The sequence below is a fragment of the Cyanistes caeruleus genome, chromosome 7 (assembly GCF_971803275.1).
Source record: "Cyanistes caeruleus chromosome 7, bCyaCae1.hap1.1, whole genome shotgun sequence".
Lineage (NCBI taxonomy): Eukaryota > Metazoa > Chordata > Aves > Passeriformes > Paridae > Cyanistes > Cyanistes caeruleus.
In genome coordinates, this window is record NC_141707.1 from 5,701,467 (window position 1) to 5,770,702 (window position 69,236).

At 48.1% G+C, this 69,236-nt stretch overlaps 2 protein-coding genes and 1 long non-coding RNA gene across 6 annotated transcripts; 2 read left to right on the forward strand and 1 right to left on the reverse strand.

Moving 5' to 3' along the window:
- The first annotated feature begins 11,084 nt into the window (after positions 1–11,084).
- LOC147652153 (maestro heat-like repeat-containing protein family member 7) lies at positions 11,085–17,338 on the forward strand. 2 transcript variants are annotated; one of them, XM_086898089.1, is made up of 17 exons: positions 11,085–11,532; positions 11,726–11,867; positions 12,156–12,220; positions 12,338–12,607; positions 12,698–12,805; positions 12,881–13,029; positions 13,287–13,434; positions 13,641–13,831; positions 13,914–14,051; positions 14,320–14,434; positions 14,607–14,744; positions 14,977–15,153; positions 15,287–15,442; positions 15,602–15,703; positions 16,103–16,205; positions 16,486–16,542; positions 16,839–17,338. In XM_086898089.1, the coding sequence occupies exons 2-17, from the start codon at positions 11,750–11,752 to the stop codon at positions 16,988–16,990; spliced, it is 2,187 nt and encodes a 728-aa protein (XP_086754215.1). In that variant the 5' UTR covers positions 11,085–11,532; positions 11,726–11,749; the 3' UTR covers positions 16,991–17,338. The 2 variants fall into 2 exon arrangements, with proteins under 2 accessions (XP_086754215.1, XP_086754214.1); XM_086898088.1 differs by having other exon boundaries at positions 11,089–11,532; positions 12,695–12,805.
- Positions 17,339–18,518: 1,180 nt separating this feature from the next.
- LOC111944341 (uncharacterized) lies at positions 18,519–27,347 on the reverse strand. The gene is made up of 5 exons (XR_015289352.1): positions 27,268–27,347; positions 23,387–23,454; positions 22,039–22,105; positions 21,116–21,196; positions 18,519–19,184 (listed from the first exon to the last, which is right to left on the reverse strand). It is a non-coding gene; the product is annotated as an uncharacterized LOC111944341 (long non-coding RNA).
- On the forward strand, positions 27,102–32,786 carry LOC111931689 (maestro heat-like repeat-containing protein family member 7). 3 transcript variants are annotated; one of them, XM_086898095.1, is made up of 15 exons: positions 27,102–27,621; positions 27,882–27,940; positions 28,060–28,191; positions 28,489–28,637; positions 28,895–29,042; positions 29,251–29,438; positions 29,528–29,665; positions 29,950–30,064; positions 30,237–30,374; positions 30,607–30,783; positions 30,915–31,070; positions 31,201–31,302; positions 31,685–31,787; positions 32,068–32,124; positions 32,430–32,786. In XM_086898095.1, exons 1-15 carry the CDS (start codon positions 27,504–27,506, stop codon positions 32,630–32,632), a joined length of 1,983 nt encoding a protein of 660 aa, XP_086754221.1. In that variant the 5' UTR covers positions 27,102–27,503; the 3' UTR covers positions 32,633–32,786. The 3 variants fall into 3 exon arrangements, with proteins under 3 accessions (XP_086754221.1, XP_086754222.1, XP_086754223.1); XM_086898097.1 differs by having other exon boundaries at positions 27,137–27,621; positions 28,080–28,191; XM_086898096.1 differs by lacking the exon at positions 28,060–28,191 and having other exon boundaries at positions 27,120–27,621.
- The last annotated feature ends 36,450 nt before the right edge of the window (positions 32,787–69,236 follow it).

The following is a 69,236-nucleotide window of genomic DNA, read 5'->3' on the forward strand; positions in this document are numbered from 1 at the left end:
TTTAGCTAGCTGAGGCAGAAGAGTTCTCTGGACCTTTGGTTTTTTTCCAATTTTCTTGGATCTGTGCAAGCCTGCTCTGGACTGAACACCCAGCCAAACCCCGGGAGCTCACGCCTGTGGCCCACCGGGGCCTAGGCCTCGGCACTTTTCCAGCGCCGGAGGGACTGATAAGAACCTGAGCGAGCCGAGCTACACCACATGAAAAGGACTTTTCTTCCTAGACTTACCATCCCATCGAACAGCAAGAGGTTTTATTATTTAATATTACTCAATTTCTGTTAAATAAACAGCTTTTTCCACTTCTCTCCACGGAATTTTTTTTTTCCCTTTTCCCGGACCCGTTGGTGGGGAGGGGCATTTCCCTGTGGAGATCCCCATTTAGAGTTTTCCTTCCTGATTTGCCCTAAACTAAGACAGGCTATAACAACAGAAGGGAAACTTGTGGTACCTTCTTACCTGTTGTGAGCACTAGCACAGAAAGAACATGAGACAACACATTGGCAAGTAGATGCCCCATATAATTACTTGAAAGAAAGAATTATAGCCAGAAAATTGCAAGGTATGGTGATACAAGTAACTCACCAATGTAGTCTTTGCCTCCAAACTAATCCTAAGAATATCCCAAGACCTAAAATTGGACAAATTGGGAAAGTTTGTGGACCTGGGCAGCAATGGCAAATTGACTTGACAGAATTGCCCAGCAAAGCGGGGTATCGATACCTATTGGTGCTAACTGATACCTTTTCAGGGTGGCCAGAAACTTTCCCTGCTAGGACAGCTGAAGCTCAAGAGGTAACCAAAGCATTATTGCAAGAAGTAATACCACGTTTTGGAGCTCCAGCCACCATTTCCTCAGATAGAGGACCCCACTTCATTTCAAAAATTGGACAACAAATCAGCCACCATTTGGGAATAGATTTGGAACTGCATACTCCACATCATCCTCAATCAAGCGGCCAAGTAGAAAAAATGAACCATTTGATTAGGCAACAAATCGTGAGGTTAGGACAAGAAACAAATTTAACCTGGCCTCAAGCTCTTCCACGGGCATTGTTGAGAATCCACAGAAAACTGAAATCCAAATTGAAACTAAGTCCATTTGAAATATTGTGTGGGAGGCCATATGCTGTCCAAGAGGGAACAACACCTACTCAAGTTGGGGAAGAAACCTTGTACAGCTACATGGTGGCCTTGAATAAACAACTTCAGGAAACTGGAAAGTGTGTGGCTGGAGCCCAGAACAGGGAATTAGATGGGCCAGTGCATGATGTACAGCCTGGGGATTATGGGTATGTTAAGTCTTTTGCAGAAAAGACCCTAGAACCTCAGTGGGAAGGACCATTCCAGCTGCTCCTCACCACCTTCACTGCAATCAAGATCAAGGAACAGAAAGCCTGGATTCATCACTCCCAAGTGAAGAAAGCCCCCAAAGGAATCTGGAAAGTCACACCAGGTGAAGAAGAGTTGAAGCTGAAACTCATTCAGAACACTGAGCAAACAAACTCTTAGTCATTATGCACATAATGTGGAAAGTTGGGACTTTTGTCATTTTGGCCGCAGCTACTATTGAACAGCACCACGTAGACACAATATAACTGAGATAAACGGCTGCTACGGAAAAGCTTACAATCCTCATGCACGTAAAGCTTTGAGCATGATGCTAAAAGTCACAAAGGTGAGTTTGTGGGAAGGGAGAAATGTTCGGGGCTGTGAGTACGAATTTGTGCAAGATGGGTTTCATGAGGCTTATCACCCGCCCATGAAAATCATCCGGATGGGTCCTGAGTGTTGTGACAAATGCTTGTCCAAGTGTCCTGAGTTCAGAATGAAGATAGAAGGGGGTTCAGTGAAGAGGTATGATATTGATTTTAATATCACCCAGGTATGTGTTGGCCCTGGAAGCAAGGCCAAAACCACCCCCAAAGTGCTGAGAAAGACTGTGAGCACCCAAGTGACTCGATCTTCTCGAGTGTGACCCGGCTAGTTCAGTGATGAGGTTTCTCTTCACTCGAGTTTTGAGCCAGCATATGTTTGTGAGATTCACTGATTTTCTTCAAGAATTCAAGTCTATAGAGCGAGTAAAGAAATCACGGGGAGACTCTCTCTCTGGGTTGCATTCCACAGTTTATTTCTGTGAAGGGGAATCCAAAGGGCGAGAGACAAAGGATTTGGGGTCTGGGGGGTCTCTTTTAACAGGGTTTCTCGGAGGGAGGGAACATCAGAGAAAGAACCAATTATTTTTCTCAGTTAGTACATCTTACAAACTTTCTACAAATCAAGGTCACACACACCAAGATAAGAAATAACAGACACCAACTTCTTCAAATGCCTACAAAGGTGTAGGAGTATTCTCCACAGAGGGGCAGAGGAGGAGAGAGGGGGGGCCTGGTTTCCTGGCAACCCAGGGGGGAAAGAAAGGGAAGGGAAGGTAAGCCTGGCCTCTCAGCTTCCATAGCTCAGAGGCATTCTGGGACAGGAAAAACAAAGTTACAAACTTCCATGTTGGAAAGAAGGGTTCTCTTCTCTCAACCCCGTGCTTTCCTGGGCTAAAGAAACTTCAAGCAGCTGGAAATGCCAGCGGTGTCCTCTCTTTACTCTATCCGGCCTCTCACCGTGGGGCTGAGGAGAGAAACTTCAGTAACTGTGGTAACTTGATGCCAGGTAAACAATTAGGAAAAAGAGAAGCTGGGGGTGGCGGGGAGGATCACAAATAAAAGATGGGAAAAGATACATTTCAGGCTATCAACTACAACACCCAAGTGCCAAAAATTTCAGAAAAAGAAGAAAAACAACAAATAACACCCATGATCACAAAGATTGGACCATATGCCATTAAAAAGACAGGAGTTCAAAGGCTGCTGACAAATGCAAAATGGTCCCTGAAATGCATAGAAATGGGAATGCAAGTAAATGTCTCTGCTGTTTGGCCAGAGCGTGCCCCGTTTCTCAAAATTCTTTCATAGATTGGATCAATTGGCTTCAAAAACATATGTCTCCTAAAAGAAAAAGAGACCTCACTGGACTATTAGGAGCTAACTGGACAGGATTAGGAGTTTTGAACACTGTAGAATCAGAATTATTAACGAATAAGCTGACTACAGTAGGGAGTGAGTTAGTCAAATTACAGCAGCCTCTGCAATCGTCCTTGTTGGCGTTGGGCAAGAAGCATTGGGAGCTGACTAAAGTGTTGCCCGAATGGGAAAACACAGAAGAAGGAGACCATGAATGGATGATTAAGGCACCAGGCAGAGCTAGTAAAGACATTTCTTTGGCTCTTGGCTGCACACAGGCACTGCTGTGGATGCACTCAGTGGCTGCTGCAGTCATTAGAGAAGGAGGAGAGGGGATATTCCCTGTTGAAATTCGTCAAATTGTTTGGGACAATGCTTCCAATATGGAGAGGGAACTGCAACCCTGGTGGGTTTTAGTTAATTTCACCTATGATTTTATGGTAAGTGTGGTGACAGCCTTTGTCCTGACCATGTCTGATGTGTCAGTGAGTTTAATCTATTCAGTAGTGGCCCTAGGAGGAAATCATGAGAACTTCATACTCTGATTCTCCCTATTGTTGTTTTGCTTATTTTAGTAGGCGTTAGTTTGATTTTATCTATTGCAATGCTTGTTTAGAATTGGAAGATATTACGAAATGTGACAGCTTTGACATGACTATCAACAGCGTATGGCTTAGTCTTTATTAGCATAAGAAGCAGAGAGTGGCTGGTAACTGAGTTATGAATACATATTTGTATTCAATACTTCTGTAAATAAAAAGCCTGTATTCACCTGTACTCGGGGCCCTGTGTATTAAGGGGTGACCCTGCCCATCGGCCCAGCACTGCCAATAAACACACACTTTTTAACCGTAATCAGTTAAAGAGTCTGTCTCCGTTATAGTTGGATACTGATACTAGATCATACCCATATTTTAGTAAATCAACTCCAAGTTGCCAAGTTGAACTGATTCCTTGCAAGAATGAACAACAGGACTTGATGGTAATGCATAAAGGATTCGACAGCATGTGCCAGAGAACTTCCCTGACCATTCTAAGTCAGTGTTCAATTCAGGTTCCATCTGGTAATCAACAAGTTACTAAAGGGACCTCTGATGCTGTGCTTGTTCTCTTTCCTGCAGGGGCCTAGCAGGACATTCCAAATGCTGCCTTTCTGCCCTAAAAGGAAAAAGAGGAGCTGTGGCTGCTAAATGCAAAAAGCAAGCAGGGAACACAGCCTGTGTGGAACTAGGTCACACAAGCTTCTCAATCTGGCCTGAGGAAGCATAAGGAAGAATCCAAACAATCCGTGGAGAAAGACAACAATCTTTGCAGGTGTTGTTTAGGATCCTTGCTGTTTACTTGCAAGAAGCAGTCAAGGGGTGGTGTTACACTTGTCCAATGATAATGATGTGTAAGTTTAATGCCCAGTAAGGGTTTTACCACTCAGACATTCTCAAAGATGTCTATAAATGAAGATCAAAAATAATAAATCTCTCGATCAACCCAGCCGGAGAGTCTGTGTCATATATCTCTCCGTTTCTAATATAGTGCGACACTTCACAGCCGGGTTCAGGGCACACTCAGCTTGGCTCTTCCAAAATCCAAGGCCTTCAGGGTGCTAAGCAAGACCTTTAACTCCACAATGCTGTGGAACGGGGCCTTCAGCACAGGGACCATTCCAGCCTGATCTGCACTCGTTCTTCTGTGTCTCTGCACAAAACACGGTGCAGGAGAGAACGGCAGGAGGGGCCTGTGTGTCACAGCACTCTGGATTTGTGACCTTCAACTCCACAGAGATGCAGGTTTAGTGAAAAAGCAAAACTGTTTATTGATGGGATGCGAAGCAAAGGGATGAGTTGGAATCCTAGGAGAAAGTCCTGCCAGCCTGCTCTTGTCGTGGCCACAAGAGTAAAGGGGCTGAAAGGATCAGTTGCAAGGTCCGGGTCATGAATCCACCCCCTACCCAAATCCCTGCCCCATGTCCCTGAAATCTCTCTGTGATGTTCCCACACCACCAAGGTGTGCACACGAGGACAGAAGCTCTCTGCAGCTCACGCACGGATTGCAGCTCCCCCAGTGCCAGCCCCTCACTGCCAGCTCTCACTCACCCTCGATGAGGGCCTGCAGCTCTTCCTGCTATGCCCTCAGGTGCTTCCTGGCCGTCCCTGGGAACACAGAGCCTGTCAGGGCCCCGGCAGCACAGCTCCCTGCCAGCGGCGCTGCCAGCCCTGGGGCCACACGGCCTCCCGCCCCGGCAGGGCTCAGCCCCAGCCCTTGCCGCATCCTGACTCAGCCCAAGGGCACGGCTGCCAGAGGCCGGCAGCAGCCCCGAGGGCAGCCGGGGCTCCAGGGCGCCGGGCCCGGGTGCCGCTGCCGGGACAGCAGCAGCCGGGGCCGGGGCCGAGCTGCGGCGGGGCGGGGATGGAGCCCGGGCCCGTGGCTCACCCATGAAGCTGACGGCGTTCAACAGTGGGACAATCTCTTCAGTCCTTCACAAGCAACACGGCTGCAGGCCTCTAATAAATCCATGGGCCTGACAGTTTGTTACTTTTCTCAAGGCTTGCAAGCTGGGAAGAAACAGGACGCCTTTCCTGTTCTCAGATAGTGTGTAATCTACTTTCTTCCAGGCTTCCCAGCAATCTTCTGCACTTTCAGCCTTGCTTCTTTCTCACACTTACCCCTCTACCTTTGTATTTCCTTCTACTGTTTCCATTCCTGTTTTCACAGTGACAGCTCTCCACCTTTAGCTTTACACAACTTCATGTGTTTGGCTCAGGTGTCGGTGAATGAGACATCATGAGATACAGGAGGTTTCCCCATGTTGGGATTGATTTTCCTGGGGTTTGCAGGCTGTTCAAAGCATCGCTGCGCACTACATCTTCCCGGACTTTGTGTCATCTCCCAACTAAACAATCTCTTAGTTCAGTTGGGGTCACTCTCAGAAAAGGTCTTAACACATTAAGAATCCTTTCTGCAGAGGCTGGGATCATTTCATCTGCACGTTTGTGTTTTGTTGGTAAGTAGTCAATTTTTGTAGCAGCAGCAGATATTCTTAGCTGAGTATGGAGGGGTTGAGGTGGGTCCGCCTGTTTTAAGAATATGCAGTTCTGCTGGTCATTGAAAGGGTTTTGTCAGGACGGTCTGGCCTGTGGTGCAGAAGGGCACTCACATGCCAGAATCCAAAACTTTCCATAGCACCTGTATGGGTTCTATCAGGAAAATTAATCCACGAACACCAGAGGTTTATGTCCAAAAAGGAGACAGAGGAGTCCTTTTTCTTTATTCGAATAAAGGGAGAGGCCATGGGGCATTCCCCTGGGGTCTCTCAAATTTTTAGAGGGCGCAGCCTCCTTTTTATCCTAATTCCCGGTCGCTTGTCCCTTCTCTCTTTCCCCATAGGCTGAGGTACTTGAGAGGTACAGGCTTCCCGGAATGCCTGATACCTGGGGTACCTTCCCTCCCCCACCCCCAATGCATAATCCCTTCTTAACTTTTATGGAATTCATAGTGTTCTTTCAGTGCCTGTTTGATCTTCTACCGGAATCCATCCCATTGTTTCTGTCGTCTCTCACTGATAGCTACATCTTATCAACTGACCCACAGCTTGTTTGTAAAGACAAGCTCATCATTCCTCTCAGTTCTGACCAAGGTAAAGTTCACAGCCCTTCCAGTGCTGTGCTATGCATTGGTACCTGGGTGGGTGTTGAGAACAGACCAGTGTTTTGGCAACTGCCTGGCAGTGCTGTCCCTCTGACATTCCTTCCCACATCAAAGGGGATGGGAGTGGGCAAGATCCTGGGAGAGGACACAACCAAGCCAACTGACCCAAAGTAGCCAAAGGGATATTCCATACCTTATGACAACAGCACAGAGAGGTAATCTAAGAGAGAGAGGAGGAAAGGGGGGGCATTTTTGAGTTTTCAGTGTTTGCCTTCTGGAGGAACCATTATGTGTGCTGAAGCCTTTCTTTTCAGAAAATGTCCAAACATCAGATGGGAAGTAGAGAGTGACTTTTTTCTCTTCAGCCCATGCAAGCACAGATCTCTGCTTAGTTCTTTATTTTACTGTAATAAAACTGCCTTATCTCACCCTGCTGGCTGTTCTCTCTCTTATCCTCTTCCCTGTCCCAGTGGGAAAGACAGAGACAGAGCGACAGTGGACACCTGGCACCCAGCCAGGGTCGACCCACTGCAGTCGTTTAGGCACCCAAATGTGGGGCGATATAAAGTTGGTGAAATGGACTGTTGTGAATTCATGTTGTAAATATTGGCTTTTCACAATTATTCTGATAAATATATTATATGCTTTCACTATATTCTTTTCTCTCCTAGCAAGTTATAGGCTTAGATAGGAATTCTGAATGGTAAGGATATGTCTCATCTGGAGAAGGCAAGATAACTCAAACAGGCAAGACAATGGGAGGATCAAGCTGTGGAAAACAGGCGATTATCAGCAGCAGGAAATGGAGAGCAAACTGTTACCAAAAAGCCAGTACCAGGACGTTGGCAAGGGGGAAAGATATGAAGCCCATCTGCTCTCTGAGGAAGTATAAGGGGCCTGGACCCTTATCAACAAGTGACCATCTGCAGCAGAAAGGAAACCAAAAACTCCAAAATAATGCTGACCAGCTAGAATAATGATGACCAGAAAAAATTATGCTGACCAGCAGAAAATAAAATTGAAAAAAAACATGATCCAAGAAGGTGGAACCAGGGAGGGGACATGCTTGAATATGCACTAACCTCTCACAGCAAGGATGGGATAAAAAGGGTACTCCTGAGATGCCAGGTGTGCTCTTGGCAGCGTGCCAAGGCACCCGGCCGTATCTCTTTGCTTTACTTTCTGTCTCTTATTGTCTTTACTAAACATTTTTAAAATTTTACAGGAGTGAACTTCGTTTTTCACAGACTATAGCAGGAAGCTGGAGGGGCCAGGATGGAACAGCAGAGGAGTGCAGGCCCGGGGTGGCAAACAGTTTAGCAATGAGCCTGAAGCTGTGGCAGGAGCAGCATGAGGCTGGGCAGACCCAGAGATGTTGAGCTAGAAGTGTACTAAAAATCCAGAGCAGCAGCAGAAACAGCAGGGTCTGGGCAGCCCTGGAAGGAGAAAAAAAAGGTGGAGGGGGGGTTTGTTTTTGGGTGTTCCCTGGCTGTCACCTGTGTAATGCCCTGGCAACAGCAGCAGCTGCTGGGCTCCCACAAGCAGCCTTGAAACGCTCCCTTACAGAGGTGGTCCGGGTCCCTGTTTTCCCCTCAGGCACCCAAGCACATGGTGAGGATCCCTCCCAGAATGATTGGGTATTGAAAGGACCCAGTTACATGGCCACACCTGGGAGCAGAGGCTCACCCACATTAAAGAGACACAGAGATGGAAAAGTTCTGCAGTAGCAGTGGATCCTCTGGGCAGCAGCAGTCCAACACCAAAACCTCAACCATCTGCCCTTTGAGCCGTGTCCCCCAGCTAAGAGACAGCCATAACCCCACTGCCTGTCCCTCCTCCCCCAGGCACGACTCCCAAAAGCTCCTTTCCCTTGGCTGACTCCTTAGTGTGGGATGTAGGAGGTCTCGGCCACGTCTTTTGTTTCTTCATGACCTGTATTTGTGGCCCGGACAGCCGCTGCCTTCACAGAGTCTTCCTTTCAGATGGGAAACAATTCCCTAAAGCATCGAAACCAAAAGAAGGGCCTCTACTTTGCTGTACTGAAACAAAATCAAATGCTAAAAATTAGCTAAAATACAGAATAAAAAAAAAATAAATTCTTAGCTTATAATGGCTCAGCTCCTTATCAAATTCAGGGATCCCTAAATTTCTAGCTAAATACAATCTCACTCATTTTCAACATGTAAACAAGACAGCCAGTCCTGTCCTGCTGGCTCCCAGCAGCGCCTTGCAGCAGTCCTGCATCCACATCAGGATGCTGGCCCGCACAGGGCTGTCCTGGAAACTAAGGCAGCTGACTTGACGTTTGTGCAGGTACCCAGAGGCCAAGCCCAGCGGTGTTCCCTCAGGATACAGCAGTCCTGAGTGATCTCCCCTGACGTCACCCGCTCCTTGTGGCACCAGTTGCTTTCCTGTGCAATGTTCTAGCTGCCCCAAGAGTAAAGAGGGAGCTGGAGAAAGAGCTTGCCAGGCTGCTCTCCATCCTTTCCCAGCAATCCTGCTTAAGGGGAGAAGTCCAAGCTGAGCTCAAATGTGTAAATGGAAGAGCCGTGCACAGGAAGGGTCAGTGGGAAGGATGATCCAGGAACCATTGGCCTGGCAGCCTGAGCTTGCTACCGCGGAAGGCCGTGGAGCAGATCCTGCTGAGTGCCATGCCATGGCATGTGCAGGGAAACAGGGGCTCTGCTGGAGGGTGGGAAAGCTCTGTGGAGGGATGGGAACAGCTGGGGGTCCTGGTGGGGTGTTGAGGAGTTCTGTGAGCATGTTTTGGGGGGTGTTGGTATTGGTGGGTGTGTTGGGGAAGGAGTTGCCTGGAAGTGAGAGGTCTAGGCTGGAATTTGAGTCAGTTTAACAGCATCATCTGTGGTTTAGCACAGCCTTGCTTATGGAGGACATAAGGAATATGTGTGACTTTTCCTGTTAGTGGTCCTGGTTCTCATGCAAAAAAGAGGGGAGAGCTGAAATTTATTGGCCACCTAGATATCTGTACCAGGGGGAGGATTAGCCTTTTTGCAATCGACTCAATTGTTTGGACTACTTTTGTAATACTGAGTGGACTTTGTTTCCTTGAGAGCTTTAATCCTTCAGAGAATTAGGATATTATCATCCCTCCTGTCCTAGTTTAGGGCAAATCAGGAAGGAAAACTCCAAATGGGGATCTCTACAGGGAAATGCCCCTCCCCACCAACGGGTCCGGGAAAAGGGAAAAAAAAAATTCCGTGGAGAGAAGTGGAAAAAGCTGTTTATTTAACAGAAATTGAGTAATATTAAATAATAAAACCTCTTGCTGTTCGATGGGATGGTAAGTCTAGGAAGAAAAGTCTTATTTCATGTGGTGCAGCTCGGCTCGCTCAGGTTCTTATCAGTCCCTCTGGCGCTGGAAAAGTGCCGAGGCCCAGGCCCCGTTGGGCCACAGGCGTGAGCTCCCGGGGTTTGGCTGGGTGTTCAGTCCAGAGCAGGCTTGCACAGATCCAAGAAAATTGGAAAAAAACAAAGGTCCAGGGAACTCCTCTGCTTCAGCTAGCTAAAACTAACTAAAAGCCAGAGAGAAGCTCTGTCCCGCTGTCTGTCCGTGCTGCAGACACCACAGTCCAGGAGCGGGGTGTGTGGGAGTGATGTTTTCCTTAACACACTGCGCACTTCTTTTTCTCCCTCTCTTGCTTTCAAAGACAGTCTTAAAGGTGCAGGACTTAATATATAACATAAACCAGATGATTGGGGATACCAGTATCATAAAGTCACCCCAGGACACCTCCATAGAAAAGTAAAGTTCAGAATCCAAAGAATGGAAGTCTGCCAGATCCTTCTGTGCGTTCCCAACAAAGATGTTTTTTGAGCTGCATGAAATGATTTCAATGGGAAAATAAATCCAATTAATGTAATTAATCTGACCAAGACTAAGTGTGGCCAGCAGTTGTTCCAGATGCTCCTGCCAAGACCCCTGCAGGAAGGAGCCCAGCCCCCAATGCACGTGGGCTTTGGCTTTGGCCCTCTGGCACAGAAACCCCCCAGGGGCACAGATCTCTGGGGCAGGAGAAGGGCACCAGCACTGCCAGGGCTCGGCTGGGGTGGCAGGTCTGCCTCGGTGGGGACTCTGCCACACCTGCTGATTTCAGTGCTGCCAGGCCCCTGTACAGATTCTGTGCAAGGCCCCGTGCCCTTCCTGCTGCGCCTGCGTCGGCAGCCCTGGGGGCTCCTTCTGCTGCCCTGAGCCTGCAGAGCAGGGCAGTGTTTGCTGATGGTTTGAGGTGTTCCTAAAGATCCTGTCAGGCTGTCTTAGACACTTTGGGCAAGGGATTCCTTCCAACCTGGGCCACTTTGGGGGGGATGGGGGCGGAACCGGGGCAGGTGGCAGTGTGTGCAAGGGCCCTTTGTGACACGGTGCAGAATGGTAACCGTGGAATGGAAAGGGACAGGGTGTCCAAGGGCCCTTTGTGACACATGGTGACATAGGGGCTGTCCCAGTGAGGTGACAGGGCCATGCCCCAGTGCTCAGTGCACGCGACGGGACAGGACGCGCCAGAGCGGTGCTGTGAGGAGCCCCCACACAGCGCACTCGTTTGTGTCTAACCCGGAGATTTTCCAAGGCGTTTCTTCTACAGGTGACCTCGTGGCAAGACTGCGGGCCTTGGTGGCCCGTGGCTTTCCCGAGGGTTTTCTTTTGCAGGTCCCCACGGGGCAAGACTGCGGGCCTTGGTGGCCCGTGGCTTTCCCAAGGCTTTTCTTTTGCAGGTGCCTGCGGGGCAAGACTGCGGGCCTTGCTGGCCCGTGGCCTTCCCAAGACTTTTCTTTTGCAGGTACCTTCAAGGCCAGACTCCAGTACTTGGTGACCTGGAGATCTTCTGAGGCATCTCCCATCCTTCTGACCTCTGTCCTCAGGGTGAGACTGTGGGACCTGGTGACCACAGTCATTTACAAGGAGCCTCAAGTCATTGTGGCCGGAGCCCTCGAGACCAGACTGCAGGACTTGCTGTCCTGTAGCCTTCCTGAGGCTTTTCTCTCACAGGTGCCTTCAAGGCTAAACTGCACAGTTTGTTTTCTCAGTTTGATTACCCAAGGCATCTCTCTTTAAGGTGCCTTTGAGGCAGGATTCCATCATGGCAGGCAGATTCCTCAACCTGTTCAAGGTGTTCCGACGGAACAGAAACACAGACCGTGGAGCTGCCCCAGCAGAACAGCCGGAAGAGCTGGAGCAGTTCCAACCACTGCAGGATGGTGAGTGGCAGAGCTGGACCCCAGGGCTGATGGCTGCAGACAGCAAGATCCCATCCCATCCCATCCCATCCCATCCCATCCCATCCCATCCCATCCCATCCCATCCCATCCCATCCCCTGTGGACATGCCCAAGGACAGGAGAGAAGAGGGGCTGGGGCTGACCCCCGCCAGTGACCGTGCTCCATCCCCTGAGCCACCCCAGGGCTGTCCCTGCCTGGGGAGTGCAAGGCTGGGCTGTGTTCTCCGGCCACTCCCGCAGTCCCTCAGCTCTGGCTGCTCTTTTCCAGATGCAGCCATGGACAAGAGACAAGAGCAGGAGCCTGCCCAGGGCCGCTTCCACAAAACGCTGAAGGTACCTGCAGCCATCCCCACCTGGGCTGGGCCTGCTGTCACTGCTCAGCCCAGCTCTGCACTTGCAGCACTCCATGGAACATGCCTCTCTTCCCTGTCCTTTCTTCATTCTGCACAGAGGTTCCACCAGTTCCTGCCAATTCGGCATAGAAAGATCAGCCCCCTAGGAACTGAGAGCACAGCTGAGCCTGACTCTGGGCTGGAGGAGCTCCAGGCAGAGCCTGATGTCAGCCCAGATTCAGCTGAGCCCTCAGAAGTTTCTGAGACTGAAGTGAAGAATGACAGGGCAGAGGCTGACATGGCAGAGACTGAGGACGTGGCCATTCCAGATGATGACACCAGAGAGACTCAGGGCATCGCAAATGCTGACAGGACACCCACTCCCACTGTAAGCCAAGAGCTCATATGGGATTATTTCAAGGAAGCTCGTGTTTCTTCTGACATTGATGACAAGAGAGCTGCTTCTTCTGACCAGCAGGTAGCCAGCCAGGGGCCAGAACTGGAGGTCTCCCAGGATCCTGTGCCCCTTCAAGCCACATCCACAGGGCCCCCTCAGCCTTTGAGGCCGGCAGAGTGTGATGGGACGGTAAGCACTTCTTGGGGGAAGCTGGGGAAGTTGCTCCTTGGACAGCGCTCCAAGTCTTCCCCATGCCTCCTCCAGGTGCCAGCTATTGTGAGGAACATTTACCAGAGTCTGGTGTCCCATGTCCTTGTGGATGTCAGTCAGCAAACTGACCTTGTGAGGCTGGCTGAGGAAGACCCTATTGATGTGGTGCTGACCCTCCTGCGCTGTGCCCCATCGTGTGACAGGTATGGGGCCCACGTGCCTTGAGAGCTCAGGGCTCAGCGGCCTTTAGGGCCCATCGCCCTGCACAGCCTGTCCAATGGGCTCTGCCCAACAGGCAGAGAGGTCCAGGAGCCTCGGGCCCCTCTGTTTCCTGAGGCTGCTGCCAGTGCTCCCTCCCTGCCCCTCAGGGCACTGGGGCTCTGTCACCTGGGACCCCACAGCTACACAGGGCATGGCTCTGTGACTGAGACACCCCTGACACAGAGCTCTGATCCCACAGAGCTGCTGCAGTGATGTGGAGAGCCATAGGCTCATCAGGACCAGCAATGGAGAAAGTGGTGCCAATACTGCTCTGTGTGATGGAGAACTGGCCACTTTGCAGCATCTGCATCTCTGATGAGGACAACAAGGACATTTTTCCCTTGAGTGTGAGTTTATGGACATGGCCTTTGATCACCTGCAGCTTGCTTCCCCAGGAGCTCTCTGTCCTCTCCTTGCCTCAGGCTGGGCTGAAACCTGGGCTAGGGGCAGGCTCAGGGGGCACCGGGCCCACTGCTCCCTCTGCATCTCCCCTCGGGCCCTGCCCCATGGACGCCTTAGCACTGAGCGCTGTCTTGGTGTGATTCTTTTGCAGGCAACTCTGGTGTTCAGGATGATTATCCACATGCCTCAGTGCCATGAGGCGATGGTCATTTATACCCCTCGCCTTTTTGTGGCACTGCTGTTCCAAGTTGTCATCACCACTCAGCTGATGCCACCAGAGGAATTTGACAGCTTCTGGAGAGCATGCCAGGAGGAACACCACCTTCCCAGCAACCCCAACAGGTGCCAGTCCTCCTGTCCTTCCCATGCCCTTGTGGCTGACACCAGTGCACCCAGTGTGACCTGGGCTTTGCTCTGCACACAGCTTTGCAGTGCAGGCCATGAAGGCTCTGCTCTGCCGACTGGGGTGCTCCAAAGAGGTGATGGCTATGGAGCGCAAGGGTGGCTGGGACACGCTCCTCTGTGCTGACACCCAGCACAATGCCGTGCGTCTGCTGGCCAGGTAAGAGCCCCTTCCCCCCACTGCCTCTGAAATGTGTGCCCTGTGCCCCTCATAGTCCCCATGGTCATGGCCAGAAGGCCTCATCACTGAGGGATGGCTGAGCAGACTGGAAAAGGCTGATAGAGGAGGGTGCCCAAAAGAAGCCACCTCCCAAAGCACCCATGATCCCTCCAAGGATGCTGGGGAAAGGCCAGATCTTTGTGAGTCATTCATGGCAGAGATTTGCTCCTCCACACCTCAAGTCTTGGTGCTGTTTTCTCCCTGACAGGGAGATGCGCCATGGATTGATCCCCTTGTGTACCCGCATTGCAATCCACCTGCTCAAGGCACTCGCCAGGGATAAGCCACCCTGGGATTTGCCCTTCCTGGCATTCCTTGTGGAGGTGAGCACTATGGCCAGCACTACCTCGCTGAGCTGCCTGCCAGCCCTGTCCCCTTGCATAGCCACAGCTGCCTGGGACGGTGCCCGCGCCCTGTGCTGCTGCCTGGGCCCAGCCCTGCGCAGTTCCAGGCTCCTGCCAGCTGGCTCCCCTGTCACTGCCCTGTGCCTTTCAGGTCCTCGAGTACTTAGATTTGACTACATACGGTGAGGATGTCCTTGAGATCGTGTCAAGGCACCTGCAGAGCGAGTGCAGGGAGAGGCGTCGCCTGGCGCTCAGATGCCTCAAGGTGCTCAGCAAGGATCCCTCGATGGTGAGAACGGGGCAGTGGCTGAAGCTGTGCTGGGCAAAGCAGCCCCTTGGGCTGGCTGGGCTTCAGGAGCTGAGGCAGCTGCTCCCAGCTCTCCTGCCTCACCGGCCTCAGTGCTTTGGGACAGGCCTTTGGCCTCTGGGCCCGGCAGCAGCAGGGTGGGGTTGCAGTGCCAGGGCGGTCTTGGCGCTGCAGCCGTTCAGGGCTTCCCAGTACAGCCTTGTGTTCCAAACAGGCCATAAGGATGTGCAGCCTGTCTCAACGCCTTCAGGACCTGCTGGGTGATGTAGATGTAGATGTGGTTGGCATGACCCTCCGTGTGTTCATCAATATGCTCAAGAACAAAGACATCGTGGTATGCAGCACCACTGCTCCAAAGCTGGCTCAGGCACTCATGCTGCTCTTTGATCACGTAAGGCTCTGTGCCCCCAGCCATGGGCATTGGCTGCTGCCCAGAAACTTTGTGTCTTACAGATTTCTGGGCCTTTGTCCAGTCGAGCCTGGAGGAATTGGTATTAAGGTCTTTTTAATTTCTTTTCCTCCAGGACCAGAGCCACATGCAGTTGCTCTCCCTTGACCTCTTCTTCATGACAATGAATTTGGTAGTGGATGAGGGAAAGAAGCCTCTGGAGAAGATTTTGAACCAGAGCCTGTTTCCACTCTTCATCCACTGCCATGATGAGAACTGGCGTGTGGCAAAGGTGAGGTTTGCTGTGATGCCGGTTCATCCCTGGGAGGGGCATCGGCTTCCTCCTGTCGTGGAACCTCCCAGGCTGCAGCTTCCTCTGGGCCCTGTCAGCCAGACAAGAGTGCTGTGCCCTTGGCTGCAGTGCCATCTCTGCATCTCTGCTGCTCTCCAGGCCTCTCAGCAAACGCTGCTCCGTGTGGCCGACTTCCTCAAGAGGAGGAATCTCAAGCAGCTGGTGATGAAGGAGCAGCTGTGGGAGTTTGCTGAGTGTCTGGTAAGAACGGCCTGGAGAAGCCCAAATTTGAGAGACTCCCTGCCCCCAGTGCTCAGTGTGTGGGGCTGGCAGCTGTGGCTCAGTGCTGCACCCATGGGAGCCAGCCTGTGCCCCACACACCGCTCCCTTCCCTGGGCTGCACGGCTTCTTCTCCAGGCTCCTGTGTCCCCGAGCCGGGTGCCGATGGAGCCCCAGCCCTGTGGGGCTGCGGGCCTGGGGGGCAGCGCAGCTCCCCGGGCAGCAGCCGGCCCTCTGCCCCCCTCCAGAGCCCGGCGCCAGTGGGGCTGCTGCCCGGTGCCTCAGGGCTGGGCGGGCACGGGAGGCCCGGGCTGGCCGCAGGCAGCGCCCGGCCGAGAGGCAGAGCCCGCACCGACCCTTCCCTCCTGCCGCTCTCTGCAGCTGGCACAGGACGAGAGCCGAGCGGCCGAGCACCTGAGCCGGGCACTGCCGTATCTGGACAGCCCACGGGAGTCCCTGCGAGTGGCAGCCATCAGGTTCATCGGTGAGCCACGGGCCCGGGCTCCCTCCCCGCCCCGCCGCAGCTCGGCCCCGGCCCCGGCTGCTGCTGTCCCGGCAGCGGCACCCGGGCCCGGCGCCCTGGAGCCCCGGCTGCCCTCGGGGCTGCTGCCGGCCTCTGGCAGCCGTGCCCTTGGGCTGAGTCAGGATGCGGCAAGGGCTGGGGCTGAGCCCTGCCGGGGCGGAAGGCCGTGTGGCCCCAGGGCTGGCAGCGCCGCTGGCAGGGAGCTGTGCCGCCAGGGCCCTGACAGGCTCTGTGTTCCCAGGGATGGCCAGGAAGCACCTGAGGGGGGCGCAGGAAGAGCTGCAGGCCCTCATCGAGGGTGAGTGAGAGCTGGCAGTGAGGGGCTGGCACTGGGGGAACTGCAATCCTTGCCCCGGCTGCAGAGAGCTTCTCTCCTTGTGTGCACACCTTGGTGGTGTGGGAATATCACAGAGAGATTTCAGGGACATGGGGGGCAGATTTGGGTAGGGTGACCAGGACCTTGCAGCTGATCCTGTTGGCCTCTTCACTCTCATGGCCACAGCAAGAGCAGGCTGGCATGGCTCTGGCAGGACTTTCTCCTAGGATTCCCACAGATCCAGGCTCTGATCGTGGCTCTGTTCCCCTCTCTTCCAGCATTTCAAGCTCTGAGAAGAGATGACAACCCTTCTCAGAGAAACCAAGTACTCCAACAGATATTAACTGAACAAGCTGCAGAGGTACGCTCGTCTGCTGGCTTAGGAATTCAGTCTTCATGGAAGACGCCACGGAAGATGAGACTACTCTGAAACCAGAAGAGACCAGCTGGAGCTCCAGGCACAGCTGACAACTGGCACAGCTGAGCCTGTGGGAAGCTCGCATGGCTTCAGCCCTTTTCCCCTGCCTGTAGATAGTTCTGTCCCTGCAGCCCTCAGAAACTGCCCATCCCTTCTTTTTCCCTTCAGTTTCCCTTCCTTTTGAATACCTCCCTCCCTGTGGCCCTCAAACACTTTCCATCCCTTCTTTTTCCTTCCTCCTCCCTCCCTTTTCACATCTCCATCCCCCAGCCCTCAGACCTTGCCCATCCCCTTTTTTGCCCCTCTGCTCATCCCTTTGCTTCGCATCCCATCAATAAACAGTTTTGCTTTTTCACTAAACCTGCATCTCTGTGGAGTTGAACGGTCACAAATCCAGAGCGCTGTGACACACAGGCCCCTCCTGCCGTTCTCTCCTGCACTGTGTTTTGTGCAGAGACGCAGAGGAAGGAGCGCAGATCAGGCTGGAAAGGTCCCTGTTCTGAAGGCCCAGTTCCACAGCATTGTGGAGTTAAAGGTCTTGCTGAGCACCTTGAAGGCCTTGGATTTTGGAAGAGCCAAGCTGGGTATGCCCAGAACCCGGCTGTGAGGGATTCTGTGGCAAGCATGCACAGAGGGCAAAGGAGCTTGGAATGCCTGAGGCTTTCTAGAACAGCTTCCTGAAAGCACAGCAATGCTCCATCCCTGCACAGGATCAGGAAGAGGGCAGAACTGTTAGAGCCAGCAGAGAGATGGGGACTTCAGAGGGCTCTTCTTTAGAATGCTGTTTATTCTATCGACTAGATTACAGCAGGGGGTCGTGGGTCAGCCTACAGCTGCTGGCTACAGGCAAGCCCTGAGTCCTGAAGCCCACTTAGTTCTGCTTACAGTGCATTATATCTCTTTCTTTTGCTGTGTGTATCATTGCATAACAACCAATCAGCATCATACACAATACCTTTACATGTACATATATCCTATCAAAACTGCTGAAATTACCATATATGTTAGTGACTACCTAATCATTTGAGTTAGTAATTAGATGGTAAACTCTGAAAGTTGTTTTGCAGTGGAAAATTCTTTTTGCTTTGGTAAAAAATGTCTTTCTGTCTGCCTATGCTTTTTCACTTGGTAGAAAACATGCTTTGTTTGAAGGCCACTTAAAGCTGTTGGACTTCAGCCATAAAACCTCCTTCTAACTGACTAAACCTTTGTTCTAAACCTTCCAGCTCGACTAAACCTTTGTTCTCTCGGTGGTTGCAGCTATAAGTGGCCCTACAAATGTCTTTTTATATATCCATGCTTGCTTTCATTTCTATAGAACCTTCTGGTAAGCATTCATATCTGTGAAAGTTTTCTGTTAAATTCTCATCCTTCCTAACATCTCCCCTGGCCTGATGAACAACACAGATGCTAGAAATTGTCTGATTCATCATTTGTGCACACATTGAAGTATACATGTGTCACAATCTGCTCACACAGGCGGGCGTCGTGAGAGGTTCCTTTGATCTCAGAGTGCAAAAAGGACACCAAGGGATTTCAGTTTAAATCACAACAGCAGTAATGCATCTTTATTTTGGTGCCAGCATCATGGGTTATGCAATAGATGAGAAGGAGAGAAAGAGAGAGAGAGAGAGGAATAAAGAGGCAAAGTAAAGAGAGAATACGGGGGGGGAGGTATCGCTACCAATGGACAAGATGGGGTCGCCAGTGTCTTCTTCCGTTGGGAACTCTCTCTCCAAAAGCAACTTAGAAAAGTCACCTTTAGAGTCTCAAGTTCCAAGGTGAGGGCAGTTGGCCAAAAGGTGGGGAGATGTATAGGCTATTGTGGTGTGACCCGTTGCTGTGGGAAGCAGGTGTGAGGTACTGAACAGGCCCCGCTCCTCACAAGTCCCTGCTCAGCAGCAGGAACGAAGGCAGTGTACCGTGGCAGCACAGCAAACACTTGCAAACAATCACTCTTGTGCTGTAGGTCGAGCACCCCTTCAAACAATGGCTTAGCAAGCATCCACCTCAACCAGGCCAGAACCCCTGCACAAAGTCCCCTGGGCTCCTCAGGGTCTCAGTCTCTGTTCTTGCCGTGCTCGTGAGGCAAATGAGGGAAACTTCAGACCGTCTCTTACACCACCCCGTGACTCGCGATCAGCGTCAAGAGGGCTCCTTTGTAGTGTGGTTACGAAGTCTTCAGGTCTCCTCAAAGGTTGGTACCCTGGAAAAGAGAGACAGAAAATCAGACAGAAAAAGAAAAGTAGGAAAAAGATAAGGGCAAGAAAAAAGGAAAGACAAAAGTAAAGAATCAATTTTCAATTAAAATATACATTCAACTTCTTATTACAAAGAATAAGTAATTTCAATTAATCAAATAAAACCCATATAAACAATTTCAGGCAATTTCTTTATCACAAGGGCCGATTTCCTATTTTTACTTTTCCAAAATTTCAATTAAATCCTGCTGAAGCAACAGTTGCTTTACCTGAGTGAGGTTCATCCCAATAGAGGTAGGCAATAAATGGTGGATCAGTGTGTAAATGGACTGTAAAAGGTGGTAAGAAATAACTGGGACTATATAAGAAAAATCACCTCCTGCAATCTTAGTAAAATTACAAACACAAAAATTTGAATGATTTTTTTGTATTCACTACTAAGATTTCTAGAAGTACACTATCACAAGCAGTTCTCAAACATGCACATCCACGTCCTATATGCACAAGTAGTTTCAGAAGTCTCAGTACGATGGATTTCAGAGTTGCAGATATTTTGTTCCATGTCCAAACAAACATCTTGAGCTCTGGTTGCATTACTTTCACAGATAAACCCTTGTTGTTCCCGGAAAATGCAGTTTCCAAATTAACAGTGAATTAATTATTAATGAAGTTTCCAAACCAACAGTTTGCCACTTCTCACCAATTTGATGAGCCCATTCCTTGTGCTCCAAAGGATAGAGAGCAGCTCCATCATGATTCAGCCCTAATGCAATGACAGGGAATATTGAAAGCGCTGAAGCATTCCGTATAGTCAGTACAAAGGCTGTGGCTGTGTTTGTGCTGGGGTCACAGGTAAAATTTACTTGGTTAAGAGACCATGCCAGATTAAACAATATTTGTTGTTGGCCAGTTTTTCTGATTATACATGGCCCGATTTCAAAATTTCTCAGGCTCAGTATAATCAGAGGTTGGGTGGTGGTAGGTGTAGGTGTCACAACATTGACATCAAGTTCTCCCCAGTATTTGGTATTGTTTTTCCCACACACGATTTGATGGGAAAATTGTACATCAGTCAGCTTTAGCCAACAATTCTGATTTTGAATTTCACAAAACAGAACATGGCCATGAGGTCCTGTGCCATAACTGTATACAGGTTCAATGAGGATTCAGCAATTAATTTTCAGGTTATTGTCACATCATCACCTTGCATTCCCATAAAGGGAGGGAAAACATTATGTTTGTCATCCAGCACTGGGGGGTGCTTACACCATGGTATGTGATTACTGCACTCAGTGCCACTGCATTGATTTTGAGTCTATGAATTAGACCTTTCAGACCTGACTGATGTGTCAGGTCATTTTGCCAATTACATGTTACAGAGGTTGATTTGGTTCAAGTGAAATGATACCAACAGTCAGTCAGTAGATTGGTTTTTACAAAGCTTTGTAATTTCCACCTTGTTGGTACAGAGGTCCAGGGTATAGTAACTAATATTTTTCTGATGACAACACGGTATGAGGGGGAATTATTTGTTCCATGACCACTCTGCTGTGGCGCAGAGTTCTGCCATGATGTTGGGGTGCAAATTGCTTGTCACATCTGATTCTAGAAAATTTCCAACGATTGCAACGGTGGAAGCTGTCTCATAAGGAGACTTTTCCACTTTTCTGCATCCTACCTTAATTTCTTCACCAATTGTTCCAGTTATCACTCTGGGCCAATCTTTTCGGTCCCAACCCCAGTCATTTTGACGGTATGTACCTCAAGAGTCGTGTAGTACTACGGTCACTAGGTTTGGGTGACGGCTTCTGGGGTAGGATCCTAGAACACATCAGGTGTACCTGATGGTAGCTTCAGACCACGGCCACTCAGCCGAGTTTTGGCCATGGTGTTGTGGTAAGATGCAGACAAGTATCTTACCATAGTAAGTACTTACTATTTAATACTAGTATTATCATGGTTTATCTGGTCTTCATGGCCCTCGGTGTTCTTCTGTGGAAAGTGAACACAACAGAGTCTGCCCCCAAAAGGCAGAAACTTAAAATGATGGAATTACCCAGCATGTGTTGATCCAATGCTTTTTTCCCAGAGTGTCGGAGGCCACCCATGCATATTTATTTGGAGAGGTTTTTAGTACTAGTGGTACTTGCCCTACACTAGGAAGGTCCACCAGGGCAGGTTGTCCAGGGTAGTGTGCTGGATCCTTTGGGTCACTTGGTCCTCATAGAGTGGGAATTATGCTTGGGGCTTTTGGACAAAAGGCAGTGATTTTGGGACACCTGTTTAATCCCCATCTGTCATTTATATTTTTTACAGCTTCCCTTAGCCAAAGAGCCCAACTTCCCTCCTGTGGTTTAAGGAGCCACTTCAGGAAACCATTGGTCCTGGTCCTAACTACAATCCTGTTAGCTTGAGAGCAGCAAGGGGTGTGAAAAGTCCATTTTATTCTTTCACCTTTTGCCCAATCCTGTTCAATTTTGGCAGTGAAGTGGGACCCGTTATCAGATTGACTTTCTTGTGGTTTTGGGAAAATTCCAAACCACCCTTGCTATGCTTTGACAGTATTATCTCCTGTAGTTCTTTTCAAAGCTTGGGCTTGGATAATCTCCACTCCTACCAGCACAAAGTGTTTACCACCTGACTTCTTCAAGGGACCAATATAATCCACCTGCCACGCATCCCATAAGCCTTTACCCTTTCTTAAGTGCATAGGTCATCTTCTCAAGGATGGCTTTGCAGTCATCTGTGACATTGCTTGCAGGCTGATATGCAAGTTTTACACATTTCCCTGGTGACAGGACAGCTGTCAGCAAGAGCTTCTTTGTAAAAATCTTCGGCACCTGGGTGCCGTCTTTTTACCTGCAGCCATTCCAAAAGGTGCTCCCAGTCCTCTGAAATTTGTTCTTCTCTCAGGCTGAAACATAAACTTTGAAGAATTTCAGATATTAGAAAAGCTAAAGCCTTAATTAAAATTAATCCTCGCTAAATCAAATTAAAATAGAGAGGCCCTACTAGAATGAGGAGCTAATCATTAGCCAATAACTAATTGTCTGTCAACCTTGTGTTTGTTCAGCTGGGCTTGTAATGAGAAACGCAGAATCTTGTGAGGAACTTCAAGAACATAAGATAATTGGAAACCAGAAACTAATTGGAAACACAAAACTAGGAGCCTGGCCAGGGGCTGATTTGTCACTTTGGACTGAAAAGGCAGAAAGGTCACAATGAAGAAGAGATATATTCCTTCCTCCTTTTGTGACCACTTCCCATAATAAGACCACTGACCTATTTCAAGGAACAAACTGCACATGCTTAATTGCTTCTTTCTTGACTGGCATAGGAAGCGGGGAGTGAGTGGTAACTGGGTTATGAATACGTATTTGTATTTAATATCTTGGTAAATAAAAGTCTGTATTCACCTGCATTCGGGGCTGTGTGTATTAATGGTCACCCTGCCCATCGGCCCAGCACTGCCAATAAACTGCCAATAAACACACACTCTGTAACCCTAATCAGTTAAAGAGTCTTTGTCTGTCTCAGCTGGATACTGATACTAGATCATATCCATATTTTGGTAAATCATTTTGGTGACTGCTGCAGGACTCTGCTCTCTCTAACCCAGGGGCCAGCAGGGGTCCAGGCCCACCCAGAATTTTCTGGGAAGAGGGAGGCTCCTGTGTCCTCATTGACAACCTGGAGAAAGACCAGGAACTGCCAGAACTATGGACAAAAGATACGTTTAAAAATTGAAACAGCTACCTTTGAGGTGGTGTACAGCATATGCAGGGTTAAAAGGCTGTTGATAAATAGATAAAATTGATAAATAAATAAAAGAGACATCTTTACATGCAATGAATGCCTCTGTGGTTTTGTTTGTATGTTTCCACAGAATAATTTGTTTCAAGAGTGTGAGCTCTTCAGTTTTGAGCAGGAGGAGCAGCGTAAGCTGACGGCGGTTTGTGTTTTAAGCAGTGCCAGGAGCGCACTGCGAGTTAATAGTTTGTGTCTTGAGGTGAAACGGTAGTCACAACAGGATTGCTGGTTTGCTGTGTTTTGGGAGCTGTGGAGGCTGTGAAAAACAATTTAGAGAACCCAGATGAAAGCATTAAACCTTAGTTAGTGCCTTGTTGTAAACCACTTCAGTTGTTATGGTGTCTATCCCAAGTTCAAGTTGTAAGCTTTCTTCTTGTTATGTATTAGTTGTACTTACCCTCGTTGTCATATCCCTGTCCCGTCGGGAGATCGCCACCACTGCTCCCCAGACTGGCATCCTCGGCCCTGAGGAGGAGGATGACATAAGGGCCTATATGTAAATGAGGGAGACCAGAGACACACAGGACACACACAGACCGATAAGAACCCGAAACAGCGAGCCGCACTAAATAGAAGAAATCAAGACAGCACCACCGAACGAGGAAGACGCAGAGGGGTCCCCTGACTTCTTCCTAAAAACTGAAATGACCAAAGGGAACTCGGCCAGGGTGACATCCTAGACTCCAAGCCAAAGAAGACGAGCATTCCTGCAGACTCCTGTGAGGACAGAAGCTCCGACTCTGCCGTGTGGCAAAGTCAACCTCCTCCTCCTGCGTGTGGAATCTGGGAGCAGTGGCAGTGTGTGCGACCCCTCGGGCCCGCACCCAAGCTGATTCTTGGAATAAAAGCATTAAAAGAGGACCTCTAGTCCTGCCCAATTTATTTCAGTACCTAGGCAGGTGCTGAGAACAGAGCAGTGTTTTGGCAACTGCCTGGCAGTGCTGTCCCTCTGACATTCCTTCTCCCATCAAAGGGGATTGGAGAGGGCAAGATCCTAGGAGAGGACACAACCAAGCCAAATGACCCAAATTAGCCAAAGGGATATTCCATACCTTATGACAACAGCTCAGAGAGGTAATCTGAGGGAGAGAAGAGGAAGTGGGGGGCATTTGTGAGTTTCCACTGTTTGCCTTTTGGAGGAACTGTTACACATGCGGAAGCCTTTCTTTTCAGAAAATGTCCAAACATCAGATGGGAAGTAGAGAGTGACTTTTTTCTCTTCAGCCCATGCAAGCACAGATCTCTGCTTAGTTCTTTATTTTACTGTAATAAAACTGCCTTATCTCACCCTGCTGGCTGTTCTCTGTCTTATTCTCTTCCCCGTCCCAGTGGGAAAGACAGTGACAGAGCGACAGTGGACACCTGGCACCCAGCCACGGTCGACCCACTGCAGTCGTTTAGGCACCCAAATGTGGGGCGATATAAAGTTGGTGAAATGGACTATAGCAGGAACCTGGAGGGACCAGGATGGAACTGCAGAGGAGTGCAGGCCCGGGGTGGCAAACAGTTTAGCAATGAGCCTGAAGCTGTGGCAGGAGCAGCATGAGGCTGGGCAGACCCAGAGATGTTGAGTTAAAAGTGTACTAAAAATCCAGAGCAGCAGCAGAAACAGCAGGGTCTGGGCAGCCCTGGAAGGAGAAAAAAAAGGTGGAGGGGGGGTTTGTTTTTGGGTGTTCCCTGGCTGTCACCTGTGTAATGCCCTGGCAACAGCAGCAGCTGCTGGGCTCCCACAAGCAGCCTTGAAACGCTCCCTTACAGAGGTGGTCGGGGTCCCTGTTTTCCCCTCAGGCACCCAAGCACATGGTGAGGATCCCTCCCAGAGTGATTGGGTATTGAAAGGACCCAGTTACATGGCCACACCTGGGAGCAGAGGCTCACCCACATTAAAGAGACACAGAGATGGAAAAGTTCTGCAGTAGCAGTGGATCCTCTGGGCAGCAGCAGTCCAACACCAAAACCTCAACCATCTGCCCTTTGAGCCGTGTCCCCCAGCTAAGAGACAGCCATAACCCCACTGCCTGTCCCTCCTCCCCCAGGCACGACTCCCAAAAGCTCCTTTCCCTTGGCTGACTCCTTAGTGTGGGATGTAGGAGGCCTCGGCCACGTCTTTTGTTTCTTCATGACCTGTATTTGTGGCCCGGACAGCCGCTGCCTTCACAGAGTCTTCCTTTCAGATGGGAAACAATTCCCTAAAGAATCCAAACCAAAAGAAGGGCCTCTACTTTGCTGTATTGAAACAAAATTAAAAGCTAAAAATTAGCTAAAATACAGAATAAAAAAAATAATTCTTAGCTTATAATGGCTCAGCTCCTTATCAAATTCAGTGATCCCTAAATTTCTAGCTAAATACAATCTCACTCATTTTCAACATGTAAACAAGACAGCCAGTCCTGTCCTGCTGGCTCCCAGCAGCGCCTTGCAGCAGTCCTGCATCCACATCAGGATGCTGGCCCACACAGGGCTGTCCTGGAAACTAAGGCGGCTGACTTGACGTTTGTGCAGGTACCCAGAGGCCAAGCCCAGCGGTGTTCCCTCAGGATACAGCAGTCCTGAGTGATCTCCCCTGACGTCACCCGCTCCTTGTGGCACCAGTTGCTTTCCTGTGCAATGTTCTAGCTGCTCCAAGAGTAAAGAGGGAGCTGGAGAAAGAGCTTGCCAGGCTGCTCTCCATCCTTTCCCAGCAATCCTGCTTAAGGGGAGAAGTCCAAGCTGAGCTCAAATGTGTAAATGGAAGAGCCGTGCACAGGAAGGGTCAGTGGGAAGGATGATCCAGGAACCATTGGCCCGGCAGCCTGAGCTTGCTACCGTGGAAGGCCTTGGAGCAGATCCTGCTGAGTGCCATGCCACGGCATGTGCAGGGAACCAGGGGCTCTGCTGGAGGGTGGGAAAGCTCTGTGGAGGGATGGGAACAGCTGGGGGTCCTGGTGGGGTGTTGAGGAGTTCTGTGAGCATGTTTTGGGGGGTGTTGGTATTGGTGGGTGTGTTGGGGAAGGAGTTGCCTGGAAGTGAGAGGTCTAGGCTGGAATTTGAGTCAGTTTAACAGCATCATCCGTGGTTTAGCACAGCCTTGCTTATAGAGGACATAAGGAATATGTGTGACTTTTCCTGTTAGTGGTCCTGGTTCTCATGCAAAAAAGAAGAGGGGAGAGCTGAAATTTATTGGCCACCTAGATATCTGTACCAGGGGGAGGATTAGCCTTTTTGCAATCAACTCAATTGTTTGGACTACTTTTGTAATACTGAGTGGACTTTGTTTCCTTGAGAGCTTTAATCCTTCAGAGAATTAGGATATTATCATCCCTCCATAGAAAAGCAAAGGTTTGCAAACCAAAGAATGGCCTTTTTTTAGCCTCTGTGCAGTGTTATATTTTGTAATGTGACTCTCAAAGGATGATGTTAAGGCAAAGGACTTGCTGCTTTGAGATGGGAAGCAAACTTGCACATCTTTCACATTCTCCGGCCACTCCAATTAATTGGTGAAGTCTGCCAGATCCTTCTGTGCCTTCCCAACAAAGATGTTTTTTGAGGTGCATGAAATGACTTCAATGGGAAAATAATTCCAATTAATGTAATTAATCTGACCAAGACTAAGAGTTGCCAGCAGTTGTTCCAAATGTTCCTGCCAAGACCCCTGCAGGAAGGAGCCCAGCCCCCAATGCACGTGGGCTTTGGCTTTGGCCTTCTGGCACAGAAACCCCCCAGGGGCACAGGTCTCTGGGGCAGGAGAAGGGCACCAGCACTGCCAGGGCTCGGCTGGGGTGGCAGGTCTGCCTCGGTGGGGACTCTGCCACACCTGCTGATTTCAGTGCTGCCAGGCCCCTGTACAGATTCTGTGCAAGGCCCCGTGCCCTTCCTGCTGCGCCTGCGTCGGCAGCCCTGGGGGCTCCTTCTGCTGCCCTGAGCCTGCAGAGCAGGGCAGCGTTTGCTGATGGTTTGAGGTGTTCCTAAAGATCCTGTCAGGCTGTCTCAGACACTTTGGGCAAGGGATTCCTTCCAACCTGGGCCACTTTGGGGGGATGGGGGCGGAACCGGGGCAGGTGGCAGTGTGTGCAAGGGCCCTTTGTGACACAGTGCAGAAAGGTAACCGTGGAATGGAAAGGGACAGGATGTCCAAGGGCCCTTTGTGACACATGGTGACATAGGGGCTGTCCCAGTGAGGTGACAGGGCCATGCCCCAGTGCTCAGTGCATGCGACGGGACAGGACGCGCCGGAGCGGTGCTGTGAGGAGCCCCTGCGGAGTGCACTCGTTCCTTGCTGACCCGGAGTTTTTTCTTTACCTTATTGGTGCAGGTTACCTCGAGGCCAGACCACAGGGCTTGGTGACCTGTGGCCTCCTCAGGAGTTTTTTTCTGCAGGTGTCCTCGAGGGCAGGCCTGGGACTTGGTGACTTGGAGTTTTTCTGAGGCATCTCTTTCCTGTGGCCGGTGCCCTTGAGGCCAGACTGTCAGACTTGTCAACTGAGAGCTCTTCCAAGGCCTCTCTCTTGCAGGTGCCCTCAACGCCAGATTTTGGGATGGCAGAGAAACGTCAAGGGAACTCCAACCTGTTCAGGGCGAAGAAGAACAAAGCTTCTTCACCTGCCCCAGCAAAGAAGCCTAATGCAGCGCCACAGTTCCAGCCACCACAAGATGGTGAGTGGCAGAGCTGGGCCACAGGGCTGATGGCTGCAGCCAGCTAGATCCCATGCCATGCCATGCCATCCCATCCCCTGTGGACATGCCCAAGGACAGGACGGAATAGGGGCCAAGGCTGTCCCCCAACAGTGGCCGTGCACCATCCCCTGAGCCACCCCAGGGCTGTCCCTGCCTGGGGAGTGCAGGGCTGGGCTGTGTTCTCCGGCCTCTCCCGCAGCCCCTTGGCTCTGGCTGCACTCAGTCTTTGCCAAATGCAGGAAAGAAGCGGAAGCAAGAGCAGGACTCCGACAACGGATGCTTCCGCAGAACACTGAAGGTACCTGCAGCCATCCCCACCTGGGCTGGGCCTGCTGTCACTGCTCAGCCCAGCTCTGCACATGGAGCACTCTGTGGAACATGCCTCTCTTCCCTGCTTTTCTGTCAATGTTTCCAAAGTTCATGGGTGGTTGTTGTAGAAAGAACAAAGACACCAAGGACGCAGACAAACGTGATTCCAGGCTAAGAGATGCTGGCATACCATCAGTTGAATGTGCAGAAATGACTAATTACATAGTGAAGGCTGACCAGGTAACAAATGAGGCCAATTCAGACACCTGAATGACTGCACTGATACTATCCCCACTTTAACTGTCATTTATGCTCACAATTTATAATTCACATATACACATATTTCTTATCAAAAGTAATAAGCAGCCAGTGCACATGGCTGGAGGCCTCCCAGGATCATACGGCCCATCCAGGCATGTCTGCTTGCCCACCTCAGCCTTTTCCCAGAGTTGGGGGGAAGGGAAGCACTTCTTGGGGGAAGCTGGGTAATCTCCTCCCTCAGAGAGCACTCCCAAGTTTTCCCCATGCCTCATCCAGGTGCCAGCCATGGTGAGGATCATGCATGAGAGACTTGCGTCCCCTGTGACTGCCGATGTCAGGCTATTAATGAACATTCTGAGGATAGCTGATGAACACCCTGCTGGTACAGTGCTGACCCTCCTGCGCTGTGCTCCAACATGTGACAGGTATGGGGCCCACGTGCCTTGAGAGCTCAGGGCTCAGCGGCCTTTAGGGCCCATCGCCCTGCACAGCCTGTCCAATGGGCTCTGCCCAACAGGCAGAGAGGTCCAGGAGCCTCGGGCCCCTCTGTTTCCTGAGGCTGCTGCCAGTGCTCCCTCCCTGCCCCTCAGGGCACTGGGGCTCTGTCACCTGGGACCCCACAGCTACACAGGGCATGGCTCTGTGACTGAGACACCCCTAACAAACAGCTCTGATCCCACAGAGCTGCCACAATGATGTGGAGAACTATAGCTTCGTCAAGTCCCACAGTAGAGAAGGTCCTGCCAACACTGCTCTGTGTGATGGAGGATTGGCCTCTGCACAGCATGTTCACCTCTGATGGAGACGACACGGGTGTCTTTGCCCTGGCTGTGAGTTTCTGGGACTGGCCTTTGCTCTCCCCTAGGTCACCTCTCCAGCAGCTCTTCATCCTCTCCTTGCCTCAGGCACTGGGCTGAAACCTGGGCTAGGGGCAGGCTCAGGGGGCACCGGGCCCGCTGCTCCCCCTGCATCTCCCCTCGGGCCCTGCCCCATGGACGCCTTAGCACTGAGCGCTGTCTTGGTGTGATTGTTTTGCAGGCAACTCTGGTGGTCTGGGTGATTATCCAGGTGCCCAAGTGCCACGAGGCAATGCACATTTATGCCTCCCACCTGCTTGTGGCTCTGATAGTTCAGATTTTTGACAGCACAGTGCATAGTAATGAGGAGGTTGACAACTTTTGGACACAATGCCAGGAAGAACATGACCTTCACACAAACCCCAGCAGGTGCTCCCTCCCAATCCTTCTGTCCCTCCCATGTCCCCAGGGCAGGAGCCAGAGATCACAGCATGACCTGGGCTTTGCTCTGCACACAGGTTTGCAGTGCAGACCATGAAGGCCCTGTTCTGCCGACTGCGGTGTGAAAATGTGGTCATGGAAATGGGACGCAAGTGTGGCTGGGATACGCTGGTCTGTGCTGACACCCAGCACTATGCTGTGGGTCTGCTGGCCAGGTGAGAGCCCCTTCCCCCTACTGCCCTCAGCATTTGTGCCCTGTGCCTGGGGTGCCTCACATGGTCCCTGTGGTCCTGGACCAGATGGCCTTGTCACTGAGGGATGGCTGAGAAGACTGGAAAAGGCTGAGAGAGGAGGGTGCCCAGAAGAAGCCACCTCCCAAAGTGCCCACGGTTGCTCCAGGGTGGTGGGAAAAGACCTTTGTGTGATCTTTGTGTGCCAGTCCTGGGAGAAGTTTGCCCCTTCCGCTTCATGGTCTTAGTGCCCTTTTCCTCCTGCCCAGGGAGATGCACCGTGACTTGATCCCCTTGTGTTCCCGCATGGCATGCCATCTGCTTGGGCTGCTCAGCACATCTGGGCATCGCTGCGATCTGCATTTCCTGGCATTCCTTGTGGAGGTGAGCCCCATGGCCAGCACTACCTCGCTGAGCTGCCTGCCAGCCCTGTCCCCTTGCATAGCCACAGCTGCCTGGGACGGTGCCCGCGCCCTGTGCTGCTGCCTGGGCCCACCCCTGTGCAGTTCCAGGCTCCTGCCAGCTGGCTCCTCTGTCACTGCCCTGTGCCTTTCAGGTCCTGGATTGCCTGGATTTGAGTGAATGTAGTGACAGTGTTCTGGAGATAATGTCAAGGTACCTGCGGAATGAGTGCAGGGAGAGGTGTCGCCTGGCGCTCAAAGGCCTCGTGGTGCTCATCAGGGATCCCTCCACGGTGAGAATGGGGCAGCGGCTGAAGCTGTGCTGGGCAAAGCAGCCCCTTGGGCTGGCTGGGCTTCAGGAGCTGAGGCAGCTGCTCCCAGCTCTCCTGCCTCACCTGCCTCAGTGCTTTGGGACAGGCCTTTGGCCTCTGGGCCTGGCAGCAGCAGGGTGGGGTTGCAGTGCCAGGGCGGTTTTGGCGCTGCAGCCATTCAGGGCTTCCCAACACAGCCTTGTGTTCCAAACAGGCAAGAAGAATAGGAATCCTGTCTCAACGGCTTGTGTATGTGCTGGGTGATGCAGATGGAGAGGTGGTCAGGATGTCCCTCTGTGTCTTCACAAATGTTCTCCAGCACAAGGATATCCTGATATCCAGCACCACCGCCCCAAATCTGGCTGAAGCACTCCTGCTTCTTTTTGACCATGTAAGGCTTTGTGCCCCCAGCCACGGGCATTGGCTGCTGGCCAGAAACTTTGTGCCCTGTGGATTTTAAGCTTTTGCACAGGTGGGCTGGAGAAGTTGGTGCTGAGGTATTTTCCACTTCCTTTCCTCCAGGACAACAGCCATGTGCAGTTGCTTTCTATTCAGCTTTTTCAAAAGATGATGGACTTGGTAGTAGATGAGGGAAAAAAGCCCCTGAGGAGAACTGCGAGCCAGAGCCTGCTCCCACTCTTCTTGCACTGCCATGAGGAGAACCAGCACGTGGCAAAGGTGAGGAGGAGGCTCGGCTTCCTCCTGCCCTCGAACCTCCCAGGCTGCGGCCTCTTCCAGACCTTGGCACAGGGATGTGAGTCCTGTGCTCTATGCTGTGATGACATCTTCCACCTTTCCTGCTCTCCAGGCCTCTCAGGAAACATTGCTTTGTGCAACTGGGTTCCTTAAGAAGAGGAGTCTGAAGAAGTTGGTTAAGAGTGAGAAGCTGTCAAAGTTTGGCAAATGCCTGGTAAGGACAGCCTGGAGAAGCTCCCTGCCCCCAGGGCTCAGTGTGTGGGGCTGGCAGCTGTGGCCCAGTGCTGCACCCATGGGAGCCAGCCTGTGCCCCACACACCGCTCCCTTCCCTGGGCTGCACGGCTTCTTCTCCAGGCTCCTGTGGCCCCGAGCCGGGTGCCGATGGAGCCCCAGCCCTGTGGGGCTGCGGGCCTGGGGGGCAGCGCGGCTCCCCGGGCAGCAGCCGGCCCTCTGCCCCCCTCCAGAGCCCGGCGCCAGTGGCTGCTGCCCGGTGCCTCAGGGCTGGGCGGGCACGGGAGGCCCGGGCTGGCCGCAGGCAGCGTCCGGCCGAGGGGCAGAGCCCGCACCGACCCTTCCCTCCTGCCGCTCTCTGCAGCTGTCAGACGACAGGAGCCAAGCGGCCGAGCACCTGCGCCGGGCCTTGCCATACCTGCAAAGTCCACAGGAGTCCCTGCGAGAGGCAGCCGTCAGGTTCATCGGTGAGCCACGGGCCCGGGCTGGCTCCCCGCCCCGCCGCAGCTCGGCCCCGGCCCCGGCTGCTGCTGTCCCGGCAGCGGCACCCGGGCCCGGCGCCCTGGAGCCCCGGCTGCCCTCGGGGCTGCTGCCGGCCTCTGGCAGCCGTGCCCTTGGGCTGAGTCAGGATGCGGCAAGGGCTGGGGCTGAGCCCTGCCGGGGCGGGAGGCCGTGTGGCCCCAGGGCTGGCAGCGCCGCTGGCAGGGAGCTGTGCTGCCAGGGCCCTGACAGGCTCTGTGTTCCCAGGGATGGCCGGGCGGTACCTGAAGGGGCAGCCAGGAGAGCTTCACGTTCTCAGTGAGGGTGAGTGAGGGCAGTGGGATGTCAGAGGGGGCTGGTGGGGGGAACTGCAATCCCTGTCCCAGCTGCGGATGGTTTCGCTCTCTGTGTGGACGAGGGGTGGTGTGGGCAGAGCACAGAGCGATTTCAGAGACGTGGGCGGGGGGATTTGTGCCCAGCTGATGAAAGGCTGTGCCTTTCGGCTGATGCCGTTGGCCTCTCCTCTGTTGTGGTTATGGCGAGAGCTGGGAGGGGTGTCCTTAGCAGAACAATCACCGGGTGTCCTCGCAGGTCTGCGTACTGACTGTAGTAGTTCATCTCTCTTGCAGCCCTTGAAGCCATGAGCAAAGATGACAGCCCATCCTCCACTAACCTGGAAATTCAAGCCATTTTTGGACAAAGATCTGCAGAGCTAAAGTCATCTACTGGAATCAGAGAACTGTCTGAAGAACAGTACCCGGAGGCAGTGAAGAGAACACCACGACTCAGTGTCACTGGACCTCCAGGCACGGCTGATGCTGAGCACAGCTGAGCCTGTGGGAAGCTCCCATAGCTCCTGCCTCCTCCCTCCCTTTTGACAGCTCCCTCCCTCCAGCCCTCAGATCCTACCCATCCCCTTTTTTTTTTCCCCCATCTCATCCCTTCACTTTCCCTTCCATTAATAAACCTTTTGGTTTCTCCCCCTACCTGCATCTCTGTGGAGCTGAAGGGTCACAAATCCAGAGCGCTGTGACGCACAGGCCCCTCCTGCCGTTCTCTCCTGCACCGTGTTTTGTGCAGAGACGCAGAAGAACGAGTGCAGATCAGGCTGGAAAGGTCCCTGTGCTGAAGGCCCCGTTCCACAGCATTGTGGAGTTAAAGGTCTTGCTTAGCAACCTGAAGGCCTTGGATTTTGGAAGAGCCAAAGAACTCTTTTGGGTATGCCCAGAACCCGGCTGTGAGGGATTCTGTGGCAAGCATGCACAGAGGGCAAAGGAGCTTGGAATGCCTGAGGCTTTCTAGAACAGCTTCCTGAAAGCACAGCAATGCTCCATCCCTGCACAGGATCAGGAAGAGGGCAGAACCAGAGACCATCTGGGCTTAACAGGGAGCTTTGGGTGTGCCTAAGAGCAAATGAAGCAGCAGCACAGTGGCTGAGACCCACATGTGTCACTGTGCCTCTGTCCAGAGCACTGTCAGGCAGTGCCGGGATCCCGGGTTTGGTTCTGGGCCCCGCAGCTGAGGAATCGCAGCCCCTGCCTCCGAGCCAGCCAGAAAGCCAGCCAAGTGAGACCAGAGGAAGGGCACCTTTCCAGTCTCTCTTGGGCATGGCTGCAAAAGTGTCCCTGCTTCTTCTTCTTCCACCTGTGTTTGGAGTGTGCTGATGGCAGAGCCAGCCAGGTTGGGCTCTGTCTTCCAAAGCCAGTTGAGAGCAGGCATGAAAAGTACTGTGCACACGGTGGAAAGTTCTGGAAGGTGCTGGCTGGCAAGAGTGTCCTGCGGGATCAGGACTCTGGTCTCCAGCCAGGAGCAGCCTGGTTTTGCTGCTGTGACCACAGGCAGGAGTTGAGGCAGGTGAAGAGGCAGCAGGCAACTTGTGTTGGTAGAGAGCCTGGGGCTGCACATCTGAACCTCCACCTGGAAGCACACTTGGGGGGATACAAGCTAGAACTGGAGTGCCTGTTCTGAAAGGACCAGAAGTAATTCAGCCTTAACAGGGTTTCTTAAGAGTATATTGGTGTTCCCCAGAAAGAGTACACATTTGGGGAAATGCTTTTGGAGGAAAGGGATTTGCTTCTCAAGGAAAGTGCTTCCCAAGGAGCTCACAGTGAGGTAGGTGCAAGTCTCCTCCTATGGACATGATTTTCTGAGCCTGAGTGAGTTTTCAGCCTGTCAGTGGCTGATCTGTTTCCCAAGGGAAAGTCTTTTGGAAAACTTTTCTTTCTAAAGGACTGTTTTTTATAAATAGGTTTTGGTTTTCAAAACAATGTTGTACAGATGTTCTAGATGTGTTTTTCTCTTGTTCCATCAATAGAACAAGAGAGATGTTGTTCCTTTTACCAATCAGGTTAACCTGTACCGGAACACCTTAGAAAAGGAGCTGAAAACCCTGAAATAAAGGCTTTCTGCCTCCTTAGGGTGAAACCTCTGCTGTTGTGATCGAATCCATGCTTCTATTTTGTGTCCTCTAGCGACATCCCCCTTTGGCTCTCTCTGGTCCTTTGAGTCCTGAGGCCTGTTGCACTTGGCAGAGGGGCAGGGAAGGGAGAAGGCTGTGAAGAACAGGTTTGACATCTACCTGGACCTGTGGAGATTGAATCATCATAGAATCAAGAAATAGTTTGTGTTTGATGGGATGTTAAGTACAATCTGCTTCCACTACCAGCCATTAGCTGGATTACCTTCCACTAGATAATGTTGGTTCCATCCTGGTCTTGAACACTTCCAGGAACAGGGCAGACACAAATTTTCTAGTCAACATGTGTTGTGGCCCTATCATCCTCACAGGGTAGAATTTCTTCCTGATACCCAGCATTAGTGTACTCTTTTACTTAAAAGTCGTTCTCCCTTGTCCTGTCAATATATGCTCAATATATAAATTCAAACTTGAGTCTCAATTTGTGAATCTGAAAGATGAATGATCTTCAGAACTTTTTGCAAAGGACTAAAGAAGCTGAAATTTTTCTTGACTGACAAGGAAACCTTGTTGTGTTTCACTAAATGGTATCCTTCAAATTGTCTTATTGGAGAGGTGATGCCTGTGACTGCAAAATGTGAGGAAAGGTAACAGAATTGCTCTTGTAAAGTTTATTTATTACCACCTCTTTCCTTTTCAAAACAACAAGTGGTGAAGGTTGCGGGGAGGAGAAGTAGACTAAGTTTAGTTTCTCTGAAGTTGATGAACTGTAGATCCTCATGATGGGGCAGAGATCTGAACATCACAGAGATTGCTGCTGTATGTTCTTCCTGGCAAGCAACAGAATAAAGGAAAGGAAGCTTAGGGAACAGCTCTATTTCTCTTGGAAGGCTTCTTGAGGTAACTTGAAGGTAACTTGAAGATGTGAGATCTGCAGCCTTGCTAAGTTTGGTGTAGTTTAGTGATTAATGAGTATGTTGACTTTTAAAACAAAACTCCAGACTATGGGATTTGAGTATTTATCTGAAGAGCTCAGTGAATGCTTGTTTGGCTTTGCCAAATGCCAAAGGAACAACCAGATCTAATCAGTGAAAGCAAGCTAGAGGTTTAATATAATTGAGTGTTGTTCCAGTATCAAGAAAAGTATCTTTGGGTGATAATGGAACACACCCTTGTATCTCTAAAATTATTGTTCATAAGATCATAAGAGGAAATCATAAGATCTGATTTCCTCAAGTACTCGCTTATATTGGATGTTTCCAAGTATAGTTTCAACAGATGTTTATGCATGTGCTTGTGGAAGTGAGAATGTACATTCCCTACACAATTTTCCCTTCCTGGTAATGATTAAAAGTTTTTTGATTGTTGCAGTCAGCAGTTTTATAGTTAAGACTCTGCTTTTGGTCTGTTTAATATACAAGCAGGAGAAGGTTTTGTGGTGGCTCTTTGTCCCACGAGCAGTGATTTTTGTGTGGACTGAGACACTTGTTAGCAGTCTCTCGTGCTAAATATCTCTGTAGACAAGCTGTCAGGGAGTATTGCTCTTCTTTCTTGGACTCCTCCTTTCCTGTGAACATGCTGAGTGATCATGTAAAAAAGCCAAGATAGCAAGATTAGAATCTTAGAAGAAGAAATTTAATGGTGGTAAAGAGTTAATAGATTCCAGCTGGATGCTGCTGAAGGAGGAAAGTCATGATGCAGCTTGTAAACCTGAAAAGGCAAAGCAAGAGGGTCTGTGTGCTCCTAGGAAAGGAGAGAATTTAATCTGTCCTGTTCAAAATCCTGTCTGTTTCCTCAAACAGCTCTTTTTTGGAGCACTTATGTTTAGCTCAGTGAAGAACAGGTACTCAGGTATTTGTCTGGAGATGAGTTTGCAATGGGGACCTGACTTCCTCTTTTTTTCCCCTGTGCAAGATCTTAAGGGCAGGCAGATCTTTGGGTCCTCATCTGTCCTTCAGCCTAGGCTATCCCACCACAAGAAGAGATGTTGATTTAAAACAAAACCATGCGCAGCTTGAGGAAGCAGAGGGAGATCTGGGTTCAAATGCGAAATGAAAACATGCTGTAGAGTAGAAAAAGACTGAACAGCAAATCAGGAGATTATAGTGTGGCTGTGGGGATGCAGTTAATTTTTAGAAACAAGACCTAGGCTTGGTTCCCTAGCAGAGGGAAATGTCATTTGCTCAGATTCTTCCTGTTCCTGTGCAGATAGGAAGGCAGAGTCCTGTGAGAATTTTTATTATGCTTTGTGAGATTCATGTTAGCAGAATGAATATTCACCATTTCTGGACTTCTTTGGAGAGCAGCTTCACAGCTTGTCTTGTCCAGAGTTAGTGTGTTGAACATTTGTTTTTCCTGAGACATGGGAAATATTTCTGCTGTCAAATTTGCATGCCTTTCACTTCTGTTTTCAGAGAACCCTTAATATTTACTTGGAAATTTTATTGTCCCTGTGTTGGTGGAAACCCTCCCTTTTTTATTCTCATGAACTTAAAAGTCTTTCCATTTTTCTGAAGATATTTCAATACATTGCAAGAGCCAAGAGGATGTTTGAGAGATCTTAGCCATTTTTTCCTGTGAATAACTGATTCAGATGGAGCATCAGGGATTTAATTTCCAGACAAGCTGCAAAATGCAAGTTTTCATTTCTTCTGTGCTATTAGCTGAAGCTGGAAATACTCTGCAGTGATAGCAGAAATTATTGTGACTGTCTGGGGGAGGAATGTAAGTCTTTGTGTTTTAGAAATGTGTTTGTTTTAAATCTTTTGGCCTTAGCAAAAAGCTGAACAAGAACAATGTGTTTCTGTAGTTTCTTAGGGTTTTCTCGCCTTGGGGGCAAGAGATCTCTCTTTAAAAGCCATTTCCCACTCAGTTTATCTCTTCAGAGTTCCATACAGCTCCCACTCTAGTCAGTCACAAGTCTTCTGACTTCACAGCAAGTTGATTTTAACAATGTGGACGAAATTAGGAGAACTGGCTTGCATCTCCAAACAAGGCCCTGTAGCAAATAACATAGATGTTTTTTCTCCATCTCCTCCAAAGATGAGCAGGAATATTGACTCTGAAATGTTAAGATTCAATATTGGCATTTTTTGTCATGAGAAATGACAGATGAGGGTTTTTTTTTCTCCATAGAAGGGCATAAATTGTTGCAATTTTTTTATAGATATATTTTTTATTGTAATATTTTTTTAATAAGCAACTTCACTGCTTAACTTTTACTAGGAAAAATAACATTCCAGAGTGAGTGGGATGTCCTCCTTATGAAACACTTCTGGGAAAGATGTGGGGCTCTGGTCAAGTTGTGAGAGAAATTTTTTCCCCTCTTAGAAAATTCTTACTGTAACTTGCACTTAATCAGTTTTCAGGTCTTGGTATCTGAAGAGCTTTTAATGAAGTATTCTTCACTAGAACATGACTCTTTCAGGCATTTGCAAAAATGGAGTCCCAAGAAAAGCCATTTAGAAAGAATTTCACAGGAATCCTAGAATGTTTTGGGTTGGAAGAGGCATTAAAGCCCATCTCTTTCCACCCCCTGCCATGGGCAGGGGCACCTTCCACTCGACCAGGTTGCTCCAAGCTCCATCCAGCCTGGCCTTGGACACTTCCAGGGATCCAGGGGCAGCCACAGCTTCTCTGGGCAACCTGTGCCAGGGCCTCAACACCCTCACAAGGAAGGATTTCTTCCAGTATCCCATCTAACCCTGCCCTCTGTCAGTGGAAAGCCATTCCCTGTGTCCTGTCACTCCATGCTTTTGTAAACACTCCAAAGAGGAGGCCTGAGAGTGGCCCCAGGCCTTGCCACGTGCCTGCAGGCAGAACAAGGCTTCTGTGTGCCTTGATGCCTTCAGAAAGTGAGGCAGAGCAGATGGGAATTTACAAAAGAGTGGGAAGTACATTAATTAGTCTTTGCTTCCCAGTTTCTTCAAAAATCTTTGCAAAATAGCGACAGTGAGTCATCCTGAAGCCTGGTCATTTTTCCTCTGGTTAAGAGTTCCCAGACTTTTGTAGGATGTATCCTGTTGGAAGCATGGATTTACTCCACACTTTTTTACAGGCATCTAAGCTATCATAAATAAATAAAAGTCAGGAAACCTTAGCTAAAAGCCTTTTAAAAATAAAATTAAAACAGTCAAGGTAAGTATAAGGGGTCGTGTACTGATTTATGTATAGATATAAACCAAATCCTGTTCCTTCTAGGCAGGATTTAAGTCATATTTTTGCAGTGCTTCTCCCACAGAAGCACATGGAAAACCTTCCAGTGACTTCAGAGAGGACAAGGATCCCATCTCAGATGTAGCCCAACCTCTAGAGAGCACATCTGTCCAGTGACAGATCAACTGTGATAAGGAATTTTGCAGGCTCTGTTAGGAAGCCACTGAGAACAAGACTGCCTAAATCATGGGAAACAGCAGAGGGGGAAAGAAAAATAAACAAATATGGACTGGTTTAACCTCAAGTTCAAATTTATTTCTGTTTTTCAGTGTATTTTACATGAAAAAGAAGGCAGTGATGCTTTTTCCTCTATATCTAAGCTTCATGCTGTCTCTAGGCACATAGTACAGAACTTAGATTCTAGTAAATGAGTAGATTTACCACTTAAAACACCAAATTATTATGTGGGGCAGGCTGAGCTCAAGAAATGCCAGCATATCTGGTCTGATCAACTTAACAGCACGCCACAGGAGCACTTTCTTCTGGTTGTGTTGTATCCCACACAATGGCAAATGATGTTTTTCCCTGTAGTAGCTGCCTTGGGCAGAAGTCATGCAGTGGGAGGGTAGACTCAAAAAACAGAGTTTTGACTCTAAAAGAGGTCTTATTCAGAATTACTGGAGGACTTCCCTTGTATATCACAGATACAGCTGGAAAACCCAAAACAACTCTTTGCTTCTTGTCCCTGTGGACTTTGTTACATAATTTGTCATCCTTCAACATTCATGTTTGAAACCTATTGTGGTTTTAGCTGTTTGTGTTCTGTGTTTGTTGGTGGAGCTGTTATCAGCCCTTGCCTCCATTGTGTGTGTGTTGTCACTTATGAGTGGTCAGTCAGCTCTACAGCAGCAAAACCAGGAGCAGTAATTTGGGGAAGTTCAAGTTATTGCACTGAAAGCACTTTCATTTTAATGTTTTGGCCTGAATTTCTTATTCAGGTAGTCCAAATTAACTAAATTAACGAAATTAACCAAATTAACTAATTAACTAAAACTCCAAATTAACTAAAATGTAATAATAGTTGCAGACAAAGGCAAAGAGATTTGGACTTTGAGGACAACCTATGATATTTAGTTATATTAACATTAGATATTAACAACATGAGTGGGATTGGGGGACAGAGTCAGAAAAGGAAATTGTAAGAATTCCCATCATTTGGAGCACTTCTCCCACATGTGATATGTGATGTTTTTGTGTGCCTAAGCACTCTGGATCCTCTGAGATGATTGGGGAGATGGATTTAGCTCAAAGATCCTGGGGAAGGAGCTTAGAATTAGAAGATAAGACACTATGGACTCAGAGATTTCTTGGCAAGTTCATTAACTCACCAAAGGCTTGTCTTAGCCTTAAGTTTAGGTTTGAGACTGGGTTTAGATCTGGATCCTTTGATTCTGTTGTTTGGGTTTTTTTGTTGGTGTTGTTGTTTTTTCATTATTTTTTTTTTTAATTAGGTCTTGAGCACCTTGGCAGTTTTGCAGCCCTCCCAGGTGCACTTTGTGGCCAAAACAGAAACCCTCAGAGTCTGGCAGCTCAGGGATCTCTTAAACACTTTCAAGGGGTCTCTCAAACACTTTGTTGTGTTTGTAACACTGAAGGACCGTGACAGGCAATGTCCTGTTGAAAGCCCTGTGTCTTGCACGATCACCTGTGGCATCTTTGTGTCTGTCAGCCCAGTGGCACACTGAGGAGTGAATCAGTGAGGAGAAAAGCTGTCAGAGATTCTGCTGGACAATTTGTCCCCGTGGCAAGCCAGAACAGCTCCTTGAACTGCTTTGGAGCTTGACTCATGCCAGGAGGGGACCTTTCTTTCAGCAGTTTCCCGACTGCCTTCTGGGCTCATTTGTTTTTCTTACAGGGGTGGTTTGTGCTGCGGGGACTGCAAGGAGAGAGCATTCATCTGTCCTCTGACACATCCCTGCCTTGCCCCCCTCCTGCTCCTGGAGAGCACAGCTGGCACAAACCCCTCCTTGAAGAGGTTAACCAAATGGATCAGATTCATCACGGGATGGGGCTGGTAGGAAATGCAGTGGTGTGCAGTGCCAAAGCCATGATGTGTGTGCTCTTTCCATTGGGAGCACTGACTCATAAAACGGAATAAAAAGCCACTACATTTCTGCATGATGAAAAAAACGGGCCCCAGTCTAGTCCCCCTTCTGCATTCACACAGTCTCTGTCCAGTGAACACTTTCCCTGTTAGAGCTTGGGAAACCTGGCTTCCCTCGGCAGGAATTAAATTCGTTTCAGCTGAAATGAATTGCGTGTCACCTTGGATGGGCCTTCTCCTCACTCCTAGCCAGGGCCAAGCACTCGTCTTGTGACTTTCTAAATACAATCCAGATTATTTATTTGCTGTTATTTTAATTCAGCTGAGAAGAGTCTGGCCATGTCTCCTTCAGGCTGTGCTGTCAACTGGGTGCTGATCAGCTATTCATGCTTGGTAGAAAATAGAGAAAGAAGCCCTCTCCACGCCATGGTTCTCACTTCTAATTCCTGTTTCAAGCATGGAGTGTGAGAGACCAGCAGGAAAAGCAGATCAGATAATCAGAGGCAAGGAAGCTTTGGAGGGGGTGGGAATATTCTCACTATCCAGCACGAGGTGCAATGGTTAAACACTGGATTTTATTGCATGATGTGTTACAAAGTGATTGTGATGTGGTGTTAGACCTCGTGCAGTCTTCTTTATAAGTGGATAAAGTTTAGGCAAAAAAACCCTTGAACCTCTAATTGTTGCAGCTATGAACTGAGATACACAGCTAAGTTGCAGTTTATATTACTGTCACCGTTGAGCCATAGTCTCAAACTATCTGAGATTTCTGCAAATGCCTCTTTACGTTGCCTAAAATAGGAACAAATGCAATATAATTCAAAATTTGTGTGCCTTTGGTTGCAGCAGCATAATAAACATAGAAGTTAAAGAGACTCTGTCAAGTCTGGATTTGGATCAAAGATCCTTGTGGGTCCCTTCCAACTCAAGATATTCTATGATTAAGAAAGAAAAGGTATCTTGCTTTGCACTGAGCTTCATACACAGCTCAAGGAATCACTGCTGCTTGTCCACACCCTCACAGCTGCTAATTGTGTGAGTTGTGCCTTAGCCAAAACCTGCTCCTCATTTTTTGTGCACCCCAGGCTTGGATGCTTAGCTCCTGTGGTTTTGCTGGGAGGGAGGGGGGAGGAGGTCAGCTGTTGAGAGACAGTAACCTGGCTTCTATCAAGTTGAATCCATTCCCCTTTGTTCTGACACCCCAGGCCCTTGAAAATAGTCTCCACCTTTCCTTCAGGTTCCTTCAGGTACTGTTATGTCACAATTGTGTGTCTAATTGAGTGTCTTATCTAGGTGGTGTAAAAGATGGTACTGTTGTTGTGGCAGGACTTATCCTTTCAAGCAATACCTTCCATGATTTATTTTTTTAGGGGGAATCCAGAGGGATGTATAAGCAAGATTACAGTTACTTGGTGGCTACTCTCTCAATGTCCTGCTTGGGCCACTAAACTCAATTTTTGTGAGCTTAAGGCATCCTAGTGAAAACGTTCCTGTTGCTTGGATTTGGCCTGGCTTTCTTTAACCAGTGGGTTTTTCACGTGCTCTGGGAATGCATGCTTGCTTTTCAGTTCAGTGCTGGCTAGATGAAGTTGTCAGTGTGTGTGAATTTCTGGAGGCAGGGTGGTTTCCTGCTCAGAGTGGGAACAAAGTTAAAGGCCAGGAGTTCTGCTTAAATCCTTTTGTTATTAGCAGAATGTATTGTGGCCTTTGGCATCCCCTAATTCTGCTTCTCTACAAACTGATAGATGATTATGGTAATTATGGTAATTAGGGTACCTGCCATTTGTGGGAATGTGGAGGATCCAGGAGAAGAATGCAGCCTTTTCAAAACTTCAGACCAATACATCTGTTGAGCACTAATGGTTTGTTGAATTTATTGAGCACTTTGGGACTGCTGGATGAAAGACCTTATATAAATGGCACTTAATTATAGTTATTGCTGGAGAAGGGCTTGCACGAAAGCAGCAGTTATCTCGGAATCTGGGAAACAAAGGTCTGGAGCTCACTGCCAACATCTGCTACCACTTAAAACTTACATGAGACACTAATTTGGAGAGAGAGATTCTGCAGCCCCTGAGTGTGGCAATCCTTTGGTGAGCCTCTATATAGCCTGAATGTGTTCTGTCCACCTGAACCCCTTGGGAAGGGACTCTGCCCTGGATTGTCACAGGGATCATGGGACATTCCAGTTACAAATCTGCTTTAAACACTGTTTCCTTCCTCACAGAATTGAACAGAAACAGGCAGTGATGTTTTTTACTCATGACCTCAGGTGTCCTCACAAACATGGGCAGGACTGTGCTGTAGAGTACCAAGCAAAGTTTTCCAAGGCAGGTAAGGAAGCTTTCTATTTCTAGGAGCTCTTTCAAGCTCTTGGGACTCAGCATGTGGAAAAATCCATTAATGTGTGGGGTTTGGCTCTGGCTGTTTTGCTTCTGGATCAGTGGGAAGCTCCACCCCTCCATTTGAGGAGAAACTGGGGACCTTGCAACACCAATCTACTGTGAGTCATCTACCCAGTGGCTTCAGAGGAGAGAGGAGTAAAACCTTCTACCCCCCACAAGCTGATTGCCAAGGAGTGCTGCCATGTCCTAGCAATTTCATGGATATTATGATGAATTCACTGACAAGCTTCCTGGAGACTTTCTGTGCTGCAGCAACAGCGGAGGGAACAGGGCAGGGCAAAGACATTTATTTAATGCTTCTATTTCTGTTCCTGTTCTGGGCCAATAAACTGAACTGGCTTTTGACCAGCAGGTTTGCTCACAGTCATTAGGAGCAGGTAATGGTGACTGGTGAAGTTCTGTGTGTTGACTGAACTGAATTCTTCCCATAACAGCAAAAATTGATCACTTAGCCATTTTGGGAGCTAGAAACAAAGCCTGTGATTCAGTATAAGCACTGTTTTCTTTATCCTATTTTTTAAATATAATCCAGGGAGCTTCCAAATCTTGTTTTGATGTCTGTTTTTAGCTTTTTATATTGTCTGCTCCCAAAAGCTTTAGAAAGAGGCCAGAACATCATCTCAGATGTGTGAGCAGTCCTTCTAGGGCACACAATATCCAGCCTGAGGTTTAGTTTTATGTCAGATTGAGGAGGAGTTTCTTTTTGGAGATCTCCCATGTCACACAGACTTCCTTGTCACTAGGGGATGGGAAGAGAGGGCTCAAGTTCCACCTGCTTCATTCATGCCACCTTGGTCATAATGGTCTTTTAACTCCATTTTATATATAAATACTTCATTATTCAGCAAACCCTTTTGTTAGAGGTTGGGAGGAAAGGTTCTTTTTCTAAGATCCTTTTTCTTTAGCAGCTTAACTACAAATGGAGGCAAAAAATGGGAATCAGTGAATGAATACTTTTACTCTTCTTTTGATCTTCCCTGCTCTTAGGACATTTTTGTAGCTCTTTCCATCCCACAGAGATGAATGTTTCCTTCAGCATCTGCCCTGCCATGAATCCATCCCTACAAAGGCCTGTGGTTGCTCAGCACACTTGCATTAATAATCATTTGGCTGAGAGCTGTGCTCTGTGCTCAGAACAGCTGGGATTGCTCTTGCACTTCCTTTCCCAGAGTACTAGGAAGGAAGATTGCCTCCATAGCAGCCCTGCATAGCTCAGGAGAGAGTGGAGAATGGAAGGCCAAAGATCAGTTGGTTCTCAGATAATTTCGTGGTGGCAAGAGCTGTAATTTCCACGGTGGTTGGTTCTGGTTTTGATCATGAGTCCATGGCCTTCCCACTTGCATGCTGGACTGGGAGAGTGGAAATATTAATTCGAGCATGGAAGGTTTGTCCCTTTGCCAGTGGCTGAGGAGAATGGAGAGCTGGTGTTTGTACATGGATGTGAATTCTGGTTTTGCAAGGACCTTTATAAAGCAGCAGATACATATTTCCTTCTAAAGGCATGAAAATCCTTTTCACTCAGGATTTGTCTATGCTTTCATAGACTTTGAGATCATGCTCAGATCATGCTCAGTAGCTCATATTCACAATCCAAACTGTTTGGTTTCACTGCTTCATGTTCTGCTCTGCAAAGTTATTGATGCTTAATGGGTTAACTCCGTTAGTAATAAGGAAACTGATATTTTTCTTCCTAGTCTTGAAGTTTCCCCTTAGGAGCAATTCAAGCTGACTGCCTCATGCTTTTGACAGTGCCTTTGACACTTCCCTAACAAGGTCTTAAGTATTGTTGGTCCCTACTGCTTTAGAAACGTTAAGTCAGAACCTCAAAGACTGAAAAATAAAATCAAAATTACTTTTTTCCACATCTTCTAAATCTTTTAAGGCTTGTTAGTTCCTCTTCCCTAGGCCTTCCTGAACTGTAGCTGCTGAAGTGCTTTTTCTCACAAAACTGTTCCCAGAGCAGCATTTTGAACAACGTATTGGGTAATCTGAGAGTTGACAACACTGATTGTGCAGAGTGTTATTGGCTTGTTCCCTGTGCCGATTTGAGACATGTCAGTGGGGCTGGATATTGCTGAGAGTCTGATTAAAATTTTGATGTGCTCATCCTCAGGTTGTCTGTGCAAGAGGGAAGTACTTGGGCTGGATTTGAGGCAGATGGATTAAAATCTAGGCTCTCTGTGGAGCACATGGAGCATCTTCCTTGCTTATGCGTTCCCTAGCAGAGGAACCGAGGTCAGCACAAGCTGGAAAAGTTCATTCCCAGTGTTAGACAGAGCATGTACAGATACAAGAGCCCCAGATATAAGGCAGTGAGAAATCCTGTGCTGCTGCATCTCAGTTTGCCCTCCAGTATTTTTAGTTGTTGATCTCTCAGGCACAGCTACTGCTGAATTTGCTCCTTGGGACCATTCAACATATCCATATTGGGGATTTTATTTGGAACTGGAGAAAAAACACAATCCTAGTGCATTTTACGCCCTCTTGGATCAAGGGCTGGATGAATTTTATATCTTCCCCTGCAGTAGTTTCAGGAAATGTTTCGTTCCTGGTGATGCTCCATCAGAGCTGCTTTGAGGAGATGCTCTGGCTGATGTGCAGCTCCAGCCTCAGAGCCTGCTCCAGAAACATTCCAGCCAAATGCCTGGCCAATGAGTCCCTGCTTCCCAGCACCAACAACTGGCTCCTTGCAAGGTGGGGAACTGCTGGGGGAGGGAAGCATTTCATGAATCACAACTCCCACGCCTTTGCATACCCACAAATTCCCAGCCAAAATACTTCTACCCTTATTCACACCAGATCCCACCTTTACTCCAGAATCTTTTCCATCTGTCCTGCAGGCTGCTGTGCAAAAGGGAGGTGAGAGAATCCAGGGCTTCTCTGAAAGGGCAGAGAGCTGACTTGAAGCAATAAATGTGTGTGCCTGCATCCAGTGGCCCCTGTTCTCCCCTGTTCCTGCTGCCATTGCCATCACCAACAGGAAGAGGATGGATTTACCAGTCCATCTGCTGTAGGAGTATCTTTCAGCTGGACAAGAAGCAGCCTCAGTTTCTAAGTCTTGAGAAGCTTTCTCAGCTCTGAGAGCCTGCAGAGGGACTCTGCTCATTTTTCATGGGATGTTTATTTGATAGTAGGTCAAGGATCATATTTTTTTCTGGGTCTTTAGCTAGTGGCCGGGATTTCCTGCAGTGTGGACTGTTTTGAGCACCTAAAAGCACGTGCTGACTGGTTTAGGACACTCTAAAATGGCTTGGTTTGGAGGACCTGGGTGAGAGTATCAGGCAACACCCAAAACTTTTGTGCTTTTGGGATATTAGCAGTGCCTGGAAAGGAAAAGATAGCGATTTTCTTTCTGGTGTGGAATGGTGAAAGCAAACCACCCTGTTGCTGGAACATTAATCATGAAGGTACAGGTATCGATTGCCCTTTCTAACATATGTTGAGGTGCTAAGTGGTGTTCTTCTCTTCCTCTTTCTTTTCCCATGTCCATGAAATAAGGATGGTGACTGGCCTGTTTATCTTCCTAGATGTAATGCAAAGATATTTATCCCATACTCTTTTTGAGTTGGTGTTTGGATACCAGTGAAATGGATAGGCATGAAGAGGCCAAATCCCACTAGCCTTATCTTGTCCTCAAGGAGATTTCCAGGGCTGGATCTACTCCATAAAAGAAGTATTTCAATATGAACAGAGTCCTTTGAGCTGGTTGAGGACGCTGAAGGTTGGCAGGAGTGGCTGTAGCTGGCTCATGGTTCGAGGAGGAAATGCCAGGCAGGAGTTTGTCACTGTGTAACTGATATTCCTAGCTCCACCCTGCTCCCCGTCCTCCAGCTAAAGCTTTCCATGGAAAATTTAGCTGCCATTGGCTCTGGTTGAGGCTCCAGGCATTGAGGCAGCTTTCATTTGTGCTGTTCAGGTCTTCAAAAAAACACAGCAGGGACTAAACCCCCAGTGAGGTCACAGTCTGGGTAGTGACTGATGGATGAAAAGTTGGCCTTGTCCCCCAAAATGGTGATTATTACTGTCTTTATAGTCATGTCTGGGGTGTTCAGGTTACAGAGAGGGGGTGACTCAGCTCTATCAACATCTCATCTGCCTTACAACATTGTCTGTGTCTTCATTAACCACCTAAGGACCTTGGGCAGACAGGGAATGGTGCTCAGTGCCTCTCATCATTCATCTGGGCTGAATCTTGGCCATGGTGGGAGGCAGGTTCTCCCCAGCTCAGTGATACAGCACTCTCCAGTTAGGCTGGCACTAATGATTGGGAACATTGGTTTTGGAAGGAAATTCGGCAATGGACAACAGAGTCAAGTTGCTTATTTTGTTCACAACTGAGCTGCAGAGAATTTCAGGATACGGTTCTGACTTTTTCTTAAGCATTTTGCTTTCCTCACAGCTTTGTCTAATGTGATAAGATTTCAAAGAGTTGGTTCAGCCAGAAGTAGGTCTTCAAGCATCTGCAGGTTCACACCAGGTATCTGTGTCAGAGCTAGAAATAAACCCCATGTCTCCAAAGACTTGATCTCTCACTGCAAGGGAGTTAGAGGTGCTTTTCCCTTGTGTTATATGAAAAAAAGGTTAGGCTGGAGTCTCTGCCTTGGTAGACGCTGTTTTTCCTTTTCCAGGGAATGAGGGGAAGGGATTCATTCCTTCCAGTGGCAGTGAGAATTGCCTTTGTGTTCAAGTCCATAAACTGCAGGAGATGAAGCTGAACATTATGTAAAGATTAGAAATGTAGCTTTGCCCAGGAACTAAAGATGCAGGGAAAAGAGTCAGGGCCTTGGCAGCAGCCTGGAGCATACACCAAGTTCTTTATGTTGGGTGTGGGATTAAAGCCTCTTTTTATGGCCATTGCAGGGAAATCTTTGAGCCAGTCTTCCAGTGATTGTTGGAATTTTCCTGGGAAATGGGGAATGGGTGCCATAGGGGAATGCTGCAGCATTTTTGTAAACCAAACCAGCTGCTTATTAGCCTTAAAACTCCCTCCCCTCCCCAATCTGGATGTGCTCCACTGCTCCAAGAAAAGTCAAGCACTTGAATTAGAAAGACTGAGGCACTCTGTTGTTCTATGGGTTTTTTATGGCTGGGAGAAAGAGACACTTTTTTTTTTTTTTTTTTTTTTTTCCCCTCTTCACTGTGTTAGGGTGGGGAAAAATTTTTTTAACAAGAATGAAAAAAAGATGAGCTGTAACTTTTTCTGTTTGGAATCTGAGGGGGTAAAAAAATCACACCTCTAAAAAAAAAAAGAGAGAAGAATTTTATTGGACCTGTTGAGGACACAAAACTTGTCTTATATTTCAGTTCAGCTTCAACAGCTGAGCTTGGAAAAGAAAATTAGTAGAAGAAAGAAACATTGTTTTATATAAAAACCACTTCAAGTTCTAAACTTGGAACTTTTCCCTTGAAAAATGTTACAGCAAAACATTTTGTGAAATTTGAAACTTAAAACTCATATGGAGTCACTCTTTCCTATGAATGTATTCATTTTCAACGAGGTCTCTATTTGTTCCAGTGCTCTAGTGAAATATTCCTAAATAATGTATGCCCCTTAAAAGTGTTTCTTCCCTGCATTCAAACCAACTGTTGTTCAAAGAACCTTTTCTATGGAGGGAGAAGATGTATCAAGGTATATTTGCAATAAAGAGAACCTGAAGTTCAAAGATACATTCAGTCATTTTGATCAGCTGTGTGGTGCTGGAAAATGGAGAGATTATTTTTGAAAGGCACAGAGTGATAGAAAAAGGGGGAATGGTTTAAAACTCAAAGAGAGAATGTTTAGATCAGGTATTGGGAAGAAATTCTTCCCTGTGAGGATGGGCAGGCCCTGGCACAGGTTGCCCAGAGAAGCTGGGGCTGCCCCTGGATCCCTGGAAGTGTTCCAGACCAGGCTGGACAGGGTTTGGAGCAGCCCGGGACAGTGGAAGGTGCCCCTGCCCATGGCAGGGAGTGGAACAAGATGGGCTTTGAAGTTGCTTCCAACCCAAACCATTCTGGGATTTTGTGACACCCATGCACTCAGGGCTTCACCTGCAGTGGCTGCACGTGACATTTTGAGTCCACGCAGTTGTTTTGGTGTCTCTGTCTGTGGGAAGCACAGCCGTGAGGAGGACGTTTGGCACTGTGCCTCCTGCATGACGTTGTGCGCTGCAATTCCTGGATGGCTGCTATGTGCACAGGGAAGAATTTGATCCTGTACAAGCAGGACAGCCACGTGCAGTTGTAGGCAATTCCGTGTTCCTTTTCCCAGGGAATGTATGCTGCTCAGCTGACACACGCAACCCTCTTGGTTTTGCTTGCCAGCATTTTCCATCTGACATGTTTGCACGAAGGCTGCACCAAGTATGAACTGTATTAACCATTTAGTATTTTACCCCCCTCTGATACTCCTATTTTATCCTTCTCTGTTCCGGTCTACTATTTTATCTAAAACACTTGGAGTAAAAGTGGGGAGGGGGCTTGTTTTTACTTGCCATAGGTTGAGGACAGTTTAAAGCTGTAAAAACACAGGCAGAGAGACTCTGAAAGGGAGTGATGGAAATAGGGGGACTGTGGTTCTTGAAGTTTTAGACCAACCAGGCTGCTGTCTGCTGTCTGACTTCTCCCAGCTCTTACACTGGTCATTGAGGTAGCTGTGTCTATCACTGGAATTGAAAATTCTGCTGAGGCTGAATGAGCTCTTGAGTTGGGAAGCCCAGTTTGCTGCCACGAGCAACCATGTGTGTGGTGTGTCCTCATGAATTCACCTTGGATGCCCTGGCTTTCCGTCTCTGTAAGATAGAGCGTGACAAGGCTTTTGCTTCCACCAGGGCAGCCACATTCCCCCTCACTTTTACAGGCACTTTGCAGCTCAGACCAAGCCTGATTTGCATTAGGCAGCACGGGCTGATGAGCTCAAACACATGCAGGGATAATGCCAAGCAATAACTCTGGCCATATTCCTGGACTGTACTAGAAGTCACTCTTCTTCTGTACTGAGGCTGTTCCAGTAACTAGCTGGCAGTTCCTAAAGAAATATGTCACCATGAAAGATGCCATTAAACCTAGCCCATTTGTCTCCTGATGGAGACATTCCTTGTCTGACTTCCTCATGAATCATGGGGAGAGGGAAAACTTGCTTGCCAGGCCTCCTACTCATTTTTATCCTGAGAATATTAATCCAGGGTTCTTCTCCAGAAGCCTCTACGTAACCAAGCCAAGAGAGAGCAGGAGGGACAGCAGGAGATGGTCCAAAGCCCTACAGCTTTCATCCTGGTTTGCACCACAAAGTTTGCACAGTGGCTTTGGAAGACCAGAGACAGTCAGACCACCAAACTGAGCAGCGTGTCCACGAGTTTCAGTGCATCAAACTGAAAAAGGGTGGGTTTAGATCAGATATTGAGGGGGAAATCGTTCCCTGTGAGGGTGGTGAGGCCCTGGCACTTCTGGTTGCCCAGAGAAGCTGTGGCTGCCCCATCCCTTGAAAAGTCCAAGGCCAGGTTGGACCAGGCCAGAGCTTGAATCCAGTTCTCAGGGAGGGGGATACAATTTTCCACTGTTTTAGGCTGAAGTGCTTTTAGCAACACTGTTACTTTAAAGGCTGATGTCTTCCTCTCCTTTTTGTGCTCTAGAGCCTCAACCACAAACCTTGTTTTAATTTAAATTTTAAACAGCAGACAGACACACATGCAATGAAGAATTATGGGCTGTCACTGCCAAGGATGCCATCAAATGGCTGAGTGAAAGGGAACATTTACAAACTAATAAAAGCTGTTATTAAGGGGATTATTAATGAAAGGCCTTCGAGCAAAATAAGTCCCTCTCTCTCCAAGTGCATGAGGTTATTTTTTCGTAGCCTCCTCCTTATTTTTCTTTTTACTAAGCTTCTTGGGAAGCTAAATACCAAAAGAAATTATTGAAGAAACTGTCACATCATATGGGTCCTTATTTTGGGACCTGGTTTCGCAAGAGCTTGTGTCATGTGTCTGTCCAGCACTGCTCTTTTGCACAGATGTAGTGAACTTCACAGGCTGTTCTAATTAACACCAGATCTAATGAGGAGCTGTGAGTGGGAGCTCGGGGTGGGGGGGGGAGGAGAAAAATAATTCATACTGTTATTACTTGGTTTTGGTTAGTTGGGGGAAATAGTTGTAGGGCTGGAAAATATGACTTGGCACTTAAGGTTTCCTGTGGCAAATGGGTTGAAGAGTGGGGATTCAGGGGAACTGGTATGTTTTCCTGGGTTTTGGATCATGTAGGTAAAGGCTTGTCAGTCATGTCATGGTAGGTGTTAAGGCACTGCTGAACTGGGCACTGGCCTGACAAGGTGACAGCAGAGGTTACTTGCTTTGCTTCGTTTTGCTGCTGGGAGGTCACTGATTCCTGGTACTGTGTCCCTCCCCAGCAGCTCCAGCTCCTAATCCAAAGTAAGTATTGCTGTTTCCTGGTGTGTGTAACATCAGCAGGTTGGAAACACCTGAGCTGTGCCAGAGCAGGCTCTCCATAGGCTACTCTGGATATATCGGTGCCTGAGGAGCAGATGTCCTCTCTCCTGTGCCATCTTTCCTTGGAAAGAGGTGGGAGGACAGGTCTCCTAAGTCACTGGATGTCTGCACCCCCAGCAGCGTGGACAGCAGGCACAGGGAGGAGAATCTCCTGCTCTGCTCTCCTGAGACCCCACCTGGAATACAGTGTCTAGTTCTGGTGCCTCCAGTGCATGAAGGACATGGAACCGTTGCAGCAAGTCCAGAGGAGGCCACAGAGCTGATAAGGGAACTGGAGCACCTCCCCTACAGAGTCAGGCTGAGGAAGTTGGGGCTGTTTAGCCTGGAGAAGGTTAATATATGGAAGAAATTCTTCCCTGTAAGGCCCTGGCACAGGTTGCCCAGAGAAGCTGTGGATGTCCCATCCCTGGAAGTGTCCAAGGCCAGGTTGAATGGGACTTGGAGCAACCAGGTCTGGCAGAAGGTGCCCTTGCCCATGGCAGGGGGTGGAATGAGATGAACTGGGATGAGATGATGCTCCCTCATAATGCTGTGCAAGGGAAGTGAATTTCTGAGCTGCACACAGGCTTTTCAGGGAAACCAGGGCTTTTCTGGGAAGCCCAAAGCAGTCTAGCAGATGTTTATGGATGGAGGCACCCGCAAGAGAAAGGCAGGGATTGATCAGCGTGGAGAAGAGGGAGGGCAGGGTCACAGTGCCTGGATGGAGGAGACGGCCTGTGCTCCATTTCTGGAAGGGACCAGGCTTGCTCCTGCAGCTCTGGTCTGACTTGGGCCATGAGTTCAGACAGCTGGTAGAAAATGGATGATGCAGAAGAAGCATCCTTGGAGTTGGAAGCAGTAAAAGACTTGGCTTCTTCCACGACAAATGTTTCCGTGAATCAGGATGGAAAAAAACTTCAGCTGGATTCGTTGTGTGCAGCTGGGAGAGGGGACTCTGCCAGTTCCTCCCTCCTTGCTGTCACTGTGAAAGAAAGTTGGGAATGTCTTTAAAGGGATTTCACATGATGCAAGTGCATCTTTCCTGAGGTTTGGGAGGCAGAGGTCTTGCTGGTGTCTTGTCTTCCTTGCATCCAATGTGGATTGTCCCCAAGGGCCACATGCCCCTAGCTCTCAGCCTTTGCAGTCCAGCTGCAGTTAAAATCCTCTGGCCTAAGGAAATCAAGGAGCTGAGGTGCTGCTCTGCTGAATGAAGCACCTATCTCATGTGTGGACAGCTCAGTGGGAGCCTGGGAAAGGGAATAAATTGGATTTGCTCTCTGTTAATGCTCACCAATCTCTTCCTGCCATCTGTGTAACCTGTAGCAATGCACAGTCCTCTCGGCACTTCTGAGTGCCCTGTGACACCTGAGAGGTGCAGCTCCTACAAATCCCTGGGAAATACACCCCCAAGTGTGGAGGAGTTGGCATTCACAGGAGCACAGTGCTCCCCAGTGAGCAGCCAGCAGTAACTGAATATGAAACTGAGATCCCCATCAAGTCCTCCTGTTCAGGAGCTGCCTCAGCTCAGAAGAGTGACTTTCCATGCTGTTATAACTCCTGCACCTGGAGGAGCTGGGACGCAACCTCAGGGCTGCTTCTAGGCAAGGAGGCCAGTGTTAAAGGATTTGGAGCAAGGTGGGCTTTAAGATGCCTCCCAAGCCAAACCAGTCCATGACATTATGATCTTCACCTCATGAGGCTTTTGACTGGCGCAGGGGTACCAGGGTGACAAGTGTCATGTGTGTGACACAGAGCAAGATGCGGACAGAGAGATCTGTGAGTAGCTGGCGTGACATGAGTAGCATTTGGGAATGGTTTCCTGGTTGCTTGCTCTTGGAAAAACTCTGTTGGCTTAACTGGAGAAATTGCTGCCTTGTGGGCTGAGTAGGAGGGGAGGATCATCCATGCAGACTGCATCCTCTGGGCAGTGGGAAGGAGCAATATTCCCAACAAATATCTCTCCCTTCTCTCTTGACAATGTAAGATGATCAGGGCAGCTGTGCTTTACAGTTTCTGGTCTAAGCCCACGCCACATTTCTTTCAAAAGCTTTCCTGTGTTGGGTGCTTGTGGTCCTGCCTGTAAAACAGTGCTTCCTGAGAGCCTTCCTGATAGTCCTCTCTGGTTTCTTTACTTGGAGGCTGGAGCTCTGATGTTTGGCTTCTAGATTTGCACTTGCTCTCTCCCCCTGCTTTCTGAACACCCTCTGTGGTAGCCTGAGGTGTGCTCGAGCCTCTCCCAGCTGTTGGTGTGACTGATGTCCCTCAAACATATTGAATTCAGTGCACCACAGGTCTATGGGTTCCCCTTGCATATGGGCCTGGTTCTGCCACCTCAGGTGACACCATGACCAGGCAATATCCATGGATTTGCTCTGTGCAAGGACAGCAATATCACAGAATCCCAGAATCATCAGGGTTGGAAGGGGCCTTAAAGCTCATCTCACCTCGATCCAATCATCATCTCAATCCACCCCCTGCCATGGGCAGGGACACCTTCCACTAGACCAGGTTGCTCCAAGTTCTGTCCAACCTGGCTGTGAACACTTTGGGGGAAAGTCAGTCTTAATGTGAAAATCTCACTTTTGGTCAGAATATACATTTTCCACTGGAGCCAAGACAGATGGAACACTTTGCCCATTCGTGCAGCAGTGTCTCACTCCTGGCTGCATGCAGTTGGTTTGGAAGAATAGGTTTATTTAGGGTAGAGGCTATTTAAAACATCTGCTTTCCCATGTATCCTGAAACACTGCAGGATTTGAAAATGGAGAACATGTATCATGCTTGTCCCAGCTACTATGAAACATCGGCTCCACAGTTTAAATTGTGGGCTTTTAATGATGGTGTATCTGTATTATTCAGTCCTGTGTAATGCACTTTTGGTTGTGGTGCTGTGTTCTCTTTTCCTGCGTTGGACCTGGGCCACCTAACCATATTGCAGTGTGTGGTTAAACATCAAATGCATCAGAATAAGCAAAATAATCACTTCCAGACTAAACACATTTCAGATTTGTTTAGAATATTGAACAAGTTTCATCACTGGGAGAGGTCTCTTCTGTGACATCAAGCTACATCAGTATGTCTTTGCTGATGCCAATTTATTTTTCCCGTGTTCTTAGACTAAAAGCATAAAGTTCTCTGAAAATCCTCCTTTGACAGTGGTAACTCTTGGCTGAGGGTCAGTCTGGGCATGTCTGAGCATTAATATCTATGTCTTCCATGGCCTCTGTTGAGCAAAAAGTTATAGACAGTTATCCTCCTCTTTCATGTGGGAAAACTGGATCATGAACAGACAATAATCCTCATCTGTTTAGCTTGGATGAGTTGGGAGAAGCTGGTGACAGCCCTGGAGGAAAGCAGAGTTTTGGCATTGGTTGAGTTTGCTACAAGACCCTTACTTTATTTAACAAAACTGCCTTCTGGTGCCCAGGGCACTACAGCCCTCCTGCCTCCATCTATCCCTTATTTTTTTGGGGCTGATTTGTCTGTCTTCTTGCTGGCTACACTTGTGCGGTTGTGGAAAGAGTTTGTAATGCATCTGTGCTCCTCAAGGATTCTCTGGCTCCCTGTTTCTCTGGAGGGAAGGGTGTAATTAAATAGTCTCCCACTGAATTCCAGTGGGTAATCACACACAGACCCTTGTCCCAAAGCAGCCCTGGCTCAGGCACCGATGACTCCTCTGGGTACTACTGCAGGAAGAGCCAACAGGCTCCTTCCTGGCCTTGAAAAACAGTGGGAATGCTGAGTAAGAGTGGGATAAATAATAAGGCTGGGTCCTGGGCCAGATAAAAAATAAAAAAAATTAAAAAAAAATAATAAAAAAGGTGGCTGCAGTCAGTAGGTGTTGTCCAAAGTTAACACTGAGCTTTCACACTGCCACAGTGAACTGTGGATGCTCTGGAATAGTCAGCTTCCCAATGGGAAGCTTTCCTTTGAGTTTAACAAGGCATTTAAGCACATGCCTCAGGGCAAAGAGGAGATTTTGGCTCCAGCGACAGTAGAGATGTAGACATGAATCTGATCATCTGACTGGAGTCAGCTAGAGATAAGATTTAAAAAACTAGTTCCTAATCGAGCTCTTCCCCACCCAGAGACAGTTTTTATCTTAGACTTCTGAAGTTCTTTACAAATGAACCCTGTCTTCCCCTTACAAAATATTTCATCCTGGGTAACAATGTAGTAAATCATTTCAACCTGCTCTTGGAATATTTATGCATGCAGCAATTATTTTTGCACACTCAAATTGTAATTTTTTTCCCTCTTCTACCTAAATAGTAGATGACACGTTACCACACAGGGATTTTTTTTCCAAATCATTGGAGTACAAGACTGATGATGGAGAGTTTGTAACAAATTGTTGTGTTGATAAACAAATGAATTAGTTTCCCAAAGTAACTGCAGCCATTAAAAAGTCCTCATATGTGTTTGGCTTTTCTAAACACATTCTTATCAGTATGTTTAGTTAGAAAAATATTTTTTATCTACCAAGAAATGTCTATGCTAGTTTTTTTTCAGAATGTGAAGTTTTGAACCTTGAAAAAACAAGACGAAGATTTTAATTCAGATGCTGCTTTCTTTAGTTTTAATGTCATTTAGAACAAGGCATTCAGAGATGAGGCTGGATGAGTCCTGTCATAAATATGAAGTTATAGGAGCATGTAAATACAGTATTGTGTTGGTTTGAAAAGACAGGTGTCTGCTAAGGAAAGCAGAAACCACCCTGGAAATGGAAAAATGTAAACCACACCCCCCACACACACTCCAAATTATTATAATCTTGAAATCAAGGGGCTCTCAGGCAAAGATATGGGAATAGGAACAACAGTTCTTTAATAGGAAAATTAAAATACAGAAGAACCCACCCAGTGTCAGAATACAACTTGACACCCTGTCGGTAGGTGTTCCATTAAATGGTGGCTGCAGTCCTCCTGGAGATGTGATTCTGCTGAAGTAATGGTCCTGTAGAAGGGTGGAGTTTTCCTCTGAAGGTCCTGTGGTGGTGTAGATGGGTCTGGTTTCTCTCCTCTGGGATTTCAGCAGAGAAAGGCTGACCACAGTGCTCCAAGTCTCAGATTATATCCAGGCAGGAATGCTTGGCTCCTCCCCCTGGGTGGAGCATCCCACAATGGGATGATGTCATTTTATCAGTCATGCAGTGAGACTCAATGGCCCATGAACAGAAGATATCCCCCTGGAGGGAGGATGGGTTGTGGAAGAGGTAAAGAACACTGCCCCACCTGGTTTTAACAGCTGGCCCATTAACAGAAGATATCCCCCAGTTATAAGGGATAGGTCATGAAAGAGATACAGAAAACTGCTCTACCTGATTTTAACAGATGGTAATAGAATGCATACTTTTGGTTACATCTTGCACTGCAACCCCAGACAAGTATGGAAATCCTCAACCAAAAACTTTCTGAAGTCTCATTTTAATGTAATAATCCAGGCTTACTCCACTAAACTATGTGTTTATTGCATAGCTTTAGGGAAATATGCCTAATTGTGAATGTTAATTGTATGCACTTTTCAACATGCAATTGCTTCACAACCATTATGAGCATCGAACAAATCAACTGCAGAGAAGTATCTGTTAAATGTGCAATGTTGACTCAACATTGTGTCCTGACCTTTTGCTTTCTGAAGTATCAGGGAGCAAAGAAACAAAGTAAACCCTGTGCATGGGCCTGACACTGCAGTGCATCACTTGTGCTTGGCTTATGTGGCATCAGTTCCTTAATTAGCAAGTGGAATAAATAATAAAAAATAAGAAAGAATAAAACCTGAGGCACCACTTAGAATGTGTTGTCCCAGGATGAAAAGCTTCTCCCTGATTCTCTTTTCGTGTGTCCCTATTCCTGCTAAACCCCAGCAGACAGAATAATTCAGCATGTGGTGTATCAATGACCTGTCCTAATTATCATTTACCTCCTCACAGCTTAATTAAGCTGCTAATTAATGTGGCTTTCACTTTTCCCACATGTCAGGGTCACAGCAGCTTCGTCTGTAACGGATTTACCCCTCTGTAACTATCTCCAAAAGAATTCCCTGAAGTGATTCAAGAAGCCACTTGAAATAGTTCCATGAAGAGAATGGGATAGCTATAACATTTATTTATAACATTTATTTCTTCCTGTTTGCCAGGCCAAAAGGAGCTGGAAAAGAAAGGAAGAATGCAAACAGGTATTCAGGAGTGTTGCTTTTCATGTCAGGACATTCTCTGCCACTAGCCCACCAGGACAGCTGCTGACACTTCACTGGGGATGTTCCAGAGCCATCTGGACACATTCCTGTGCTCTGAAATGACCCACTATGGTCCGTTTCAGCCTGAACCATCCTGGGATTCTGTGAAACTGAAGCCAGCCAAGGACTGGAGAAGAGTTCCCATTCCTTTGAAATTCCATCACCTTAGTCCTGGCTTGAGGGATTGCTGGACTGCAACAGGTAAGGGTGACCAGAGCTACCTGCAAAGCTGCTGTGGGATAATGCCTTTTATTTGAGCTGGAAACTGTTGGATCTGTTCCCAGCAGCAGCCACAGGGATGGCCTGGAGGAAGCAGCTGAAAGCAAACAAACATTGGGTTTTTACTGTTTCTGAGAACTGTCTGGGTCACCTCCTTATCTGTGATTTGTATTTCTCAGTAATAGGCTGCTCAGCTCTCCGGATGAGAGGACTCACCGCCTTGGAATTACAGCTGGGAAATGCTTTTGGAAAAACAGAAGATGTGCTGGAGGAAGATAGTGTTGTCTCTCTGGCCTGGCAGGTTTGTATAGGTTTGGGGCTTCTTTTTCCATTAAGCTGAGAAATTGATTATATTGTTTGGAGGGAGGTATTCCTTGGAAAACTCATGATTTACTCACACGCCATGTCCATGATGTTCTGTTGCTATGACCTCAAAAGAAACAAACAGCTTCCTTGTCAAAAAGCCTCCAGCTCTCTTGAGCAGGCTGTGCCCCAAGAGGTCTGACTGTCTCCCTCCTCCTGTGGGTGTCTCCTGCTTCCTTTGTGATTTCTCCTTAGGTATTTGTTTCCTGTCCTTTATAAATGGTCTGTGGATCTCAGAGTCAGTCCACAGCTTCCAAAGTAACCGTGTGTTTATAGTATTCTGGGAGGAAAAAGATTTTAGCTTGGGAGTAAAACAAGATGACATTTCCACTGACTTTTGTATTGTGTTTGACTTCGGACCATGCATTGCATTTTACGTTTCACCGTGTGTAATTCCTCACCCCTTGTGGACTACAGAATAAGATGGAAAGAGAGGCATAAGGGAGGATAATTGGATTAAAAGCAGTGTTTGATTGTGGTAATGTGATGCTTCTTTCTGGCCTCAGTCTCTGAATTTATAACTGAGGGCCAAGCAGATCCCAGTGATGCGTGCACTGCCAGGACTCAGTGTGGGGGACAGTGCTGAATCCCAAGAGAGACAGTATCCTACAGCAGGGTAGGATAATCTGCTCCAGGTGGGAGCACAGTGTCTCAGAGCACTGTTATTCCATTAATGATGTTACATCAGAGCATTATATGAGTGGATTCCACTCATTCATTTCAACTCTAAGGGCTGACAGTAGTGAGGAATTCCGTGCCAACCACACCTCCCTGAGGATTTCTTGGCTTTGAAATTCCTTACATGCTGGAGCAAATGATCTCCAGCAACGTGGGGCTTCCCCTTTCTGGGGTGGCTAGTGTTTGCTCTGGGATTTCTCAGCATGTGCAGGCAGAAATTAATCTGCTTCTTGCATGAACGGCCCAGGTCTACTCTGGATGCACAAACAATGTGTGCACAACCCTCTTGAGAGCTGGGTTTCTCATTCCTCATTGTTCAGGTCTCTCAAACACTTGCTGAAATCTCTGACTAACAGAAAATCTTAATTGTTGTTCAAACTCACTCTGTGGGCAGGAAAAAAAGCACAAATGGAGAGAAATATGACCTTATCTGACAGGCTCTGAACTCTGTGGTGCAACATGACCCTGCCTTGAGCTGCAACAGAAGGAAATTCGCCTTGCGATCAGACAGTTGTTAAAAATGGGTCTATTTCTGTCAACCCAAGTGGGGAAACCTTTGGATCCCATTCAACAGGTTGGGATGACTCAACTCCCAGCTGAGCTGGTCACCCTGCACCAGTACATACAGTATGTGACGCAAGGATTGATTCTTGGCTCGCTTACTGGGAATTTTTTTGTGTCATGTTGCAAAATCCTGTACTGTTAACCCCCTAGCAGCCTCGTGGTACAAGCTGGACCTTCATTACCCTCAACATATGATGAGGAATAGGAAGTTTCTGACCTAATTCCATCATCTCAGTCTCCTCCTTATCATTTCCCAGGTTCTGTGGGACATTTCTTCTGACATCTCATCTCTTATGAGTTCATCTCTTACAGCCTACAACAGGGAACAAGATTTTCATAACCCTTTAGCAGTTCTGAGGTGGAGGATGGGATCTTTCCAAAGCACTCACCCTGTGAATTGCCCTTCTGTGGAAATAAGTGGTGAGCATTCTCAATTTCCATGGGACCAGGCTCAGAGCAACAATAGGATTTTTGTAGAATCCCACAGATCAAGCCAAGTTTTGAGCACTCCCCATCCTGAATTCTCTTTAAGGACAAGAAGGGAAATCCCAACAGGAGACCCCAAAGGAACATAAAATTTTCCCTGCTCATTTCAGCACACAGTGTGGGAGCAGAGACCTCTTGTGAACTTGCCTGAATGCTCCTACCTCTGTTTATTGTGAAAAAGATGGAAGATGGGCTTTTTCAGATATATTCCCACGTGATCTTGAATTAAAGGAGCCTTGGCCCTGCAGTATCAGGACATTTTGTGAATCACCTTTGCTCTAGAGTGCAGACAGTGACATTGGTCTTGGAGGGAACAGGTTTCTCCCAAAATTATCACAATAGGAATCACACTGAAAGGAACCTTAAAGCCCATCTTATTCCACCCCATGCCATGGGCAGAGACACCTTCCACTATCCCAGGTTGCTCCAAGCCTCGTCCAGCCTGGCCTGGAACACTTCCAGGGATCCAGGGGCAGCCACAGCATCTCTGGGCAACCTGTGCCAGGGCCTCAGCACCCTCACAGGGAAGAATTCCTCATTTTCCTGGCTCTGAAATCCATGTTATTAGGCTGTAGAGTTAAAAGAATAATAAAAAATGAAATTCAATTTTTTTTAAAAAATTAATCGGCCAAGTTATATTTCTCTTATTTATTTTAATCTAGAAATTGGGAATTTCAGCCTCTGATCAATGACACGATATGAGACTGAGACTTGCAGATAAAGGAAGTGAGTGACTCCTGTCTGAAAGATTTGTAATGTAAGTAGATCAAGATGGTGCCGAGGGAGGGGGGCATAAAATGAAGTGGTTGGTTGAACAATAAGGTTCAAAGTGGTTACTGGATTAGAATTCCCACCAGAATTCAGCCCAGGTTGATTCATCTGCCTAAGGTTGTGTTCTGAGGTTGTGTTGGCTTGAGGAATGCTGTTTCAGTTCCTTGCTGCTGGCTAGCCCAGAGGGCCACAAGCCATGTGTGACTGAGCCCATTTCTTGGAGAAAGACTGAACTTCAATTCCACTCCTCCAGGGGCCTCTTCTTGAATCCCAACTAGAAAATGTTGCATCCTCTCAGAAGGAGTTGATACAGCTTTTTTCTGTGGGTGATTAAAACAAAGCAGTATCCTCAATATCACCTGGCTTGGCAAAACCACACTGAAATCTGAGTGAAAAGCCAACTTTTTTTGAAGTTCTCCCTGTCCTAGATGTGAAGGCTCCAGCTGTGTCAGCAGCAGCACAGAGCTGCCACTCCCAGTCTGTGCAGCTCCTGGCTCTGCATGTCAGTGTGGTAAAAATACAGCTGTTTGAAATCTAGTGGAAATATTAAGGGTTTAATTATCATCTGCTGTGGAGCCTCTTTTTTTTCAACCGAGACTGAGGAGATAGGAAGAATTTGGCTGCTGTTCCCTGCTCCTGCACCATCCTGCCACACTGAGAGCTGAAGAAACTTGCTGGCTCCTGTGTTTTCAGTGGCCCTTCTGGCAGGAAGGGATTAGAGGGAATTACACCTACTTCTATATCCCTTTGTTCCAGGCGAGAGTGTGCGCCTGTCCCCTGCAGATCCCTTGGCTGTCTGCAGCTTTATGTGAAAGAGGGGAAGTAAGATCTATTTTTAGGCCATCTGAGTGGCCTGTTATTGGAGGCAAGGTTGTTGACTCATGCCCATCTGATATCATTTAAAGGGTTAGATATTGCCAGCTAACAAAAATAAGTGCTGCTACTCCCACCTAGTCAATAGAATTAACCTTTCTCAGCTGACCTTTGCTTTTATGGCAGAAGCTGTGCATCCCCAGGGCCCTGTTAATAATGTATACATGGCTGAGAAGGTGAAAATCTGGATTTTCTTGGGATTGCAGTGATGGAAACAGAAATATGAAGGCAGCAGAGTTGCCAGGGAGCCTTCAGCTCTGCTTATGTTCATCCCTATTCAAAGAACCCGCAGCAATTATAAGGGATGGAGACAAAAAGCTGCTCTCTTAACACCAAGGGCTCTTTCCTTTCCATGGTAGAGTTTTGGAAAGGTCCTTTCCTCCTCCTCTTCACCCCAGCCTGCCTCAGGAGCATTCTCTCTGTTAAATAGAAACTCCTCTGCTTCCTGTCTGTTGGTTTTTGGCGTCAGTTTTGAAGCCCTGAATCTCTCCCTGGGGATGTACACTGGAGAACTGATGGGAACCAGTTTCCTATCAGCAGCTGAGATGCAATTCCTGGCTCCACTTTTCTAGGGAATCACAGTGCACAGACCTGGACAGCATCATGAGCACAGTTGTAAGAGACCAAGTACCTCTCGTGGGCTGAGTGTGTGAAATCCTGAGGCAAATACTTCTTGCAAACTCAGGACATGAGGGAGGGTGGGAGGGGGAAACATCAGCTCATAAAGCTTTGCCTGCTGGCTCAGGAGCAGGGAAAGAAATGAATAAAAAGTGAATGTAGTTCTGTTTCTTTTTTAGGTCACAGCTGGAATTAACCATGAGGTATTTAACACTGAAGTGGAAGGAAAGGATGAAACACTAGGGAGAGGAACTGCTTGGAAACTGGTAAGCCCAATGTCCCTTTTAAACAAGGAGGATGAAGGATTTGCTTGGTGTAAGGTCACCCTGCCTGCAAGATCCTTGTCTTTCTTTCCCCCAGCTGGGATAAGGAAAGGCAGGGCTCCAGGTATCCCACCTGAAATGTAAGATCAAGGGGAGGTGCAACAGGCAGGTGGCTGTGGGTGAAACAGGCTTCCCAAATACACCTTCCACTGCTTCCACTGTGGCTGCTGTGGCCAGGCTGACTCTGAGAAACCACAGCTAGAGAATACCAGAATGAATCCCAGAATGGTTTTTGTTGGAAGAGACCTTAAAGCCCATCCAGTTCTACCCCCTGCCATGGGCAGAGACACTTTCCACTATCCCAGGTTGCTCCAAGCCCCATCCAACCTGGCCTTGGACACTTCCAGGGATGGGGCAGCCACAGCTTCTCTGGGAAACCTGTGCCAGGACCTCACCACCCTCACAGGGAAGGATTTCTTCCTAATTCATAACCTTAATGTGCCCTCTGTCAGTTTAAAGACTCATGGAATCCCAGAATCATTGAGGCTGGAAAAGCCCTCCAAGGCCATTGAGTCCAACCTGTGCCCAATCCCCACCTCGTCACCCAGCCCAGGACACTGAGTGCCACATCCAGGCCTTCCTTGAACACCTCCAGGGATGGGGACTCCAAACCTCCCTGAGGAGCCCCTTCTGATGCCTGACAACCCTTTCCATGAAGAAATTCCTCCTGAACCTTCCCTGGCACAACTTGAGGTCGTTTCCTCTTGTCCTCTTGCTTGTTGCCTGGGAAAAGTTGCCGATACCTACCTGGCTCCTGTCTTCGAGTGAGAAGGCTTCCCCTGAGCATCCTTTCCTCAGGAGACAGAGCTGAACTCCTCCCCACAGCCACTCTAATCCCTTCAGCTGCCCAATGGCCAGCAGATGGCCATTTCTCCCACTGAAAGAATGCTGATAGCTGCTCTCTGGGTACACCCTTTAGCTCACCATAGTGCCCATGGTGCCTTGATTGCACTGCTAGTATTCAGCCTAATCAACATCAAATGGGGTCCTGCTTTCAGAACAGATTTTTCTGTACCATGATAATAGGAATTGTCTCAGAAATATTCCTGGGAAGGGGTTGTTTTTCTCCCAGATGAGAATGGGGACAGAGAATAGCACTCTAGAGCCAATATCTGAATCAAACTCAACCCTTTGTGGGGTTTGGAAGGACTTCTTTAAAGTGTTGGTCAGCGTCACTGGATGGATAGAACAAAATTTATGCTGCTCCCCAGGTTAGTACTGTGCTTACTGGGATGTGTTCCCTTTCCCCTAGGTAGAAAATTTATTCTAGACCTGAAGACAACCTCTTCCCCAATGTGGGTAAATTCCTTTGTAATAAAAACACATTTTATTTTTCTGAGAAAACAAGATTTTTCACAAAGGTAGTGAGGGAGAACTGCATTCAGAAACACACAGCAAGAAAGCACATCACAAGAATATAGGCCAAGTAGTCATCAACAATTATAATAGCTTCTTGGAGAGGACCCCAAAATAGCAAAAAAAAAAAAAAAAAAGCTTCTCTTTATTGTGATATGTGGATTAATGATACGTTAATAGCTGAGGCATGTCTTTAATCATTATTTGGTTTTAAAAAACCTAAGCAGAGCCAGGATTGTCTTTGGGCTGAAGGGGCATTTGCAATTTCCCAGCAAGGCAGACACTGGGATCATACCCAGCAGCTGTTGGGAATCACAGGCATGGTCCAACAACACCCAGAATGCACATGCCTAACTTTACCCTTCCTCCATAAAACTCGTGGTACTCAGTGACAAGGCACAGCAAAAGAAATGCTGGATAAAGGGGGAAAAGATGGAGCTGGCCAAGTCAGGCAGGAGGCCTGTGTCAGAGCCAGGAGCTGAAATCACCTCTCCTGAGGATGTTCTTTACCATCACTGCCAGAGGCAGAGCTGACCTTCCCGTGGCTCCCTGTGCAAGATCCCAGGCTCCACAGGACCTGACACTTTGTTCCAGCTTCTCACTTTTATCTTGTTTGCTCCTTGGCCCTCAGGCTGCTTTCAGAGTGGGCCACGAGCATCAGGTGAATTGCTGTCTGAGGGCTTTTCCAAATTAGAAAAGAACAAACAAAACCCAAAACAAAACCATATAAAACCCCCAAGCTATGACAAAAAAAAACCTTCTCTGAGGGTTTTTTTTTTTAACCCAAGCTTCCAAAGAAGTTTAATGCTGTGGTGGAGGACTGTGTTGTGCAGTGTGGTCTGGAGGAGGGGAGGAGAAGGGAGAACAGGAATTAATCCTGTGGCATGTGGTGAGCAAGATACTCACCTTGCAGACAGATGCTTTTCAGCAGTTAGTGGGGATGCAGTCCTTGCCTAGTTGCATTTAGCCAATCCCTGACCTTTTAGATCAGTGGGAAGCATCCCAGGCAGTCAGCAGACTTGGGAAAAAGCCCCAAATGACAGAGAAAATTAAACTTTGGGAGTTTTGAACTGTTATTGTTTGACTCATGGCTGCGGGTATTTTCCTCTCTGTGCAGCTGCTGGGAGAACTGGGGGTGGCTACTGGGAGATGATCAAATCCATGTGACATCCCTGAGGTGAAAGAGCTCTGTGGTGAGGCTTTAAAATGTTACAGCAATCCCAACAACCAATAATCCTGATAGGTAAGTCTGATGAGTCTGGGAGAGCTCTTCTGTGAAATTCCTGGAGTTATTTGGGAAGTGATAGCAACCACTGCCCCCAGGGTTATGTAGGAGAGGTCAAAGGGATGGGTTGTTGCCCCCAGGAAACTGCTTCCAAGAGAAATGGGAAATAGAAATAAAGGGGCTCTTGCAGATTTGAAAGAAGAAACAGGAGGGTTGGTCAGATGTGGGGGCTGACAGCTCCTCTGGCTGCTTTTGGGTGCTTTCTTGGAGGAGTTGACTGTCTAAGGAGGGTTTTAATGAGGTGAAAAGGAGCTCAGCTGCTCCAGAAGTTAGGACCAAGGATGGCTATATCCTTGTAAATCCTGTATCAGTTGTAGAGAGGAAGAGAGGCTCAGGAAGCTGCAGGGCTGTGCTGCTCACAGCTGCTGATTCCTCTCTTCCCTCTCTGCTTCCAAGAGGGGTCAGAGCCAGGGCAGCAGTCAAAGTGCCAGGGAGAAGTTTCAGTGCTGATAGCCATAGTTTCTCCTCCATCTGCAAAGCTGAAAATGGAGAGAGACCAAAAAAAATCTGAAGTACCACAATGATGATAATAATAATCCCAAATTCCCTCTTAGTCAGTCTCATCTCACCCCACCCTTTAGTTCTCCTCCAGAAATCCTGTTTCCCAGGATTGCTGGCACCCTTAGAGGACAGATCTGGTGCAGGAGTCATGCTGGGGGTCAGAGTGATAGCATGGGACGGGATGTGGGTTTCTTTCAGGACAGCAAGTTCAGATCATGCCAGAGGTTTTTCCATACAACCTTAAGCCTACCTTTTAAACTCCTCTCTGCCTCAATTTTCCAGCAATTAAATGGGGTGGTACTTTTCTCTTCAGCTGTTTGGATTGTCAGCTGTCTAAAACAGAGGCATTTCCATCTCCCAGCACGCCTGCTCCTGGCTGTAGCTGCTGCTGTGATATCCCTTTTAATGAGGGAATGAGCACATCTTCCTCTCTCTGCCCAGCACCAGCCAGGAAACCCAGGACAGGCCTTCCTGTCACAGCACCAGGGAGCCAGGATTAACCTCTGAATTACCAGATCCCAGCATGGATTAGCCAGGCACATCTACAAAAGTCCACAGGACAGTCTCTGCTCGGAGAGGGAGCTGCCTGAAGGTTTTGTCCCAGCCCACACTGTCCCCAGAGCAGTTGGGTCCCTCTGGACTGCTAGGCTCTCACGAGCAGGGCTGGCCCGAGGGCTCTGAGCAGGTGTTGCAAATTTTGTGGTTTTTTCTCAATCAGGGCAAGACCATCTGTGATGCTCTGAGGTCATTAATGGTTTCCAGTATTCCAAAATACTTGTGCAGCCTAGGACGTGTAGGGCAAGCAGATATTATGCTCACATATGCAGGAACACAGAGCAGGGTGTAGGGGTTTGTGAAATATTCCAGTGGAGTGGCTTCCAGCGGTTTCTTGCCTTTAGGAAGATGCACAGCTGTTCCAAGCTGTTGAGCTCTCGGGGAGATGAGCTCTATTTGCATGACAAAGGCAAAAACAATGTCGTTGTCTAAGTCACCTTTTCCTCGGTGTGCCAAGCAGGGGTCCCTTCCAGCCCCTTGCTGGCACTGCTTCCACCTGCAGCCAAGGATCCCTGAGGTGTTACCTTAGCCCTCAAACCCACCTGGAGAACTTGGGTGTTTCGGGCTGTAGCCCAAAAATCCAAAGGAAAGCTTGCTGGAGCCAGTGGGAATCTTTCCACGAAATGCTCAAGGGTTTGCTTTGGATTTTGTTCGCTCTTTGCAAAGCTGATCTGTGGCCAGTGGAATGACTCTGCTTTGGGATACTCACGCCATCCCTTGAAGGGGTGTTTCAGAGGTTAGGAAGAGTCTCCAAGCAGGAAGCAAATCCTACCAGGAGCACCAGGGTCTCCTGGATCTAATCACCCCTGAAAGCTTAATGAAGCTCTCTTATGGGGCAAGGCCACTTGGTGCTGCTGTCACTTGTGCACAAATCCTTTGTGGTCTGTAGGGAGCTGTGGGTGCTTGGAGGAGAACTGGGATATGCTTGTGTAGTTTTGCAACTGCACATCAACATCTGTCTCAGGATCAGTATTCATGGATCAGTTATCAGGAATCTGGCTCAAGTGGGAGGCATTGAGAAAAATATGAAAAATATTGTCTGGATGTTTCATTTGCAGCCAGGAAAGTAAGCTGAGTTTTTCTAGGCTGGTTTGGGGTTCTTAGGCTTTGACAGAACAGTTTTTGTTTTGACACTGTCAAAACATTTTATTTTTTTCTCTTTTTTTTTTGTGGTGCTTTGCCTTTTTGAAGATACTTTTATCAAAATCTGACTTCAGCATGCTATAGACTGTGATTTTTCTGGCATGTTAATAGTCTGCTCTATTGCTTAGCTCTTAGTGCATCAAACCATTTCTACATTTTTCTATCCGAAAAAAAATACCATCTCTACTAAAGCAAACTATACTGATATCTCTGGGTGGTTTTTTTAAGCAATTCACTAAATAATTTCCACAGTTTTAATTTTATTTGCATTTCTAAGAGCTTATAGAAAAATACTGGGGCTTTCCAGAGAGCAAAAATTATACCTCCCAGCCCACATGAGTGTGGTTCCTTTTGCAGAGATGAGGGTGCATTTATTTCACTGGTGTGACAATCCCTTTATAAATCTACTTCATTATCCAAGTGGTCTGGCAATAAGAACTTGCAGTAATTTAATGTTACTGGTTTTATATCTGTTATTCCATGTACCTGACTTCATCCAGGAGTGTTTCACTGACTCTGAGGCTGGATGCCATACAGAGTCAGAGGGATATTGTTAATCCTATTATAACCTGGGGAATTTGGGGATGGAGATAGCAATTATTTTCCAGAGGTGGTGCAGGGAATCAAAGGGTGGTGAAACCATGAACACTAGTCTCAGAACTCCCATACAGCATCAAGACCCCCAGCAGGTCCAGCAGGTGCTACCTGTGTTTTCCATTTTGCCTTCCCAATGTTTTTCCCAGATCCCAGCCTTCTGTAGAGAGAGGCCTTGTAAATCACTTTCAGGAGCATCCACTCTGTCCTGTTTAAAACTTCACTCTGTCCTTGAAGAAACAGAATTTTTCCTCCCTCTCTTGAAACTTGTGCTCACTTCAGCTGTAGCATCACAGGAAAATGACATGATCCTGCATAAAACTCTTTTCTCAACAGCATCCAAAATTCTTGGTTTCTGAAGATGACAGAGATGCAGAGTACATGCCTATTTTAAAATTTGCTCACAGTTAGCAGCTTACCAAGATTGTTCCAAACTTTAAAGCCCAGCTTGGGAGTAGTAAAGGGCTTAAAACAGTTTATTTTGGTTCTGCTCAGGTAAAGAAGTACATCCTTGCAGCACATGCATGGCCTCTACCCCAGTTTATCCAGAGGAGAGCCTGATTTCACTGCCAGCAGAGTTTTGACTCCATCTGGATGAAGCTGGATGGAATGGCAAAGACTGGGCAGCCAGATTGCAACAGGAGGGTAGGGACTGGAATATCTGGAATGTCCAAGCAGGAATCTGGTGCAGTGGAGTCTGGCTTGAAGTGGAGACTGCAATCCCTGCCTGCCCTGGAGTTGTCCAGCAGAACCCTGTAAGGAATTAGAGGGAGTCACTCAGTGCTTTAGGACAGATTTACAGATGGGGATTGGAGACAGACAACCCTGCAGCAGCATTTGTTTGGGTTTGTAGCTCTCAAAGAGCTCTAATTGCCTATTAAACAGCTCTTCCTTTATTCAAGGAGAACCCCCCCTCCCAGTCCCATGGCAATCCAGGAGTCTGGGGACATTTCAGACCGGCCTTTCTGCTTTGTGATATTTTGGCTGTTCCAGGAGCATTAGATGCTACATGTAAAGCAGATTCTAAAGTGAAAGATCTTAGGAAAAGGCTTGTCCTTTCCATGTAGTGAGAAATGCAGTCCATCCTCCAGCTTTTGTCCATATTGCAGCTACCCAGGCTTAGAATAATCTGCTTTGAGGTAACATGCTAACATCCAGCTTGCCAGGGGCTGCTTCCTTCATGTGTCACCTCCCAAATGTTTGGGCCAAGCTATTCCGTACTTTGTGTTGTTTGGGGTTGTTGGGTTTATTCAGCATTCCTTGAGCTTTCTAGGAAAAAGCTTTCTCTGCAACCAAATACAGTTCTAGCTCCTTCACTAACAGTGCTT

Bases quoted from the DNA above. Each gene is read 5' to 3' on its own strand.
- LOC147652153 (XM_086898088.1), top strand. From the start codon at position 11,750: ATGGCAGGCAGATTCCTCAACCTGTTCAAGGTGTTCCGACGGAACAGA. The intron at 14,435-14,606 runs GTGAGCACTATG...TGTGCCTTTCAG, and splicing joins TCCTGGCATTCCTTGTGGAG to GTCCTCGAGTACTTAGATTT. The intron at 15,154-15,286 runs GTAAGGCTCTGT...CTTTTCCTCCAG, and splicing joins TCATGCTGCTCTTTGATCAC to GACCAGAGCCACATGCAGTT.
- LOC111931689 (XM_086898095.1), top strand. From the start codon at position 27,504: ATGGCAGAGAAACGTCAAGGGAACTCCAACCTGTTCAGGGCGAAGAAG. The intron at 28,192-28,488 runs GTAACAAATGAG...TGCCTCATCCAG, and splicing joins ACATAGTGAAGGCTGACCAG to GTGCCAGCCATGGTGAGGAT. The intron at 29,043-29,250 runs GTGAGTTTCTGG...ATTGTTTTGCAG, and splicing joins CGGGTGTCTTTGCCCTGGCT to GCAACTCTGGTGGTCTGGGT.